This window comes from Heptranchias perlo, unplaced genomic scaffold (assembly GCF_035084215.1).
Source record: "Heptranchias perlo isolate sHepPer1 unplaced genomic scaffold, sHepPer1.hap1 HAP1_SCAFFOLD_199, whole genome shotgun sequence".
In the NCBI taxonomy this organism is placed as follows: Eukaryota; Metazoa; Chordata; class Chondrichthyes; order Hexanchiformes; family Hexanchidae; genus Heptranchias; species Heptranchias perlo.
Window position 1 is genome coordinate 565,515 of NW_027139215.1, and position 70,885 is coordinate 636,399.

Genomic DNA, 70,885 nt, shown 5'->3' on the forward strand with positions numbered 1-70,885 from the left:
CAGTATTTCTGAGTCAATCCATGTGTATGTGTGTCTGTGTCTGTGTGTCTGTCTGTGTATGTGCCTCATATTTTCTATATTTTCCTGAGAAGATCTGTCTCTTTCTGTCTCACTCTCTCCCGCGTTACCCACATCATGATCCAACATGTGATGGAAAAGTGGTCGGTAATTCTTCTTTCAACAGTGGTCCGTGGAAAGTTAAACAAACTGTCATCAAATGAACAGTTCAAACAGATTCACTGAAACGTGAAGCATCTGTGGTGAATATACGGCAAACGGCGACACGAATTCCTCGTTAGTATAGTGGTGAGTATCCCCGCCTGTCACGCGGGAGACCGGGGTTCAATTCCCCGACGAGGAGGTTATTGCTGCTTTCGAAGCTTCACTTTCATTTATCTGAAATATTGGATGTTGAAAATACAATGAAAAACTGACTCGGCCTTTCCCACTTCTGCAATTTGATTTCACAGCGATTTTAAATATCTGCTCTCTGCCTCACGCTTCAGCTCGATGTGAGAACCACAATGATGGGCAAGAAATAAAACGCAGAATCGCGCTGTCACCAGCCCGAAACAGAGAGAGACAGGTCTCGGAACAGGCGCAGACATGAAAGATCTTACATACAGCAATGAAAAGGATGCACGTTTCAGTGAATCTATTTTAACGACTTCTTTGATGACAATTTGTTTAACTTTCCACATGCCACTGTTGAAAGAAGACTTACTTTCTATCTCTTTGTTAGTCAAGGTCCAGATAAAAATTATTTGGGGAGCAGGTTAAAAGTGACAGATAGAAAGAAAGAGAGAGACACTCAGAAACGCATATAACAAGTGAGACAGACATAGTCATATTCACACATACACAAACACACACATTCCGAGCTACATAAACACTCGCACACAGACATATACACACACCAATAACCTGAAAGTAACACAGGACTACTTGACAAACAGTGGAAGCAGCATGCTGTGGACAGAGCTAAACGATCCCACAAACAACGGATCAGATCAAAGCTCTGCAGTCCTGCCACACCCATTTGTGAATGATGGTGGATAATGAAACAACTAATGGGAAGAGGCTCTATGAACATTCCCATCCTCAATGATGGTAAAGCCCAGCGTGTGAGTGCAAAGTTTTAGAAACCGTCTTCAGCCAGAAGTGCCGAGTGGATGATCCATCTCGGCCTCCTCCCGAAATCCCCACCATCACAGAAACCAGTCGAACATCGAGGTGAAGAGTGAAGCTGAGAGCAGATTTTAAAACCGCTGGAATATCAGTGAAATTAAATTGGGGAAAGTGGGAAACTCCGAGTCAGTTTTACACTGTATATTCCGCATCCAATATTGGAGATAAATAGCTTTTCAAGGCGGCGAAAGTTTAATCTCCCCGTCGGGGAATTGAACCCCGGTCTCTCGCGTAACAGGCGGGGATACTCACCACTATACTAACGAGGAACTGCTGCATTGACTGTGCACTCATCCCAGATGGTGTTAGACATGCTTCATGTATCAGTGCATTTCTTTCAACTATTTATTTTAAGACAGTTTGTTTCATTTTCTACGGGCCACTCTTGAAAGAACCTTTTACATTTCCATCTCTTTTTTAGACAACGAACAACTGACTCTGTCTTTCTTTCGTTCTTTCTTTCTCTCTTATCGTGGTGAGTTGCCCCGCCTTCGACCGGGGTTTAATTCCCCGACGGGGAGGAAGCATTTATCAGACGCCAACTTTTAATTTTATGTCTTCGCCGAGCTTCTTACTAAACAAAAACTACAGAGAAAAAAAACAGGTGATTGTCACTTTCAGAATATTATTGTACGGAGACTATTTGAGGACTGGATGCAGAGCAATTGTGATTTTTGCTAACTGGTGATTAAGGTGACAGATTCGAAATTCATTCATTTCCCCCGCGCAGGTTCAAATCTGACAGACTTCAGATCCCGTCATTCATCAACCCGTTTCATCTCTGCGTTTCAAAATTCAACAAGTTCCTTGTCGAATTAATAATTCTTAAGTGAATTGAAATTCCACGATGTTGAACACCGCGAGTTTTATGCTCATTTTAATTGATCTGCAAGATTTCACGAAATCTGCGACAGAAATCGAACAAAAATCAGCCAAATTATTCATGTTCTGTATCTCTGTATTTCTGAGTCACTCCATGTGTATGTGTGTCTGTTTCTGTGTGTCTGTGTCTGTTTGTCTGTGTATGTGCCTCATAGTTTCTATGTTTTCCTGCGTCGGTCTCTGTCTCTTTCTCTCTGAACAGAGTGAGACAGAAAACTGCTCACTATTCCAGGATCATCCTGGAATCCAAAGATATCCCCTGTATCTCTTCCCGACCACAAACCGTCTTCTTGCACCCCCTGCCTCTTCCACCCTCACCAAAAAAATTGCGAGGAGCTCCTGGACTATTCTGTCACAAAGATTGAGACCATCCGTTCAGCTGCCGCTCCGGTGGAAAGCTCTCCACTGGATCGGCATACCGAGCACAAAAGAAGATGGAGTGGTTGTTGGAGGCCAATCATCTCAGCCCCAGGACATTGCTGCTGGAGTTCCTCAGGGCAGTGTCTTTGGCCCAACCATCTTCAGCTGCTTCATCAATGAACTTTCCCCCATCATAAGGTCAGAAATGGGGATCTTTGCTGACGATTGCGCAGTGTTCAGTTCCATTCGCAACCCCACAGATAAGATGCAGTCATTGCCCACATGCAGCAAGACCTGGACAACATCCAGGCTTGGGCTGATAAGTGGCAAGTAACATTCACGCCAGACAATTGCCAGGCAATGACAATCTCCAACAAGAGAGAGTCTAACCACCTCCCCTTGACATCCGATGGCATTACCATCGCCGAATCCCCCACATTCAACATCCTGGGGGTCACCATTGACCAGAAACTTAACTGGACCAGCCATATAAATACTGTGGTTACAAGAGTGGGCCAGAAGCTGGGTATTCTGTGGTGAGTGACCCACCTCTGGACTCCCCAAAGCCTTTCCACCATCTGCGAGGCACAAGTAAGGAGTGTGATGGAATACTCTCCACTTGCCTGGATGAGTGCAGCTCCAACAACATTCAAGAATCTCGACACCATCCAGGACAAAGTAGCCCACTTGATTTGCATCCCATCCACCACCCAAAACATTCACTCCCTTCACCACCGGCGCATAGTGGCTGCAGTGTGTACCATCTGCAGGATACACTGCAGCAACTCGCCAAGGCTTCTTCGACAGCACCGACCAAACCCGCAACCTCTAACAGCTAGAAGGACAAGGGCAGCAGGCACATGGGAACCACACCACCTGCACGTTCCCCTCCAAGTCACACACCATCCCGACTTGGAAATATATCACCGTTCCTTCAGCGTTGCTCAGTCAAAATCCTGGAACTCCCTTCCTAACAGCACATTGGGAGAACCTTCACCACACGGACTGCAACGGTTCAAGAAGGCCGCTCACCACCACCTTCTCAAGGGCAATTAGGGATGGGCAATAAATGGTGGCCTTGCCAGCGACGCCCACATCCCATGAACGATTAAAAAAATACAATAATGGCGCGGGTGGGATACAAAACCTTGGGTGCAGAGCACAGTGGATTAGCAGTCCGTTCCCGTAACCACTCGGCCACCTTGTCGAATGAACAGTGCAAAGAAAGCCCTTTTATTTTATTCTTTCAAGGCAAAAGTCTTGGACTGAAAGGTCAGAGTAAGAAAGCCGCTTTTCAATCACCAGTTCCCAGATTCTAAAGGTGGTAGAGGTGACATGGTAGTGTGGCTGAGCGGTCGAAAGCGCTGGATTTAGATCCCAGTCTCTGTGTGCCGTGGGTTCAAATCCCAGCACTGCTCCAATTTGAGGTGCTGGTTGTTTTGGCCTCATCGCTCAGAATCCTTCTTTTCGAAGCAGCGCCATTGCTGTTGTTCGGACGCAACTGCCACACCTGATGTCCCTCGTCGTGATCGTTTTGTGGTTAATACTCTGCGTTGTGGTCGCAGTGACCCCAGTTCGAATCCGAGTCTCCACAGAGTGTCATTTACCGATTTTCTCCATTGCCACATATGCTCAGAGACTGCAGCAAGAAATCAATCTTGAGCACAAGAAATAATATTATTTTGGTGAAACCTTTTAATTCCGTCAAATCCCAGCACTCTCACATGCCTGCACTTGATGTTCCACAGTTCAAACCCGCCTCTTCTCCCAGCTTTTTCTTTCTTCCACAGTCAATATGCCGCCTTTACTTTCCTCCTTCTATTTCATGGACACTTTCCTGCTCCATTGCCGACTCTAACATTCACTTTCACGATCTCACGCCTTTTAGTTTGTTCTGCTCCGACCGCTGTTTCTATTGGGCACATGTCCCATTCACACCAATGTTCATTTGCGCCTTGAAACCATTCGATACATTTCGATCTGCGTGACCGCTCGACAGACAAACACGATGAAAGATGGGATTGCACCAGAGAGGGTACAGAGGAGATTTACAAGGATGTTCCAGGACTGGAGAATTTTAGCTATGAGGAAGGATTGGATCGGCTGGAGTTGTTTTCGTTGAAACAGAGGAGGCTGAGGGGGGATTTAATTGACCGAAAAAAATTATTGAGGGACAGACGAACTGCATCACTTCCAAGAAGGCAGCTCACCACCACCTTCTCAAGGGCAATTTCGGATGGGCAATAAATTCTGCCCTTGCCAGCGACGCCCACATCCCATGAACAAATAAAAAAAGGATATTAAGGTCCATTTCCCTCAGCAGAGAGGCCAATAACCAGGGGGCATATATTTCAAGTAATTGGTAGAAGGATTAGAGGGGATCTGTGGATAATTTTTTTCACCCAGAGGGTGGTGTGAGAATGGACCTTACTGGCTGAACGGGTGGTAGAGGCAGAAACCCACATCGCTTTTTAAAAAGTACTTGGATGTGCACTTGAAGGGCCGTCACCTACAAGGCTGCGGACCAAGACCAAGAGTGCGATCAGGCTGGATAGCTCTTTTTCAGCTGGCACAGACACAATGGGCCGAATAGCCTCCTTCTGTGCTGTAAATTTCTATGATTCTATAAGCCCGAGGGTCAAATGTGACATGGCAAAAGATACATGTTTATGGTTCAAAAAAATCTTTACAGAGAGGGAAGGGACAATGTCGAGTTCTGCCCGAAAGTGTTATTGACACAGACTCCATGAATTATTTTAAACGGGAGTATAGAAACATAGAAAAAAGGAGCAAGAGAAGGCCATTCAGCCCTTCGGGCCTGCTCCACCATTCAAAATGATCATGGCTGATCTTCTAACTCAGTATCCTGTTCCCACTTTTCCCCCTTTAGCATTAATAAATATATCTACCTCCTTCTTGAATACATCTAATGACTTGGCCTCCACTGCGTTCTGTGGTAGAGAATTCCACAGGTTCACCACCCTCTGAGTGAAGAAATTTCTCCTCATCTCTGTTCTAAATGGCATACCCCGTATCCTGAGACTGTGACCCCTGGTTCTGGACTCCCCAGCCATCGGGAACATCCTCCCTGCATCTCGTCCTGCTGGAATTTTATATGTTTTGATGAGATCACCTCTCATTCTTCTAAACTCGAGCGAATATAGACCGAGTCGACCCAATCTCTCCTCATAAATCAGTCCTGCCATCCCAGGAATCAGTCTGGTAAACCTTCGTTGCACTCCTTCCATGGCAAGGATATCCTTCCTCAGATAAGGAGACCAAAACTGCACACAATACTCCAGATGTTGTCTCACCAAGACCCGTACAACTACAGTAAGACATCCCTGTTCCTATACTCAAATCCTCTTGCCTTCCTAACTGTTTGCTGCACTTGAATGCTCGCTTTCAGCGACTAGCAGACAAGGACACCCAGGTCTCGTTGCACCTCCCCTTTTCCCAATCTCTCACCATTCAGATAATAATCTGCTTTTCTGTTTTTACAACCAAAGTGGATAACCTCACATTTATCCACGTTATATTGCATCTGCTATGTTCTTGCCCACTCACACAACTTATCTAAATCACATTGGAACCTCTTTCCATCCTCCTCACAGCTCACATTCCACCCCAGCTTTGTGTCGTGTATAGGGACCTTGGAACAGAGGAACATTAAATTGGATGAGGAGCAAGAGGAAAGTCACCTGTTTCTGTACTGTTAGATCCTAAGCTTCATTGAGAATGAATTCATGAAGCATTTCTACATAGTTTTTTTTGCAACTTGTAAACAAAATCCCAAAGTATATCTAGTTTGTAAAGTCTCCCTGAAATGTTACAATGTAAATCAGACAACAGTCAGAAGAGGGTCAGATGGCCCTACACTACACTTGAATGTATTTTCATCTATTGGGTTTAAAGTTTCCGAACACTATTTGTCAATGGTGTGAAGAAGCTCAGAGTGAAAGTGAGGAGGGGCCGTCTGACTGCAGTTTCCACTGGAAAAAAAAGTCACCTTCAGTGTGTACAGTGAGCAGAAGTGAATTGCTATTGTTAAAAGTTCCCACTAACTCATTGTTATTCTACTTGAACAGAACGAGCCTGGATCTCCTGCTATGTTTAAACACTAAACTTCAGTGATTATAGCTCAAGTAAAATATTACCATGATTTGATTTAAATGGAGGAGTGGTTTCCACTGCCAAAGAATGTTGTCTGAAGCGAGGGTGTTGACTGCTAACAGCTCCCATCCTGTTTACTCGACCCCCTGAATGTCTGATTTACCAAAAAGAAAAACCCAGCTCAGTAAAGTTAAACATTCTCTTATTAATCTGAAGAACATTTTATGAACAAATTTCAATATTTCAAAGTAAAGGGTGTCCCAGACATGGATTGGACCCAATTCACTGTAAAGTTATAAAAACAGTGAGTTCAGCGACCAGGGGACATAAACTAAAAATAAGAATCAGGGCTTTCAGGAGTGAAGTTAAGAGACACTTCTACACGCAAAGAGTGGGAGAAGTTAGGAACACTCTTCCACAAAGGGCAGTTGATGCTAGCTCAATTGTTAAATCTATTATCTCAGAATAAAATTTTGTTAACCAAAAGGTAAGGGGTGTGACTAAGGCAGGTATACGGAGTTACGTCACAGATCAACCATGATCTCATTGAATGGTGGACCAGGCTCGAGGGGCTAAATGGCCTACTCCTGTTCCTATGACCACCCTTCAAATATAGTGAACGATAAATAATGTAATCTGAAAATAGGACGAACTATATACAATAAAACCCTGAGGGCCTGTCGTGAGGGGAAGCTGAAGATAAAGAAACTTCAGTCTGTGCTCACAAGAAGACAGGTGAAATTCAAATCCAACAGAGTTAAATCACAACCGCTGGGCTCCCCGTCCCTCGCACTCTCACTGTGCCTGCACCAGATGGGCACAACATTGGCCCGTGTACATTAACCTTTACACTGAGCATTTGAAATCAACCTGGAGTCCCAGCCCCACGAAACAAGATTCTTTACACCAGGGGCAGAGATCTTCAATCTTGGAAGAGAGTTCCAAGGCCACCAACTTTCAATCCTATTGGTGTTTGGACAATTAGCTCCGAACGGGAAAGTTTAACTGGAGTTTGGAGCCCGTGTGGGGATTCGAGTGATCAATGACTGCAGAGCACCAAGGGAATGATTGGGCCATCAACCAGCCGGCACCAGTAACACAGGCCAGTCCCACTGTCCCTTCAGAGCTCATTGACCTGCACAATGATGGCCGAGCAAGCCTTCACCCATTGCTGCAGCCTTCCATGGACTGGGCCTGGATACACTATTACCAGACATTCTGCCACTACTTACATGGACTCATTAAAACCTATTTCACTAACAGGAGGAACTGTGGAGGAGTGCAGAGTGTTACGAATAGTATTGAGCACTCATTGCATGCTGATTGGAGCCAGATAATGAAAAATGAGCAACCAGCCATTAGAAGATACAAGTAGTCACTGATTTATTGGTCATTTGATAACTAGTTGAACTGGGTTTGCTTGTGTTTCCTGTACAGAAACAAGGCGATCAAAGAGGCAGAGATCAGAGAGACAGCGGTCACAGTCAGGGCCAAAATCAGGACCACCTCAGACGCCACACCTAAAAAGGAACAAGAAACCAATGGTCAGTGAGGGAAGGAAATACTGAGGGGAAAATGGAAACCAGCAGTCGGCCAACTCACCACCTGGTGACCTCTCCTGCATCCTTTGCTCAACCTCATTAAGGGGCTCAGTTGCCAGGTCTGTCACATAAGGATCCAGAATGACCAGGGGTCCAAGTGAGGCCTCACCCTCCCACTTCAATTCAGCATCATTCCCTGCAATATCAAACATTCCAGTTAGAGAGGGTAAAGGGTGACCTCCAACATAGAGAGGATCAATGTCCTACCAGGTCCAGATACAAGATCCCTCCTTCCTCTGGAATCAAGTCGGAATTCCCTCGTGGCACCGCAGTTATCCAGATGACAACAGGCACACACATCATTTGTCGATTCTTCTAATGGGGTCCAGCTAAACCAGAGAATCAGTTTATCAACCAGGTTGTCCATCACCCTTTAATACAACACATCCGAGAGAGAGAGGGAACTTACATATTCTGGAAAGTACAAGCTTTGTTCATGGAATCTCTCCGATCCACTGCAGCAACTTTCAGGTGACAGGTGATGAAAATCTGAGGGACACATTCAATACAAGTTGTTATTTAGTGACCTCCTCCCAACATGGGGAACCCAATGTTTGACTTCCTCTTACCAAGGAACGGTCATCTCCAAAGAAGCGGAACGCATCCAGGTCAAACTGGAGTTTGTCCAGCTCACGTTCACCTCTTGGCAACACAAAGGTTGAAAAGGAGTCCTCAGCTTTGCTGTCCAGGAGGCAACTGAAGAAAGATTAAAAAAGGGACAAAGTGAATTTAGTGAACCTATTGAGACATAACCAGCTGGAGAAAGCAGAGAGCTCCTTACCCATGGTAGTCAATGATGTTGTATCTTGGGGTGGAATCCTTGTCTGGGCTCAATGTAGCTGCACAGCTGTCAATGTAGAGCTTCAAGGGCATGTGGTTGGTCATTGAAACAGAGGCCTCAATGTGAATGAGGTCACCCAGGTAGTAGACAGTCGAGGTGCGCTCTGTCAGCCAGTCATCTGAAGGACAAGGGTTGGAGAAACAGTGGGTGTAACTCCCAGAAGGAGACGACAGAAAAGCACTCCCCATCCACCCATCACGTACCGTTCATAAGTCGCAGTGAGAATGACAGAAGCCGTTCTCCAGACTTGGTAGAGCTGAATGGGATCCAGGTGGGCTTGATAGGGTCACTGCTCACATTGCCCTTCCTGGAAAGACAGGAGTGTAATTTCAGGACAACTTCAGATAACTGCACCTGCTGTAGACCTTATTTGCCACAGAGTAAAGATTCTTACCTAAAATAGTGGCACTCAATGGGAATGATGGCTCCATTAGTTCTCACAATGACAGATCCACGAGCATTTGGGGTGTGGTTCAGGTGGGTTGCGTAGACCAGGAAATCTCCAGCCATCTGATCGACATCAGCTTAAGGAATGAAGAGCTGGTCTCATTGGACAAAAGCTATTTCTGGTAATTTTCCTGCCCTGTGAAGCAACAGTTTGAGGAGCAGCTGAAACCCCTCAATGACATGATTGAAGCAGCTCCACCATAGGTGGAAGTTGCCTGGAGCAGCCTCTGTTACTCTGCTCAGTCCACCTTCTATTACAGGAGACTTCAGGCCTGCAATCAGAAACCCTGAACTGATTGGCACAGCTGAATTTGATGAGCATCATTTCCCATATAGAATGGAGCTTTCACCTGAAGGGGCTTCAAGTTACCCCTGATAAGGAGCACAAAACACAACATCACTTTTAAACCTCATCTGTGGCTGTGGAATCAAGGGGATTGGCAGGTGTAATAACCAAAAGTGGAGTTCCCCTTTAATACATTGTATCCCAATTATTATTCCACTTGTTTCATCTTTCAAGAGAACTCTCAACAGGAACTTCCACACTGAACATTCATTGACCACAAGTTGAGGCAACAGGCCTGAATATCCACAGGAAGGCAAAGAAAAGATAAATCAATTAAAGCACGAAAGAACAGAGTGGTTTGGAGAAATGTAGGTGAAGGTTCAAGGTCAATAGAATTGAATCTCAGAGTTAGAGAGTAATAATGACCCATTTAACAAAGATGCAGTCCCTCAGTGACAAGTTGAAGTTCTTTTCAAATATAAAGCTAAGATTGACATGTCAACATAAAGAAGTAGTTTCACACAGGGTGATATTTAACAGTGGGCAAGAATTTATACACAGATTTCATTCAGGGATCTCCTCAGTGGCTGGAGTTTCACCCGATGTTAATGAGTTCAGAGTGGGCAATAATCTGCACAGTGAAATTGGAGCAAGAGTTGAGGAATCACATTACCTGCAATCTGCTGCCACATTCATGTAGCCCATAGTCAAAGAGGACAGTGTGGTTCTGAGAGTAGATCCTAGTTGGCCGACAACCTGCTGTCCCCAGGGTCAGGTCAGCAGCTTTAATCAGGTGCCTGGTTCTAAATAAATCCATGTCTACCCTCACCAGCAGGTTCTGCTCTCCACACTGCACCGTCACAGTCTGCAGTGGAGACAGACTTCTCCCCTCAGACACACTGAAATGGGAACCAAAGGGAGGGACAGGGGGAGGGACTCTCTGGGGCACAGGGGTGGGTTTTACTCTTCTCCATAGAAATCTCTGCCCTCGAAACTGTTGCCAAGTATCAGAGCAACAAACTACTCCAACGAACACCAGGAACAAACCTCTCACTACAAAACCCCCCCATGATACCAAACAACTCAACGATCATTTTACCCACCAACCAGCACCTTTTATACACTGCAGTCACCTGATTCCAATTCAATGAGTCGCTGTTGTGATGCGATTGGATGTCTTTCAGAAAAAAAACTCAATGTCTTTTTTTTTTTGGATCAAGGCAGTGACAAAAGCCTAGGACTCTCATAGTACTTCACCTGCAAGTAAAAATGCAAGAAAACTAGTGAGGACCTGTCAACATTTCACTGGCGACAGTCACCCCATTGAAACTGAACCTTTTCAGTCAAATGTTGACAAGCACTTGACCAGGTTTCTGCTCTTTTTTTTTTTTATTTCTCTCTTTTCTTTTTTTTTTCTTTTTTTTTTTTCTTTTTCTTTTTATCTAAAAAAAGACAAGAAAAAAAGATGGAGATCGTGAGCGGTGTAACTGAGTTTTTTTTTTCCTTTTCCTTTTTTGTGCATTAGGCCCCCCTTTTATAAGAAGGGGGGGGGTGTGGGGTGTGCTTAAATACTAAAAACCAAATAAACCAAAACCAAGTGTTCAAATTAAAATTTTATTATCCTCGTCCAGGATGCACTCCAGCCCCTGCGGTGCCCACCGGCCGCGGAAAGCCTCGAGCGTACCGGCAGACACCGCGTGCTCCATCTCCAGGGCCACCCGGGCGCGGAGCATTCCGCGGAAGAGAGGCAGACAGGCCGAGCGACCGCCCCCACGGACCACGATCATCCGAGACCTGTGGATGGCCACCTTGGACAGGCCCAGGAGCAGGCCCACGAGAACGTCCACCGACCTGCCCGCCCCCCTCCTCACCGGGCGGCCAAAGATCAGGAGCGTGGGACTGAAATGCAGCCAGAACTTGAGGAGCAGCCCCTTCAAATAATGGAACAGGGGCTGCAGTCTCGCACACCCAGTGTACAGATGGAACACGGACTCCTCCAGGCCGCAGAAATCACAAGCGGCCTGGGTGTCCGTGAAATGGCGTAACCGCCGGTTGCACGCGACTGCTCCGTGCGCCACCCTCCACCCCAGATCCCCAAAGTAACACGGGAGGACCCCTGTATAGAGAGCCTCCCAATGGGGACCCCCGTCTCCGCCGGACGGCAGGCTGGCACGCCAGGGCGTGTCCGGCCGAGAGACGAGGGCGAGGAAGTGGATGGTGTGCAGGAGCAGCCCGTACAGGAAATCCCTCCGCGCGGTGTGAAACGGCACGGAGGGAATTTCCGAGAGACGACTCAAGTTGTGAGGCGCGGCCCCCCGAGGGAGGTTCCGGGGTTTGGCGCCGAGGAGGAACTCCGTCCGAACGGGGGTCAGGTCGGACGGGATGGCTCCGCACGCCTGAGCCGCCTCCACATCCCGAGTGGAGTCAGGGCCGAGCGCCGATTTCAACGCCCGGATGGCGATGGCCGCGTCCCCGGCACGCCACGAGGACATCCGTGCGGCGAGCGCCCACGGCTCCAACCAACCCGACCCACCGCCATCCAGGACGTCCCTGACTCTGGTCACCCGACCGGCCACGGCCCTCCGCACCGACAGCCGCGAGTGGCCGAAGCCGATATCGCGGAGGAACGGATTCCCGAGCAGCGGCTCCTGCAGGACGGCCGCTACCCCTGACGGGCGAGAGCTCCGACCGGAGGCGACCATGTTCCAGACCCTGAGCAGATCCTGGTAAAAGACAGGCAGCTCCTGCAAAGACATGCGGCCGCCCACCAGCGAGATGAACAGGAGCTGCGTGTCGTAGTTCAGGCCGTGCAGCTGGCGGAAAAAATACGTCGCCACCGCACGCCATCTAAGAGGACGCTCAACGTACAGGTATCGCCGCAGCGTCCGAAGGCGGAAAGTTGCCACCTGGGTGCGGACGCACACCAGCCCCTGACCGCCCTCCCTAAGCGGGAGACTCAGGACCGCGGCAGCGACCCAGTGTATCCCTCTGGCCCAGAAGAAGTCGACAAACTTCTTCTGAATCTTGGCGACAAAGTCAGGGGGGGGGGTCAAAGTGACCAACCGGTACCACAACATGGCGGCCACCAGCTGGTTTATGACCAGCACACGACCCCTGTAGGATAACACTCGGAGCAGTCCTGTCCAGCGCGCCAGGCGAGCGGCGACTTTGGCCTCCAGCTCTTCCCAGTTCGCCGGCCAGGCTTCCTCGGCAGGGCCGAGGTAGACTCCCATGTACCGGAGGTGCGTGGTACTCCAGGCGAAAGGCCTGAGCTCCTCCGGCAGGGAGTCCACCCGCCACTGACCCACCAGGAGTCCGGAACATTTCTCCCAGTTGATCCTTGCGGAGGACGCCGCAGAGTAGACCTCTTGGCACTCGCGCATCCTCCGCAAGTCAAGGGGATCCGTGACCACGAGGACCACGTCGTCGGCGTAAGCCGAAAGGACGACCTCCACGTCCGGCTCGCGCAGAGCCAGTCCCGACAACCTCTTGCGCAAGAGGCGCAGGAAAGGCTCCACGCAGACGGTGTATAATTGGCCGGACATGGGGCACCCCTGACGCACTCCTCTCCCGAAGCGAAGGGGCGCCGTCAAGGATCCGTTAACCTTAATCAGACACTCCGCGGCGGCGTACACAAGTCGGATCCGAGCGACGAAATGCGACCCGAACCCGAAAGCGCGCAGAGTCCCGAATAGGTACTCGTGATCCACCCTGTCGAACGCCTTCTCCTGATCTAAGGAAAGGAAGGCGACCGACAGACCAGCCCTCTGGGAATGGTGGATCAGGTCCCGGACCAAATGGATGTTATCGTGGATCTTCCGGCCCGGGACCGTGTAGGACTGGTCGGGGTGGATCATGTGGGCCAGCACGGTGCCCAGGCGAGCAGACATCGCCTTGGCAAAGACCTTATAATCCGTGCTGAGGAGGGAGACCGGGCGCCAGTTTTTAAGGTTGCGGAGATCCCCCTTCTTGGGCAGCAGGACCACGACCGCCCTGCGCCACGAAAGGGGCATCTCCCCGGTCGCCAGACATTCCCCCAGGACCCGCGCGTAGTCGCCCCCCAGGACGTCCCAGAAGGCCCTGAGGAACTCCACGGTCAGCCCATCCAGCCCCGGGGATTTGCCCCTAGAGAGCTGGTGGAGGGCGCCGGTCAGCTCCGCCAAACTGAGCGGAGCGTCCAGACGCTCGGCGTCCTCCGGGCCGACCTTCGGCAAGTCCTCCCACAAAACTCTGCGCGCCTCCTCGCTGGACGGATCCGGAGAGAACAGAGCCTCGTAGAAAGATCGAGCACGGGCCCTGACTCCCTCCGGGTCCGAGACGAGGGACCCGTCGTCGGCCAGCAGCGTAAGGAGCTGCTTACGAGCCCCCCGCCGCTTTTCCAGCGAGTAGAAGAAGGGAGAGCCGCGGTCCAGGTCCCGCAGGAGCTGGAGCCGCGACCTCACGTACGCTCCTCGGGACCCGACCAGTTGCAGGTCCCTCAGAGCGTCCTTCCTCTCCTCGTACACCTGCCGCAGGGCCGGATCCTCGGCGGCCTGACCGAGACGGGACTCCAGGCCAAGCACCTCCTGCTCCAACCGCCTGACCTCGGACTCCCGCCTCTTAGTCGACCCCCTCGCGTACTCTTGACAGAAGAGGCGGACGTGAGCCTTGCCCACGTCCCACCATAGCCTCAAGGAGGAGAAGCCTCCCCGCTTCCCTCTCCAGTCGCTCCAGAACAGACGGAACGAGTCCCGGAACCGCGCGTCCTCCAGCAGCCGGTTGTTAAAGTGCCAGTACGCGGACCCCGACCGGGCGCGGAACAGAGCGAGCTCCATCCACACCAGGTGGTGGTCCGAGCACGACACCGGCCGGATGGAGGCCGACGGGACGCAGGAGACGTACGCCCGCGAAACGTACAGGCGGTCGATTCTGGTGCTCCCTCCTGCAGCCCTCACAAAGGTGAACTGGCCGGAGTCGGGATGGAGATTCCGCCAGACGTCCACCAAGTCGAAGGACCCGACCAGGTCCCTCAACTTCTCCGTCGCCGTTCGGGCACGCGCGGGACCGGAGCGGTCCCTCGCCTCGAGGGTACGGTTAAAATCCCCCCCGAGGATAATGCACTCGCCGGCGTCGACGGAGTTCAGGTCAGTGGACACTTCCTCAAAGAAGCTCACTTGCTCGGCTCCGGACCAGGGGGCGTACACGTTCACCAGGTGAAGCGGCACGTCCCCGTGGCGAAGGGCTACGTGGAGCAAGCGGCCCGGCACCGGCTCCTTGACCCCCAAGATCTCCGGCTGAAAAGTCGGGGCCAACAAGATGGCCACCCCGCTCGAAACGCTGGCGAGGTGACTCAAGTAGACCCCCCCTCCCCATTCCAGGATCCACGTGGCCTCGTCTCCCGGAACGGTGTGGGTTTCCTGCAGAAAGCACACCGCATACTTCCCGTCCCGAAGGACCGAGAACTTGTCAAATCTACGGCGTGCGTCTCTGCCGCCGTTGATGTTGAGGCTGGCTATGGTTATCTCCATGGCAAGAGCACAGCGCAACCTACTTAAACCTAATGCGCGGAGGGAGCGGGGCCGCGAGTCGACCGCCACTCCCTCAAGAGCCCGGTAAGGAGGGATCTGAGCCGACGCAGCCCGACCCCGCCGCCGCCCTCCTCCGCGGCCACGGACGCGACGGCGGCCAGGACCGAGTGGATTAACTGCGCCGGCTCCGACCAACGGTCGAGGGCCAGCCGGACGCCATCGCGACGATGGCTCCAAACGGACACAAAATCCCGGAGCTCCTCAACGGGGATGAGGGGAGACTCGGTGTCGGGCACGAGGGCGTCCACCACCTCACTGGTGGCGAACTCCAAATCCTCCCCAGTGCCCACCACCGAGTCCCCGTCCTCCTCCGGGCCATCGTCGCTCGCGGCCGACCCACTCCCCGCACACGGTGCGGAGAACGAGACGGCCGCGCCGGCCGGCCCCGCCACTGTCACGATCCCACCCCCCGGATCGTCGGCAGAGGAGTCCCCCCCGGGCTCTACCGGGGGCTCCGGGTCAGAGGGCGGCGCCGGGCGGGGACCCTCCCCATCCTCCGGGCGGTGAAAAACAGGCACCCGGATATAGGGGCAAACCGGGGAAACCGGGGAGAACGTATACTCCAGTTCTCCCACCTCCCCCGGCTCCGTGCCCAGATACTGGGAGGAGGGGGTCCCCCCACCCACGTCGCCACCGACCGACCCGGCCCGTGAGATATTTTTATTAAACCCCGCCACCAGGTCGAGCAGGTCCTGGGAGAGGTCGAGCCGAGGGCAGACGAATCCGGCCTCTTCGGCCTCGCCCGCCCCGGCACCCAGGACGCCCGACCCAGTGAACGGGGTACGTATGTCTATGGGCGGATCCGCGACCCCCCCTATCAGCAGGGTCTCTCCATCCCCCCGGGCGGCACGGGCACGATCTCCTCCCCCCGAGAGGCAGAAGACCCCCGCCGCTGTTTAGATGTAGCGGGTGGGGCCGCAGGATCCGCGAGTGGCGCCAACTCCCCATCCACGGGGGGCCGTCCCTTAGCAGGTTTCCCCCCCGCTTCCAGGGAGTGGCGCCTTTTCTTCTTGCCGGAGGGTCGCGGAGGGAGGGGGAACCCCATGTCTGCTGGGGCCCCCACCTCCGCTCCCTCCTGACTACCCGCCAGCCCGGGCTCTGTCGCGACCGCGAGATGTTGATCAGCCGCGGTCACGACCACGGCCTTGGGCTGGCTAGAACCGTTAACGTCCCGGGGACCAGCCTCCTGGTGCCTCGTCTTCTTCAGCGCTTTTCGCGGCCGAGGGTGCCCTCCTTCCCCCCCGGCGGAGGCCTCGTCGGCAACCTCCGCCCGCGCAGTTGACTCTCCCGACGCGGGGGCGGGGTTAGGGGGAGGAGCGGTGGCGGCGCCAGCCTTGGCCGCCGTAGCTTGTTTGGCGGCCTGGGAGGCGGGGCAGTTCTTCTTTAGGTGCCCCACCTCCTTACAGGCATGGCACCGCCCACCCTCCGCCGTCCAGAAGACACGGTAGGCTGTCCCGTCATGGAGGGCGTTAAAGCCCCCCTGCGTCACCTCCTCCCGTGCCAGTGTAATAAAGGCTTGGCGACGGAAGGAGTAAACATGCCGGAGGCTGTTATCCTTGAGGCCGAGCGTCAGCGGCGTTATCCCCGACCTCACCTCCCCCAGTTGACGCAGGTGGGGGAGGAGGAGCTCATCCGGAAGGAAGGGCGGGACGTTGGAGATGACAACCCGCTGCGCGGTGGCCTCCAGCGGGTCCACCGGCAGGAAAGTCCCGCCCACCGTGAGCCCCTTGCTCAGGGCCAGGGACACCGCCCGCTCGGACCTCAAAAAGGCAACAGCCTTCCCGTAGACCTTGGAGGCCGCAACGATGGCCGAGGGGCCGACAACCTCGGCCATGGCCTTTACGCAGGCCTCAATGGTCATGTTGGGGTGGGCGTAGGCCTTGACCCCATTCTTCCTCGTCAAGAGGCGAAACGGCGCCGGCCCAGCAGGAGCGGCAGAAACAGCAGGAGCGGCCGCCGCGGCAACTCCCGCATACGTCCTGCTGGGTCCCGGCACCGGCGAAGATGGTGACGCCATAGTCTCAGGTCGATGGATGGAGACGGCCTTAATGGATAACCGCCTCTCCCACGTCTGCCAATATTAATTTGGGAGAGGGGCTCCTTTGTCCGATGTTTATGCCTTAAGAGGTATCGCTCACAAGAGCAGGAGAGCAAGTGAGGGAGGGATGGCGCCCAAAGAAAGGAGAGAGTCCGCAGGGGTGGGCTGCCGCTGAAGTGGGTCGAAGAGGGGCGGGGCTGCACCTTCTTCCTTCTGGTGGGCAGTGGGGAGGAGATGTCTTCCCCTAGACAGCCGAAGCTGCCTCGGCTCAGTCCTCCAAGGATGGAAACAAAAGAAAAGTAACTTCACCCAGGCAGCTCCAGCTGTCCCGGGCCAGACACTTGGGGGGAAACCCCCTGTCCTTTTATGGTCTTCTTCCTCCCCCTACCTCCAGCCGTCCACACCTCACGGCGCCGACCTCCTCTTCCTCCCTCTGTGTTGACGGCCGAACCCGCAGCAGCACACCCCTCACGGCTGATGGTGATGGTGATGGTGTTCTCCTTCTCCCTCCTTCCCTGTTGATGGTTCCTCTCGTCTCCTTCTCCTCTGGCTGACTGTGCTGTGCTCTGCTCTGCTCTGCTCTCAGCAAGTTGTTCCTGTCACAGAGATAAACCTCTCACTACAAAACCCCCCCATGATACCAAACAACTCAACGATCATTTTACCCACCAACCAGCACCTTTTATACACTGCAGTCACCTGATTCCAATTCAATGAGTCGCTGTTGTGATGCGATTGGATGTCTTTCAGAAAAAAAACTCGATGTCTTTAGAATCTTTTTTTTTTCAATCACTTCCATTGTCCTATTTCATAAGTTTCTTTCGAAAAAAAATTTAAAAAAGAAAAGATAAAAAGATGGAGGTCGTGAGCGGTTCAACTGAATGCAGAGATACAGAGAGACACCAGCAGAGGGAGGTAGAGAGCGGTGTAACTGAGTACAGAGATACAGAGAGACACCAGCAGAGGGAGGTAGAGGGCGGTGTAACTGAGCACAGAGATACAGAGAGACACCAGCAGAGGGAGGTAGAGAGCGGTGTAACTGAGCACAGAGATACAGAGAGACACCAGCAGAGGGAGGTAGAGAGCGGTGTAACTGAGCACAGAGACACAGAGAGACACCAGCAGAGTGTCCAGGAAACCAACCTTTTATCTGAAATCTGAGGCGAGATCGAAACTGCACAGTGTGGAGGAAGCATTACTGTGTATCTAACCCGTGTTGTACCTGCCCTGGGAGTGTTTGATTTCACAGTTTAGGGGGAGCTTCATCTGCATATAACCCATGCTGTACCTTCCCTGGCCCGACTAGAGAGGGGGCAAAACTTGACCTCCTCTTGGGAAATAAGGAAGGGCAGGTGACAGAAGTGTTAGTGAGGGATCACTTTGGGACCAGTGATCATAATTCCATTAGTTTTAAGATAGCTATGGAGAAGGATAGGTCTGGCCCAAAAGTTAAAATTCTAAATTGGGGAAAGGCCAATTTTGATGGTATTAGACAGGAACTTTCAGAAGTTGATTGGGAGAGTCTGTTGGCAGGCAAAGGGACGTCTGGTAAGTGGGAGGCTTTCAAAAGTGTGTTAACCAGGGTTCAGGGTAAGCACATTCCTTATAAAGTGAAGGGCAAGGCTGGTAGAAGTAGGGAACCTTGGATGACTCGGGAGATTGAGGCACTAGTCAAAAATAAGAAGGAGGCATATGACATGCATAGGCAGCTGGGATCAAGTGGATCCCTTGAAGAGTATAGAGATTGCCGGAGTAGAGTTAAGAAAGAAATCAGGAGGGCAAAAAGGGGATATGAGATTGCTTTGGCAGATCAGGCAAAGGTGAATCCAAAGAGCTTCTACAAATACATAAAGGGCAAAAGGGTAACTAGGGAGAGAGTAGGGCCTCTTAAGGATCAACAAGGTCATCTATGTGCGGAACCACAAGAGATGGGTGAGATCCTGAATGAATATTTCACATCGGTATTTACGGTTGAGAAAGGCATGGATGTTAGGGAACTTGGGGAAATAAATAGTGATGTCTTGAGGAGTGTACATATTACAGAGAGGGAGGTGCTGGAAGTCTTAACGCGCATCAAGGTAGATAAATCTCCGGGACCTGATGAAATGTATCCCAGGACGTTATGGGAGGTTAGGGAGGAAATTGCGGGTCCCCTAGCAGAGATATTTGAATCATCCACCGCTACAGGTGAGGTGCCTGAAGATTGGAGGGTAGCAAATGTTGTGCCTTTGTTTAAGAAGGGCGGCAGGGAAAAGCCTGGGAACTACAGACCAGTGAGCCTGACATCTGTAGTGGGTAAGTTGTTAGAGGGTATTCTGAGGGACAGGATCTACAGGCATTTGGAGAGGCAGGGACTAATTAGGAACAGTCAGCATGGTTTTGTGAGAGGAAAATCATGTCTCACGAATTTGATTGAGTTTTTTGAAGGGGTAACCAAGAAGATAGATGAGGGCTGTGCAGTAGACGTGGTCTACATGGACTTCAGCAAAGCATTTGACAAGGTACCGCATGGTAGGTTGTTACATAAGGTTAAATCTCATGGGATCCAAGGTGAGGTAGCCAATTGGATACAAAATTGGCTTGACGACAGAAGACAGAGGGTGGTTGTCGAGGGTTGTTTTTCAAACTGGATGCCTGTGTCCAGCGGTGTGCCTCAGGGATCGGTGCTGGGTCCGCTGTTATTTGTTATTTATATTAATGATTTGGATGAGAATTTAGGAGGCATGGTTAGTAAGTTTGCAGATGACACCAAGATTGGTGGCATTGTGGACAGTGAAGAAGGTTATCTAGGATTGCAACGGGATCTTGATAAATTGGGCCAGTGGGCCGATGAATGGCAGATGGAGTTTAATTTAGATAAATGTGAGGTGATGCATTTCGGTAGATCGAATCGGGCCAGGACCTACTCCGTTAATGGTAGGGCGTTGGGGAGAGTTATCGAACAAAGAGATCTAGGAGTACAGATTCATAGCTCCTTGAAAGTGGAGTCACAGGTGGATAGGGTGGTGAAGAAGGCATTCAGCATGCTTGGTTTCATTGGTCAGAACATTGAATGCAGGAGTTGGGATGTCTTGTTGAAGTTGTACAGGGCATTGGTGAGGCCACACTTGGAGTACTGTGTACAGTTCTGGTCACCCTATTATAGAAAGGATATTATTAAACTAGAAAGAGTGCAGAAAAGATTTACTAGGATGCTACCGGGACTTGATGGTTTGACTTACAGGGAGAGGTTAGACAGACTGGGACTTTATTCCCTGGAGAGTAGGAGGTTAAGGGGTGATCTTATAGAAGTCTATAAAATAATGAGGGGCATAGATAAGGTCGATAGTCAAAATCTTTTCCCAAAGGTAGGGGAGTCTATAACGAGGGGGCACAGATTTAAGGTGAGAGGGGAGAGATACAAAAGGATCCAGAGGGGCAATTTTTTCACTCAAAGGGTGGTGAGTGTCTGGAACGAGCTGCCAGAGGCAGTAGTAGAGGCGGGTACAATTTTGTCTTTTAAAAAGCATTTGGACAGTTACATGGGGAAGATGGGTATCGAGGGATATGGGCCAAGTGCAGGCAATTGGGACTAGCTTAGTGGTATAAACTGGGCGACATGGACATGTTGGGCCGAAGGGCCTGTTTCCATGTTGTAACTTCTATGATTCTATGATTCTATGATTGATGTCTCAGTGTAGAGGGAGCTTTGCTCTCTGTCTAACCCGTGTTGTCACTGCCCTTCTGCAACTGGAAAGTTTCTCTTTCTTTGCTCTAATAAAAGCCATGATGTGGAGATGCCGGTGATGGACTGGGGTGGACAAATGTAAGGAATCTTACAACACCAGGTTATCGTCCAACAATTTTATTTCAAAATAAAATTGTTGGACTATAACCTGGTGTTGTAAGATTCCTAACAAAAGCCCTTCATGATTTTGAACCTCTATCAAATCTCCCCTTTATGTTTTCTGCTCTAAGGAGAACAGCCCCAGTTTCTCCAGTCTCTCCACATTACTGAAGTCTCTTATCCCTGGCACCATTTTAGTAATTCTCTTCTGCACCCTCTCTAAGGCCTTGGCATCCCTCCAAAAGTTTGGTGTCCAGAATTGAACACAATACTTCAGCTGAGGCCTAACCAGTGTTTTATCAAGGTTTAGTATCAATTCCTTGCTTTTGTATTCAATGCCTCAATGAATAAAGCCAAGGGCCCCATTTGCTTTCTTAACAGCCTTCTCAACTTGTCCTGCCACATTCAAAGATTTGTGTAAGTGCACCCCCAGGTCTCTCTATTCCCCCACTCCATTTAAAATTGTTCCAATTAGTTTAAATTGCCTCTTCTCAATCTTCCTACCAAAATGTTTCACTTCACAATTCTTTGCATTAAATTTCATCTGCCATCTTTCTGCCCATTTCACCAGTCTGTCTATGTCTTCCTGAAGTCTGTTACTATCCTCAACATTGTTTATTACATTTCTGAGTTTCGTGTCATCTCCAAACTTATACCCTGTACACCCAAGTCCCGGTCATTAATATATATCAAGAAGAGCAGTGGTCATAATACCGAGCCCTGGAGGACACCACTGTATACTTGCCTCCAGTCTGAAAAACAACCGTTCACCACTACTCTCTGTTTTCTGCCCCTTAGCCAATTTTCTATCCACGCTGCCATTGTCCATTTAATCCCATGGGCTTCAATTTTGCTAACAAGTCTATTATGTGATACTTTATCCTCCCTTAATCTCTCCCTGCATAGAAACTCCCCGACCCATATTCATGGCCACCCCCTCGACCTTGCCATCTCACGTGGCCTCTCTCCTCCCGATCGTGTCAATCATGGATAAGGCCATCTCTGATCACATCCTTGTATCCCTCTCCACCCACATGGAATCATAGAATCATAGAAAGGTTACAGCACGGAAGGAGGCCATTCGGCCCATGGAGTCCATCCCTGCTCTCTGGAAGATCAATCCATGTCTTCTCACTCCCGCAATGCACATCACAGAATGAACTCAGGAATCACACGCCACTTTCTATGAGCGGTAACAGGCTGCGGTTATGGTGCAGACCGGGACCCAGGGCTGAGGCTGGGAGTGGCACAGTCTGTTTCATGACCAGCCGGAGGTGAGAGTAATACCAGGGAGTCAGGTTGGTGTTTAGAAGGGTGTGGGTTCCAGCTCCCGTTCCAGGACTGGGACACATGATCCAGACTGACTGTGTCGTTCTGAGAGGGAGCTGCATCGTGAGAGGTGCTGTCCTTTGAATGAGGTGTTTAATGGGGGTCCCTTCTTTCTGCTCCGAAGTGTAAAAGATCCCATGGCAATTTGTGAAGAGCCGTGTCTTGTTCCTTGTCTCATTGAGACTCTCAGTTAATTGGCCTGTTCTCTCCACAGATTCGGCCTGACTCGCTGAGTGTTTCCAGAGTGTTCTGTGTGTGTTTCACTGAGACTCAGGTTTTACAGTAAATAATAAAAGGACTGTAGTCAAACACTTGGCCATGAGCTGCTGAGTGACCTGTCGGGACATTGTTGCTTGCTTCCCTTCAGCTTGTGGGACTGGGTTTTTCATGCACTGTCCCTTTAAGAGCTGTGGTCCGTCTCACTTCTCAGTGTGATTGTGGGACGAACACAGAAGCGAGAGAGGAAGCTGCACCCACAGCCTGGACTGCAGGCAAATTGTGAGGCTGGGACGAAAAACCTGTTATTCCCACAGAGAGAGTCGAACCCAGGTCGCTTGGGTGAAAACCAAGAATCCTAACCGCTAGACCACATGAGAACTAAACGGATGGTCAGCAGGAAGGGCACTGAGACTACACCCAGAAGGTTTAATGGAGGTTCACGATTATGACAGGTTTTGTTGCAGTAAATAAGGAGAAACTGTTTCCAGTGATGGGAGGGTTAATAACCAGAGGACACAGATTTAAAATAAATGGGCAAAAAAGCCACGGGCGGGGAAATGAGGAGAGATTTTTTTACGCAGCGAGCTGTTATGATCGGGAATGCACTGCCTGAAAGGGAGGTGGAAGCAGGTTCAATCGTAACTTTCAAAGGGGAATTGGATAAATACTTGACGTGTAAAAATTCACAGGGCTGTGGGGAAAGAGCAGGGGAGTGGGACGAACCCTCTTCCTTCTATGTTCATCCCTGGAAAAAACTCTCCCCCAAGTCACTTACAACGGCACTTTCAAATTCCCAACTGTCCAGCCTTTGGCCCTCCATTCACCACGACATTTCTGCAGCTACCGATTTGCTCAATCACACCCTCACCTCCACCTTTGATGCCCTTGTCCCCATTAAAACCATTACTCTCTCTCACCCTGGTCGATCTCCCTGGTACTGCACTCATTTCCACTCCTGTAAGCCCAAGGGACGCAGACTTGAACATTTATGGTGGACAACTGGTTAACCATTCATCACCAGATCTGGCTGGGCCACATAAAGCACTATTGGGTCCTGCTCTCCTCTGACAAAACTGCTCACTATTCCAGGATCATCCTGGAATGTAAAGATAACCTCTGGCTTCTCTTCTCCACTACAAACCATCTTCTTACACTCCCCTCCCCCCTATCTTCTTAAACATCTCAATTAGATCACCCCTTAACCTCCAATACTCAAGGGAATAAAAGTCTCGTCCACAAGACCTGTCCTCATAATTTAACCCTTTTAGCCCAGGTATCATTCTGGTGAATCTGTTCCACACCCAGTCAAGGCCAATATGTCCCTCCTGGGGTACGGTGCCCAGAACTGAACGCATTTCTCCAGATGTGGTCTAACCAGAGCTTTATGCATCTGTATCATAACTTCCACCCTTTGTATTCCAGCCCCTTCAGATGAAGGCTCACATTCCATTAATTATTTTTTGTACCTGTCCACTAGTTTTTAGTGATTTCTGGAGATGGACCCCTGAACCTCTCTGCTCCTCCATACTTCCTAGTTTCTCGTCATTTAGAAAATACTCTGATTTATCTTTTTAAGGTTCTAAGTGGATTATATCACACTTCCCCACATTGAACTCCATCTGCCACAGTTTTACCCTCTCATTTAATCATCAATGTCCCTTCACGACTTCCTGCTCCCATCTGCACTATTTACTGCGCCACCTAACTTGCTGGTTTAAGGGTGAAAACTGCCCTCCGCTTCACTGTAAGTGCAAGCGACAACTTTGTCGATGCCGTGTCGTGTTACAGACCGGCTCGTTGGACCTGCTCGTTTCATCTCATCTCATTTTCAGCAAACCGGAATATTCCTGAAATAGAGGATGGTGAATCACAGCTCGAGAAACCGATCCCCTCGACCAATGGGGACTGCGCCTTCCAACAAATAGGCATTGATGGGGCAAGGTGAGTCTGCTGCTCAGAAATAATACAGCACAGATCATCACTCGTGCAAGCTTCACACCCTTTAGTTTGGAAAAGTAAACTGATGGGAGACAGCTGCTGTCGTGAATGGGTTTCCAAAACTCAAATCAAATGGATTTGTCCTGTGTTGTGAATTACTATTTGTCTGATTCAGGTCATCAGAGCAGTGGGGACTGCATTTTGTACATTCCGAATACCAATGCCCTGTCACGTGAGCCTGTCGTTCTATTCCCGTTCCAAGTCCTCTTTTAAATTTCGATGACTTCCCCGAAATTTGCTTGGAGGACTGTTCGAATCGCAGTCCTGCCCTTCCCACTGTCGCATCCTCTAAATCTCCACCCAGGATTTTCACTGGTGCAACTTTCATCAACTTGAGCTACTTTTTAATTTCAAAAGCAAAGTGCTGCGGATTCTGGAAATCTGAAATATAAACAGAAAATGCTGGATACACTCAGCCGGTCAGGCAGCATCTGTGGAGCGAGTTCTGATGAAAGGTCACCGACCTGAAACATTCCCTCTGTTTCTCTCTCCACAGAGGCTGTCTGACCTGCTAAGAGTTCGCAACATTATCTGTTTCTACTTTTTAATTTTTTTTATTCACCAACTCTGCCGATCCATCACTCGACCCACTGCGCGGCATCTGGTGGTTTGGATTCGGGGCTCTCACCGCCGCGGTGTGGGTTCGATTCCCGGTGAGGGAAATAATTTGTCCAAAACAATTATGGACTTTATTAAATGAATACATGAAACTCTGTAAAAGACGAATAATTGTTGTAATCGTCATTAATGAAGCGATAACTTTCTGCAGACTGACTGACGGAAATACTAACCTAGTGACACGTGGGGAAGTTATTGTGTTTTGCATGTGATGAACTTTCATCCGTTCTCATTTGTATTTCCAGAGACTGGTGAAAATGTTCTTGACACCAGGAATGTGGTGCAGCCGTTGTCAAATTTAACAGGAAAAGCCAATTCTTTTCACAGGAGAAGAAACTCACCCTGGAGATTTCCAAATAAAGTTCCCGCCCGGGAATCTTTCGCGCATAAAGCGAACAGTGATAACCGTTACACTACGGAAACCGCTACCTAATTTATGGCGTGTTTTGGGTTCATCAAATAATTACATTTGATATCTTAACTTGCTCTTTATCGGTTACTTTCGATTTACATCCTCACCAGTTTTATACAGAAACAAGTAACAATGTTTCCGGGATGTGGTTTGTTCAATAACTCTGTCACTCAGTGTGAGAAATAAAACACAGACCGCCTAACGCAGGGCTCCAACCCATGAGCATAAATCTGCTACATGGCCGGTTAGCTCAGTTGGTTAGAGCATGGAGCTAATAAACACCAGACTTTACAAACAAACAAATCCACACAGAAAGTCAAGGGGAATATTTTTTTCAATAACAACCATTACAATGTTTGATAAACCTTCGCCCCAGAAAGCCAGAAAATTCTGGAAATACTCAGCAAGAACCATGAGAAATAGGAGCAGGAGTGGGCCATCTGGCCCCTCAAGCCTGCTCCGCCATTCAACAAGATCATGGCTGATCTTCTACCTCAACACCATTTTCCTGCACTATCCCCATATCCCTTGATGTCGTTAATAACGAGAAATCTATCGATCTCTGTTTTGAATGTACTCAATGACTGAGCCTCCACAGCCCTCTGGGGGAGAGAATTCCAAAGATTCACCACCCTCTGAGTGAAGAAATTTCTCCTCATCTCAGTCTAAATGGTCTACCCCTTATTCTGAGACTGTGACCTCTGGTTCTAGACTCCCCAGCCAGGGGAAACATCCTCCCTGCATCTACCCTGTCGAGCCCTGTAAGAATTTTGTATGTTTCAATGAGATCACCTCTCATTCTTCTAAACTCTAGAGAATACAGGTCCAGTCCACTCAATCTCTCCTCATAGGACAATCCCGCCATCCCAGGAATCAGTCTGGTGAACCTTCGTTACACTCCCTCTATGGCAAGTATATCCTTCAGCAAATCAGGCAGCATCTGTGGAGAAAGAAACAGAGTAAAGGACCGAAATTTTAACCCCACGAATGGGTGGGTTGGGAAGGTAAAAATAGTAAAAATAACTAAAACCCGACCCCAACCCGCCCACTCCTGGTTTTAACGGAGGCGGGTCGGTCAGTGAAAGCTTTGAAGGAGGCTGCGGGCCTCCATTTTCACAGCTTTTTTATTTTTAACTCCTGGGGGCCGGGATTCCTGGGCCTTTTCCTTCACACCACATGAGAGGAGGCGAGAAGGCCCGAAACAGCAGGTAAGAGCCTTTACAGCACAGCTTGTGGGCCCGGAGGAGCAGGAGTGCTTCCCCCAGGACCAACAAGCCAACCTGCCGTGATCCCACACAGGCGATCGGCCGACCCCCTCCAAATCTCCGACACCCCTGCACGAGCGACGAACCCCATGATCTCCGACCCCCGCGATGGCCCCCAACCCCGACCCCCGATGACTGAGTCCTCGCTCCGATGACTGACTCGCCGATGCCCCCGATGACTGACCCACCCATGGTCCCTGACGACCTCCCATGACCGCCCCCCCCGCCCACCCCCCCCCGATAAAATCTTGCCCAATGAGTTTGATTCCCGTTGTGTTTTCTCTCTGTCGGTTTGCTGATAAACGTTTAACTCGCGTCTGTTCCCGTCAATGGTCACAAGTAGTAACAGACAGAGCGGGTCTGACCGCCCCGAGATGTGGAAAAGACATCAGTTCAGGACAAATGCCTCAAATCAAATGGTCTCCCGGCACCGAGAGAAAAATTCCAGAGAAAAAGGCAGAAGAGAAAAGAGAAATAAAAGCTCAATAAAGACACTATCAATATTTCCCATTCTTGATGCCTGTCTATTTCTTCCCCAACCTTTCTGTGCCGGTTAAAATTTCAGTGAAATAAATGCGAGAATCGACTCAAAGAACGAGAACAGAGCAACAAAAATCACCGAACACAGAATCAAACCCAGAGACCTTTCGATCTTCAATCTCACGCTCTCCAAACTCAACTATTTCGACTCCACTGTAAATTGGACTTTGTGACATCACCTTGGACAAAAATATAAACCGGGTGGAATTTCCCCTCCCGCTCATTCCTCCCTCTGGGGGAATGGGACCCGGTCAGATCTCGGAGCTCAGGTTATGTTAATGTTCAGCTGATGACATCTGAACATTATCTTGTGTTTGGCCTCATTAAATCAGGTTCATGGGCACTTTCTTCCATCATCCCTTCTTCCCTGAAGCAATGTGGTGCAGCCGTGGCCAAATTTAACAGGAAAAGCCAATTATCGCCCGCTTCCCACAGGAGAAAAAGCTCACCCTGGAGATTCAAGCGGAGCAAATTCGCAAATAACGTTCTCATCTGGGATCGAACCGGGGACTTTTCGCGTGTGAGATAAATGTGATAACCGCTCCACTCCAGAAACCATTGCTCAATTTATAGCATCGTGTGGCTTCTCTGTTAAACAACATCTGTCCCACACAAAAGGCTCTCAATCCTTCTCTTTCACAAACATTTCACTGATCAAAACTTCACAAGTCACACAGGAAAAAGTCTTCATTTCAAAATCATTAAACTCCCGAAGGAGCTGCGGGAACAGATTGAACGGTGTAACTGAGTACAGAGATACAGAGAGACACCAGCAGAGGGAGGTAGAGTGCGGTGTAACTGAGTACAGTGATACAGAGAGACACCAGCAGAGGGAGGTAGAGAGCGGTGTAACTGAGTACAGAGATACAGAGAGACACCAGCAGAGGGAGGTAGAGAACGGTGTAACTGAGTACAGTGATACAGAGAGACACCAGCAGAGGGAGGTAGAGAGCGGTGCAACTGAGTACAGAGAGACACCAGCAGAGGGAGGTAGAGAGCGGTGTAACTGAGTACAGAGATACAGAGAGACACCAGCAGAGGGAGGTAGAGAGCGGTGTAACTGAGAACAGAGAAATGCAGAGAATCGAACAACACCAGGTTGTGGTCCAACAATTTTATTTGAAAATGACAGCTTTCGGAGGCTTTCTCCTTCGTCAGGTGAGACACCAGCAGAGGGAGGTAGAGAGCGGTGTAACTGAGTACAGAGAGAGAGACACCAGCAGACTGTGCAGCAAAGCAACCTTTTATCTGAAATCTGAGGCGAGATATAAACTGCACAGAGTAGAGGAAGCATTACTGTGTATCTAACCCGTGTTGTACCTGCCCTGGGAATGTTTGATTTGACAGTGTAGAGGGAGCTTCATTCTGCAGAGAACCCATGCTGTACCTGTCCTGCGAGTGTTTGATGGGGCAGTTCAGAGTGAACTTTAATCAGTCTCTCCACATAACTGAAGTCCCTCATCCCTGGCACCATTCTAGTAAATCTCCTTTGCACCCTCTCCAAGGCCTTGACATCCTTCCCAATGTTTGGTGTCCAGAATTGAACACAATACTCCAGCTGAGGCCCAACCAGTGTTTTATAAAGGTTTAGTATCAATTCCTTGCTATTGTATTCTGTGCCTCAATTAATAAAGCCAAGGGCCCCATTTGCTTTTTTAAACAGCCTTCTCAACTTATCCTGCCACCTTCAAAGATTTGTGTAACTACACCCCCAGCTCTCTCTATTCCTGCACTCCCTTTAAAATTGCACCATTTACTTTTTATTTTCTCTCCTCATTCTTCCTACCATAATGTATCACTTCACAATTCTCTGCATTAAATTTCATCTGCCATGTTTCTGCCCATTTCACCAGTCTGTCTGTGTCCTCCTGAAGTCTGTTACTATCCTCCACATTGTTTATTACATTTCTGAGTTTCGCGTCATCTGCAAACTTTGAAATTATACCCTGTTCTCCCAAGTCCCAGTCATTAATATATATCAAAAAGAGCAGTGGTCCTAATACCGAGCCCTGGGGGACACCACTGTATACTTGCCTCCAGTCTGAAAATCAACTGTTCACCACTACTTTCTGTGTTCTGCCCCTTAGCCAAATTTGTATCCACGCTGCCATTGTCCGTTTAATCCCATGGGCTTCAATTTTGCTAACAAGTCTATTATGTGATACTTTATCCTCCCTTAATCTCTCCCTGCATAGAAACTCCCCGTCCCACATTCATGGCCACCCCCTCGACCTTGCCATCTCAAGTGGCCTCTCCACTCCCCATCGTGTCAATCATGGATAAGGCCATCTCTGATCACTTCCTTGTATCCCTCTCCACCCACATAGAATCATAGAATCATAGAAACGTTACAGCACGGAAGGAGGCCATTTGGCCCATCGAGTCCATACCGGCTCTATGCAAGATCAATCCATGTAGTCCCACTCCCCCAATGCACATCACAGAATGAACTCAGGAATCCCACGCCACTTTCTATGAGCGGTGACAGGCTGCGGTTATGGTGAAGACCGGGACCCAGGGCTGAGGCTGTGGTCATCAGTTACTCTGGGAGTGGCACAGTCTGTTTCATGACTAGCCAAGGGTGAGAGTAACCCCAGGTAGTCAGGCTGGTGTTTAGAAGGGTGTGGGTTCCAGCTCCCGTTCCAGGACTGGGACACATGATCCAGACTGACTGTGTTGTTCTGAGAGGGAGCTGCATCGTGAGAGGTGCTGTCCTTTGAATGAGGTGTTAAGTGGTAATTTGTGAAGAGCAGGGAGTTCTCCCGGTGTCCTGGCCAATATTCTTTCCCCAACCATCAGCACCCAACAAACAGGAGGTCTGCTCAATATAGCATCACTGTTTGTGGGATCTTGCTGTACACAACTTGGCTGCTACGTTCTCTTATAAAACGATAGTGACTGAACTTCTAGTGAAGTGCGTTGGGATGTCCTAAGGATGTGAAAGGTGCTATACAAATGCAAGTTCCTTGTTTCTCACAGTGGGCCGTGTCTCTTTCCTTGTCTCATTGACACTCTCAGTTAATTGGTCCGTTCTCTCCGCAGATGGGGCCCGACCCGCTGAGTGTTTCCAGATTGTTCTGTGTGTGTTTCACTCAGACTCGGGTTTTACAGTAAATAATAAAAGGACTGCAGTCAGACACTTGGCCATGAGCTGCTGCGTGACCTGTCGGGACATTGTTGCTTGCTTCCCTTCAGCTTGTGGGACTGGGTTTTTGGTGCACTGTCCCTTTCAGTGCTGTGGTTTGCCTCATTTCTCAGTGTGATCGTGGTGCGAACTCAGAAGCAGCAGCCACAGTCCGGACTGCAGGCAAATTGGGAGGCTGGGACTAATAGTTCACAATTCCCACACCGGGAGTCGAACCCGGGCCGCCTGGGTGAAAACCAGGAATCCTCACCGCTGGACCATATGGGAACTGAAAAACCAATTAGCAAGAAGGGCACTGAGACTACAACCGGAAAGTTAACGGACGATTCAAAGGAGGTATTCACAATTATGAAAGGTATTGACAGAGTATTTAAGGAGAAATTGTTTCCAGTTATGGAAGGGTTAATAACCAGAAGAGAAAGATTTAAGGTAAATTGAAAGACAGTCATGGGGGGTGTGACTAAGATTGAGACCATTCATTCAGCTGCCTCTGCAGCTCCCCTCCCTTCCCCGAGCCCACCAAGTTAATCTCCGATCTCCCCTCATGCCCTCTCTGAGCTCTCTTGACCATGAGACCCACCTCCTGCTCCCTCGACCCTATTCCCACCAAACTGCTGACCACCCAACCTCCCTTCCTGGCCCCATGTTAGCTGACATTGTTAATGGTCTCCTCTCCTCAGGTACGGTCCCCCTCCCCATCAAATCTTCCATCATCACCCTCCTTCATAAAAGACCCACCCTTGACCCCTGTGTCCTTGCAAACTAGCACCCCATCTCCCACCTCCCTTTCCTCTCCAAAGTGTTGTCGCCTCCCAAATCCATGTCCATCTTTCCCACAACACCATGTTTGAATCCCTCCAATCAGGTTTCCACTCCTGCCACAGTACTGAAACGGCCCTTGTCAAAGTCACAAATGACATCCTCTGTGACTGTGTAGAGGGAGATTTAATCTTGATCTAACCCTTGATGCACCTGCCCCCACAGTGTTTGATGGCACAGTGTAGAGGGAGCTTTACTCTGCCATGTACTGTACAGTATCAGTCTGTGATGGAGCAGAGCCCTGCTCTTTAATAGAAATCATTCTTTCGATGAGCCACTGAGCCCCTGAAGCAGCCTCCGAGACCCAAAGTCTGATTTCCATCCCACAGTTCCAGCAGTTTGCGAGGGCTGGGCCACGTTAACAGCAGCTCTCTGTTCCTGGTCTGGAGCTGAGGTGTTGTGTATTGTCCCTGACACAGGGACCAGACGGTGAGCTGCTGGCTCCTATTGTTCTGGGATCATTCCCTGCTGCTCTGTTCTCACCTCTTCACTGGGTCTCAGATTATTACCAGCCATCTTCCTGATCAATAAACAATCGGCAATCTGACCGGGGAGATTTGAAATGTGTGAAACATTTCATGTGTCTCATCCCTCTCCCTGGACACAAATGAATCGGCCGTCATGAAATGGTCACAGTCCGTTTCTTGAGCCTTCTCCTTCTCAGAAGAATCTTCCAAACTCCTTGCTAAAGTGACCATTGATCTTAATGTCTTGTTTTGCAGTATGTTCAAGATTGTTCCAGGTCAGCATTGTAATAATTCGGTGGTAGTTGAAAAGTGGGATCATTATATTAAATCTCGATATTTATCACAGCCCCGCCCCCCAAACATTCAAACCACCGTTCAGGAGGAGAACCCCTCTGCTCACTGACCTACATTGGTTCCCAGTTCACCAACATCTCAAATTTTAAATTCTCATCTTCGTGTTCAAATCCCTCCATGACCTCGCCCCTCCCTATCTCTGTAACCTCCTCCACCCCTACAACCCTCCGAGATCTCTGAGCTCCTCCAATTCAGGCCTCTTGCGCATCCACGATTTTCATCGCTCCACCATTGGCGGCCGTGCCTTCAACCGACTGGGCCCAAAGCTCTGGATTTCCCTCCCTAAACCTCCCGCCTCTCTACCTCTCTCTCCTCCCTTAAGACACTTAAAACCTACCTCACCTGTCCCAATATCTCCTTATGTGGCTCCGTGTCACATTTAGTTTGATAATCGCTCCTGTGAAGCGCCTTGGGACGTTTTACTCCGTTAAAGGCGCGATATAAATGCAAGTTGTTGTTGTTGTTGGGTTGGAGAAAGGGTTTTCTTTCTTTTTATGACTCTTTTCTATCTGTCTATTTCTTTCCTTTCTCGGACTCTGTTTTCCGGGTCTGTTTACTGACACACATTACAATCTGTGTCACTCGGTGTCTAACAATGTGAGGCAATGTGTTTTATTCCCGCTGTGTTATCTCTCTGGCGGTTTGCTGATAAATGTTTAACTCGCAGCCTGTTCCCGTTAATGGTCACAAGCAGTAACAGACAGACAGAGCGTGTCTGACCGCCCTGAGATGTGGAAAAGGCATCAGTTTAGGACAAATGCATCAAATCAAATGTTCATCGAACACCGAGACAAAAACCAGAGAGAAAGGCAGAAGGAAATAGAGAAATAAAAGCTAAATACAGACATCCTTGATGTCTCTCTATTCCATCCCCAACCGTTCAGTGTCGGGGAAAAATGTCAGTGCAAATAAATGTTCAAGAATCGGCCCAAAGAAGAAGAAACAAAATAACCCGAAAACTGCCGAAACCCGGGATCGAACCAGCGACCTTTAGATCTTCAGTCTAACGCTCTCCCAACTGAGCTATTTCGGCCCCACTGCAAACTGATCTTTTGGGTCATCCTCTTGTAATAAAATCTAACCCCGGGTGGAATTGCCCCTCCCGCTCATTCCTCACTTCGGGAGAATGAGACCGACCATCAAGGAGAGATTTTCTGATCCTGTCGGTGAATCTCATTTATATTAAACATTCCTTGAACTCTCTGCCGGGGGGATTCAGAGCTGGGGTTCGCCATGAACCAGCTTCCCCTCAATTCCCAGCTTTATCAGTGAATCGACAAACAAACGCTCGACAGAGCTCAGGTTATATTAATAATAAAAACAGAAAATGCGGGAAACACTCAGCAGGTCAGGCAGCATCTGTGGAGAGAGAAACATCCTTTCAGGCCGATGACCTTTCATCAGAACTCTCTCCACAGATGCTGCCTGACCTGCTGAGTATTTCCAGCATTTTCTGTTTTTACTTCAGATTTCCAGCATCTGCAGTATTTTGCTTTAGTTTTACAGCTTGTATTAATGTTCTGCTGATGATATCTTAATATTATCTTGTTTTTGGGCCACTTTAATCAGGTTCATGTACAAATTCTTCCATCATCCCTTCTCCCACATCGCTTCTCTCTCTCATTCATTCTTTTCTCCTTTCAATCCAGAAGAGGGCGGGAATCAGAGCTCACCCCCCGAACCCTCCGCACACAGACCCCCGTCTACCACCCCGTGTGATCCAAGAGACAATTCAATACATTACACTCTGTATAAACACAGAAAGCTGACACACCAGGGGAGATCGCACGGTGTTGGACACGGAGTGAAATAAACTGAAGTGTTTATAAAAAGTTACAGATCACAACTCGTGTCTCTGTCTCTCTGCGCCCTCCCGGCCTGTGCTGATTGAGCTGATCTCAACTGATGTGGTACTGAATCCCACACAGAGCAGGATGGGCAAATGTTCAATCTCCAGCCTGCACTGAGTGAGCTGATCTCACGAGGTGTGCTACTGTGCCCCGGAGCAAGAGAAGCCGAGGCTCATCCCCGGGCCTGTGCCGAGTGAGCTGACTCAATGTGTTCCTGGTAATTTTCATCAACATCTTTGAATGTGGCAGCACGATTTGTTCAAGCCGTTAAAACAGCATCCAGTTCCTTGGCTTAATAATAGAGAAATAGAGTACAAAAGGAAGGAAGTTATATTAAACGTTTATAAATCATTGTTCAGGCCTCATCTGAAGTATCGTGTCCAATTCTGGGCACTATAATTTATTCAGGATGTCAAGGTCTTGGAGAGGATGGAGAGGAGATTTCCCAGAATTATACCAGGGATGGGGTTTAGTTGTGTGGAGAGACTCGAGAACCTGGGATTGTTCTGCTTCGAGCAATGAAGGTTAAGGGTAGAAGTAATCCACGTGTTCAAAATTAAGAGGGGTTTTGATCGAGTAAATAAGGAGAAACTTCACCCACTGGCGGGAGGGTCGGCAACCAACGGACGCAGATTTAAGATAATTGGCGAAAGAACTAGAAGGGAAATAAGGAGATTTTTTTTACACAGCGAATTGTTATGATCTGGAACGCACTGCCTTAAAGGATGGTGGAGCTCGATTCAATCGTAACTTTAAAAGGAGAATTGGATAAATACTTGAGTATCTCTCCACAGATACTACCTGACCTGCTGAGTGTTGCCAGCAGTTTCTGGGTTTATTTTTGAGCTTTCACTATCGCAGTTTTCCTGACAACCTGCAACTTGCCTCAAGGGCGCAGCTTCAAGCACAACTTTCTTGTGCTCTTCTCACACACAAGATCGCACTTTACTTTCCTACACACGCGTTTTAAAATCTGCCGTTTCCGCACACAGCGTCCTGCGCCACGAGAATTTGAAAGACCTTCCGCTCATGGCCTGTAATCGCTCCTTTTTCCCCACAGGCGCTCTTTACATTTATCCTCTACTCGATTCAATCACAAATTTCAACAGAACTATTAAGATCAAGGCGGAACACTTCCGCTCTTACTGCACCGCCCCAACTTGTCAAATGTGCACCTTTCAACCGCCATTCGCAGCTCTGTTGCGCTGCCCGTCGCTCACGCAACTCAACTGCTGAGAGAAAAGAGCCAACAAGCATCAAAACAAAAACCAGTTCTTCAGTTACCATCCCCTGGATCACAAGATTCCCCAAGTAAATTTCGTGAACATTCGGGCGGCTGTCTTTCCAGAGACCAGCCCTGCTTTCGTCGTGTTTGTCTGTCGAGCGGTCACGCAGATCGAAATGTATCGACTGATTTCAAGGCACAAATGAACATTGGTGCGAATGGGACATGTGCCCAATGGAAACAGCGGTCGGAGCAGAGCAAAATTAAAGGAGTGAGATCGTGAAAGTGAATGTTAGAGTCGGCAATGGAGCAGGAAAGTGTCCATGAAATGGAAGGAGGGAAGTGAAGGCGGCCTATTGACGATGGAAGAAAGAAAAAGCTGGGAGAAGAGGCGGGTTTGAACTGTGGAACATCAAGTACAGGCATGTGAGAGTGCTGGGATTTGAAGGAATGGATAGGTTTTCGCCACCAACAAAAAATATTTCTTATATATATTAAAGATTGATATATTGCTGCATTCTATCAGTATGTGTGGCAGAGGATAAAAGAGGTGAGAAAGTTATGCCGTGACTCGGATTCGAACCGAGGTTGCTGCGACCACAACGCAGAGTACTAACCACTATACGATCACGGCGCCACACCTCAGCTGTTGTTACAAGACCCGAACCACAGCAATAAGCAGCGCCTCAAATTGTTGCAGAATAGCGGTCCAGCCCCTCCCATGGCCCATCCTTTTAATATCCACCCAGCAATTTCACCAGTGCTGGTTTCATCAACTTGTGCTTCTTTTTGAATTGTTCTCGGTGTTATCTGTCCTGATCCTTTACTTGGCCCACTAGAATCCTAGAATCATAAAAAGGCAACAGCACGGAAGGAGGCCATTCGGCCCATCGAGTCCCCGCCGGCTCCATGCAACAGCAATCCAGCTGGTCCCACTCACCCGCCCTATTCCGGTAGCCCTGCAATTCTTTTCCTGTCAAGTACTTATCCATTTCCTTTTGAAGGCCATGATTGAATCTGCCTCCACCAACCCCTCGGGCAGTGCATTCCAGATCCTAACCACTCGCTGTGTAAAAAAGTTTTTCCTCATTTCACCTTTGGTTCTTTTGCCAATCACGTCAAATCTGTGTCCGCTGGTGCTTGACATTTCCACCAATGGGAACAGTTTCTCTCTATCGACTCTGTCTGTACCCTTCATGATTTTGAATACCTCGATCAAATCTCCTCACAACCGTCTCTGTTCCAAGGAGAACAACCCCAGCTTCTCCAGTCTGTCCACGTAACGAAAGTCCCTCATCCCTGGAATCATTCTTGTAAATCTCCTCTGCACCCTCTCTAAGGCCATCAGATCTTTCCTAAAGTGCGGTGCCCAGAACTGGACACAATACTCCAGTTGTGGCCAAACCAGTGTTTTACAAAGTTTCATCATGACTTCCATAATTTTTTACTCGATGCCTCTATTTATAAATTCCAGGATCCTGTATGCTTTTTAATCGGCTTTCTTAACCTGCCTTGTCACCTTTAACGATTTGTGCACATATACCCCCAGATCTCTCTGTTCCTGTACCTCTTTTAGAGTTGTGCCCTCTAATTTATTTTGCCTATCCTCGTTCTTCCTACCGAAATGTATCACTTCACATTTTTCTGCATTAAATTTCATCTGCCACGTGTCCGCCCATGCCACCAGCCTGTCTATATCCTCTTGAAGTCTATCACTATCCTCCTCACTGGTTACTACCCTTCCAGGTTTGTGTCATCTGCAAATTTTGAAATTGTGCCCTGAACACCCAAGTCCAAGTCATTAATATATATCAAGAAAAGCAGTGGTCCCAGCACCGACTGCACGGCATCTACAAATTTGTCCAATGCCCCTCGAGTGAAGCGGGATCACTTTTCACTCGTAAACCAGCAACCCTGATGTTAAAATCATCTGCCGGAGAAAGACGCGATTTCAGCGCCGTGACACTGGGCCAGAGTAAAGTTCAGTTAATGTGATTGCAGAGTGGCGAGGGAGTCAAAGGATATGGGGAAAAGGCGGAAAAGTGGAGTTGAGGTAAAAATCAGATCAGCCATGATCTCATTAAATGGCGGAGCAGGCTCGAAGGGCCAAATGGCCGACTCCTGCTCCTATCTCTTATGGTCTTATGATCTTATGGTGGTGAGAGGGTGGATTTGGAACTCCTGTGCGGCTGCTTTGCGCAGGTAACACGACTTGTTACAAACTAAACCATTAATTCACCGAGCTAAAGTTTGAGGTTGCAGCGACAAGAACCTGATTACATTAATTACAGGAAATTAATGAAACTCTGTGAAAGATGAATAATTGTTGTAATCGCCATTGATCAACTGATAACTTTCTGCTGCAGACTGACAGAAACACTGACATGGACACTGGGTGACAGAGAAACTTTAATCAGTTTCAACAACAACAACTACAAATACAACGTCCATTTATATCGCACATTTAACGTAGTGAAACGTCCCAAGGGGCTTCACAGGAGCTTTTTTAAACAAAATTTGACACCGAGCCACAGAAGGAGATATTAGAAGCAGATGCTTCACGTTTCAGTGAATCTGTTTGAATTATTCATTTGATGACATTTTGTTCACCTTTCCACGGATCACTGTCGAAAGAAGAATTACCGACCACTTTTCCATCTCATGTTGATCATGTCCACAGTAAAATTACGTGGGTAGCGCGGGAGAGAGTGAGAGAGAGAAAGAGACAGAGACCCATTCGGGAAAAGATAGAAAATGTGAGGCACATACACAGACAGACAGACACAGACACAAAGAAACAGACACACACAGAAACAGACACACATACATAGACACATAGAGTGACTCAGAAATACAGAGACAGACGATCGATAATTTGGCTGATTTTTGTTCTTTTTCTGTCGTAGATTTCGTGAAATCTTGCAGGTCAATTAAAATGAGCATAAAACTCGAGGTGTTCAATGCCGTGGAATTTTAATTCACTTCAGAATTATTAATTCTACAAGAAACTTGTTGAATTTTGAAACGCAGAGATGAAAGGGGAAGAAAAAAGACAGGATCTGAAATCTACCAGATTCGAACCTACGCGGGGTAAACGAATGGATTTCCAAACTATCACCTTCATCACGAGTTAGTTAAAATCACAATTGCTCTGCATCCAGTCCCCAAACAGTCTCCGTTCAATAATATTCTGAAAGCAACAATCAGCTGTTTATTTTTCTCTGTAGTTTTTTTTAGGAAGAAGCTTGGCGAAGACATAAAATTAAAGTTGGCGTCTAATAAATGCTTCCTCCCCGTCGGGGAATTAAACCACGGACTCAGGCGGGGCAACTCACCACGATAAAAGAGAAAGAAAGAACGAAAGAAAGACAGTCAGTTGTTCGTTGTCTAACAAAGAGATGGAAATGTTAAAGGTTCTTTCAACGGTGGCCCGTGGAAAATTAAACAAACTGTGATCAAATAAATAGTTAAAAGAAATTCACTGACACATGAAGCATTTTTAACGCCATCTGAGGTGAGTGTAGAATCAATACAGTAGTTCCTCGTTAGTATAGTGGTGAGTATCCCCGCCTGTCACGTAGGAGACCGGGGTTCAATTCCCCGACGAGGAGGTTAAACTTTCACTGCCTTCAAAAGCTTTTATCTCCAATATTGGATGTGGAAAGTGCAGTGTAAAACTGACTCGGAGATTCCCACTTTCCTCAATTGAAATGAACTGATATTCCAGCGGTTTTAAAATCTGCTCTGTGCGTCATTCTTCACCTCGATGTCAGACTTGCTTCTGTGATGGTGGGGATATCGGGAGGAGGCCGAGATGGATCATCCACCCGACACTTCTGGCTGAAGATGGTTGCTCACAGCTCAGCCTTGTCTTAAGCACTCACGTGCTGGGCTTTACCATCATTGAGGATGGGGATGTTCACAGAGCCTCCTCCCGTTAGTTGTTTAATTGACCACCACCATTCACAACTGTGTGTGGCAGGACTGCAGAAGATCCGTTGGTTGTGGGATTGCTTTGCTCTGTCCATAGCATGCTGCTTCTGCTGTTTGGCAAGTAGTCCTGTGTTACTTTCAGGTTTTTGGAGGGTGTATGTTTGTGTGTACATGCGGTGTGTCTTTGTGTGAGTGTGTATGTAGCTATGAATGTGTGTGTATGTGTGAATATGTCTGCGTGTGTCTCACTTTTTCTACCCGTTTCTGAGTGTCTCTTTCTTTCTGTCACTTTTTCCCTGTTCCCCACATAATTTTTCTCTGGACCTTGACTAACAAAGAGATAGAAAGTAAGTCTTCTTTCAGCAGTGGCGCGTGGAAAGTTAAACAAACTGTCATCAAAGAAGTAGTTAAAATCGATTCACTGAAACATGCATCCTTTTCATTGCTGTATGTGAGATCTTCCGAGTCGGTTTTCTCATCTGCGCCTGTTCCGAGACCTGTCTCTCTCTGTATCTCCATCTTTTTTCTTTCTGTCTGTCTCTCTCTCGATCGGTCTCTCCCTGTTTCGGGCTGGTGACTCAGACCCGGTCTGTCCACAGCACAATTCTGCATTTTATTTCTTGCCCATCATTGTGGTTCTCACATCGAGCTGAAGAGTGAGGCGGAGGAGCAGATTTTAAAATCGCTGTGAAATCAAATTGTGGAAGTGGGAAAGGCCGAGTCAGTTTTTCATTGTATTTTCAACATCCAATATTGCAGATAAATGAAAGTGAAACTTCTAAAGCAGCAATAACCTCCTCGTCAGGAAATTGAACCCCGGTCTCCCACATGACAGGCGGGGATACTCACCACTATACTAACGAGGAATCGATGCTGGGTGTTACCGTACATTCACCACAGATGCTTCATGTTTTACTGATTCTTTTTGAACGATTGTTTGATGACAGTTTGTTTAATTTTCCACAGGCCACTGTTGAAAAAAGACTTCCCGACCACTTTTTCATCTCTTTGTTCAATTATGTCCAGAGTAAAATTATGTGGGGAGCGCGGGAGAGAGTGAGAGAGGGAAAGAAGGAGAAACAGACGCATTCAGGAAAACATAGAAAATGTGAGACACACGCATGCATCGACAGACACAAAAATACACAGAAAGACACACCTACACAAAGAAACAGACACACACGCATACATATAAACATAGAGTGACTCAAACATAGGGAGAGACAGACCAGAGGTTATTTGGATGATTTTTTTTATTCTTTCATGGGATGTGGGCATTGCTGGCAAGGCCAGCAGGTATTGCTCATCCCTAATTGCCCTTGAGAAGGTGGTGGTGAGCTTCCGTTCTTGAACCGCTGCAGTCTGTCTGGTGATGGTACTCCCACAGTGCTGGTAGATGGGGAGTTCCAGGATTTTGACCCAGCGATGATGAAGGAACAGCGATGTACTTCCAAGTCAGGATGGTGTGTGAATTGAAAGGGACTGTGCAGGTGGTGTTGTTCCCGTGTACCTGCTGCCCTTTTCCTTCTAGGTGGTAGAGTCGAGGTTTTGGGAGGTCCTTACGAAGAAGTTTTGGCGAGTTGCTGCATTGCTTCCTGTGGATGGTACACACTGCAGCCACGGTGCGCCGGTGGTGGAGGGAGTGAATGTTTAAGGTGGATGAGGTGCCAATCAAGCAGGCTGTTTTGTCCTGGATGGTGTCGAGTTTCTTGAGTGTTGTTGGAGCTGCACTCATCCAGGCAAGTGGCGAGTATTTCTTCACACTCCTGACTAGTGCCTTGTTGATGGTGGAAAGGCTTTGGGGAGTCAGGAGGTGAGTCAGTCGCCGCAGAATACCCAGCCTCTGATCTGCTCCTGTAGCCACAGTATTTATGTGGCTTCACCAGTTAAGTTTCCGGTGAATGGTGACACCCAGGATGTTGATGGTGGGCGATTCGGCAACAGTAATGAAATTAAATGTCAAGGGGAAGTGGTTGGACTCTCTCTTGGAGATGATCATTGCCTGTCACTTGTCTGGCGTGAATGTTAATTGCCACTTATCCGCCCAAGCCTGGATGTTGTCCAGGTTTTGCTGCATGTGAGAACGGACTGTTTCATTATCTGAGGGGTTGTGAATGAAACTGAACACAGTGCAATCAGTAGCGAACACCCCACTTCTGACCATATGATGGAGTGAATGTCATTGATGAAGCAGCTGAAGATGGTTGGGCCGAGGACACTGCCCTGAGGAACTCCTGCAGCGATGTCCTGGGTCTGAGATGATTGGCCTCCAACAATCACTATCATCTTCCTCTGTGCTAGCTATGACGCCAGCCACTGGAGAGTTTTGTCTCTGATTCACATTTACTTCAATTTTATTAGGGCTCCTTGATGCCACACTCGGTCAAAAGCTGCCTTGGTGTCAAGGGCAATCACTCTCACCTCAAGTTTGGCATTCAGCTCTTTTGTCCATGTTTGGACCAAGGCCGTAATGAAGTCTGGAGCCGAGTGATCCTGGTGGAACCAAAACTGAGCATCGGTGAGAAGGTGATTCGTGAGTAAATGCTGCTTGATAACACTGTCGACGACACCTTCCATCACTCTGCTGATCTTTGAGAGTAGACTGATGGGGCGGTTATTGGATGAATTGGATTTCTCCTGTTTTTTGTGGACAGGACATACCTGGGCAATTAACCACTTTGTTGGGTAGATGCCAGTGTTGTAGCTGTACTGGAACTGCTTGGCTAGAGGCGTATCTAGTTCTGGAACACAAGTCTCCAGCACTACAGCTGGGATTTTGTCAGGGCCCTTTGCCTTTGCTGAATCCAATGCGCTCAGCCGTTCCTTGATATCACGTGGGGTGAATCGAATTGGCTGAAGACTGGCTTCTGTGATGGTGGGAATCTCAGGAGGAGACCGAGAAGGATCATCCATTTGGCACTTCCGGCTGAAGATGGTTGCAAACACTTCAGCCTTGTCTTTTGCACTCACGTGCTGGGCTCTGCCATCATTGAGGATGATTGTCCATCACCATTCAGGACTGGATGTGGCAGGACTGCAGAGCTTTGATCTGCTCCGTTGGTTGTGGGATTGCTTAGCTGTGCTCTCCAGCATGCTACTTCTGTTGTTTGGCTTGCATGTAGTCCTGTGTTGTAGGACAATTGTCGCTTCACCAGGTTGACACCTCATTTTAGGTACTCCTGGTGCTGCTCCTGACACGCTCTTCCACACCCCTCATTGAACCAGGGTTGATCCATTGGCTTGTTGGTAATGGTAGGGTGAGGTATATGCCGGGCCATGAGGTTACAGATTGTGGTGGAATACAATTCAGCTGCTGCTGTTGGCCCACAGCACCATATGGATGCCCAGTTTGGAGTTGCATAGATCTGTTCTGAATCTATCTCATTGAGCACGGCCACCACACAATATGCTGGACAGTGTGAAGTCGGAATTTCGTCTCCATAAGGACTATGCAGTGGTCGGTCCAACCAATGCTGTCATGGGCAGATGCATCTGCGACAGGTAGATTGATGTGGACGAAGTCCAAAAGGTTTTTCCCTCATGTTTGTTCTCTCACCACCTGCCACAATCCCAGTATGGCAGTTATGTCCTTCAGGACTCGGCCAGCAGTGGTGCTACCGAACCACTCTTGGTGATGGACAGTGAGGTTTCCCCAATCAGAGTACATCCGGTACACTTGCTACCCTCACTGCTTCCTCCAAGTGGTGCTCAACAGGGAGGAGTAACGATTCATCAGCTGAGGGAGGTCGGTAAGTGGGAATCAGCAGGAGGTTTCCTTCCCCTTGTTTGACCTGAAACCATGACATTTCATGGTGTCCAGAGTCAACTGTTGCGGACTGTCACGGCCACTCCCTCCTGACTGTATACCACTGTGCTGCCACCTCTGGTGGGTCAGGACATACCCAGGGATAATGATGGAGGAGTCTCGGGCTTTGGCTGAAAGGCATGATTCTGTGAGTGTCGCTATTTCAGGCTGTTGCTTGACCAATCTCTGGGACAGCTGTCCCAATTTTGGCACAAGTCCCCTAATGTTCGTGAGGTGAACTTCGTAGGGTCGACTGTGCTTGGATTGCCTGAGCCTTGTTCGGTGCGTGTGGCCCGTATTGTTTTATTCTTATTACGTAGCGGGATTGTGCAACTGAGTCGCTTGTTCGGCCATTTCAGAGAACTGTTAAGAATCAACCTCATTGCTATTGGTCTGAGGACGGCATGTTTCCTTCCCTCAGGGGGGCATTAGTGAACCAGAGGGGTTTTTATGACAATCCGGTATGTTCATGGTTACCATTTCTGACAGTAGCTTTTCAGTCCAGATTTTATTTAAATAACTGATTTTAAATTCCCCAGCTCCTGTGGTGGCGATTTGAACTCATGACTCCCGATTATTAGTCCGGGCCTACTGGATTACTCGTCCAGTAACATAATCACTATGCGACCGTACCCTTTCCCTTGGGCTTAAGGGAGAGGAGACGAGAGCTGTACCAGGGTGGCCGAACAGTGTGAGAGAGAGTAATGGTTTTAACGAGGACAACCGCATCAAAAGTGGAGGTGAGAGTGTGATTGAGCAGATCGGTAGCTGCAGAAATGTCGTGGTGAATGGAGGGCCAAAGGCTGGACAGTTGGGACTTTGAAATTGTGATTGTAAGTGACTTGGGGGGAGGGTTTTTTGATGGGCGAACACAGAAGGAAGTGGGTTTTGGAGGGGGAAGGGGGATGTGGGTACAGAGGGATACAAGGAAGTGATCAGGGATGGCCTTTTCCATGAGTATGGTGATGAGTATCTTCGCCTGTCACGTGGAAAGACAGGGGTTCAATTCCTCCGACGGGGCGATTAAACTTTCTGCCTTCAAAAGCTTCACTTTCATTTATCTGCAATATTGGATGCAGGAAATACAGAGCAAAACTGACTTGGAGTTTCTCACTTGCCACAATTTAATTTCACTGATATTCCAACGGTTTTAAAATCTGCTCTCTGTCACTCTTCACCTCAATGTCAGAACCACAATAATGAGGAAGAAATGAAACGCACAATCTCACCGTGAATAACATCAACAACAACTTGCATTTATATCGAGCCTTTAAGGTAGTGAAACGTCCCAAGGCGCTTCAAAGGAGCGATTTTCAAACAAAATTTGACACCGAGCCACGTAAGGAGATATTAGGACAGGTGACCAAAAGCTCGGTCAAACAGGCAGGTTTTAAGGAGTGTCTTAAAGGAGGATGTGAAAGGTGCTATATGAATGCAAGTTCTTTGTTTCTCACAGGGGGCCGTGTCTTGTTCCTCGTCTCATTGAGATCTCAGTTAATTGCTCTGTTCTCTCCACAGATGGGGCCCGACTCGCTGAGTGTTTCTAGAATGTTGTGAGTGACTCGGGTTTTAGAGTAAATGATAAAAGGACTGTCGTCAAACACTAGGCCATGAGCTGCTGCCCAGCTGCTGAGTGACCTGTCGGGACATTGTTGCTTGCTTCCCTTCAGCTTGTGGTTCTGGATTTTTGGTGCACTGTCCCTTTAAGAGCTGTGGTCTGCCTGCAGCGGTCAGACAAGTCGCAAAGGCTCCCAGAACTATGCTTGGCTCTGTCTTTCACTGAGGTGCAGAGATCAGCCAGACTTTAACGTAAATTCCACCAGCTGGCAGAAAAGAGTGAGTAACAACTCGTTTGAGCCCAGAGTGTGAGTTGCGGCCAATAATAAAGATGTGAAAAATTATCTTATAAGAACAGAAGTGGGTCATTCAGCCCCTCAATCCTGTGCCGCCATTCAGTCAGATCATGGCTGATCTGTACCTCAACTCCAATTCCCCGCCTTTGATCCATATCCCTTGATATCTTCATTGAACAAAAATCTATCAATCTCAGTCTCAAAAATCATTTTGAGTTAACTACCGTTAGCCAGAAAGAGAGGAAATCAGGAAGAAAATGGAGTTCCAGAGAAAGAGGGAATAAAAGAGGTAGATTAACAGAGAGAGAAATTTGGGAGTCAAGTAAAAGGAGTGTGTGTGAGGGAGAGAGGCCTGGACATTGAGAGAGACAGAAAGAGGGGGAATGAGTGAAACAAGGTGACAAGGACTGTGCTAAATTACATCGTAGGGTGACAGGGAATAGCAGGACCGGCCTGGGAATGGGAGTACAGAAGATTCAAGTAAAAATGTTACATTGGTGAACTGGGTTTCGATATTACATACACTGTGTGCTGTTGGTTTCAATCTTCATGTAATTTATTAAACTTAGAAATTGTGACTCTGTCATTGTACAATTCATTGTTCCAAAAGGTTACTCAGCTGGTCGATGTGTAATGTTCTGTCACCTTAATGAGTGTGATAGTCAAAGGTCAGATGGGACCAAAACTTATTTGTTCAGGAGTCTGTAAGTAATATGTGATGTCAGTCGGGATGCGATCTAATTGTCCCATTCGGGGTTTATTTACACTATAAGTATCTCGCTGTTTTAACTTCGTTACCTGACTATCGCAGTTCACATACCTCTTTATAGCACCGAAAGACATCGTCTCCACAGAGAAATGCGTTTGTCGCGATTTACGGAGATAGAATTCATTTATTATCCTGTTCTGGCAGCAATTGGAGTACCTGGTAAGTCATTATCAGCACGTCCGGTGTAAATAACAGAATGTTTAACTATATTGCTGTTTGTGCTCTGAGCCTGGAAATGTGGAATGTTATTCTTCACCGTTTTGTGATACAGTTAAAACTTCCATCCTTGTCCCATTGGTCAATGCACCGAGTAACTCACCCTCGCTCTGTGCTGAACTGTCGAGTCTGGGGTCGAAATGTGTCCTTGGTGCTCCCTGGCCAGGCAGGGGTAAAACAGGCAGGGCGCACAGTCCTGAGTGTAATCCACTGCCTCCTGGTGGAAAGCGCGCCTGTTGTGGAGATCGGGTGAGGAAGGACCGGGTGAGATTGTCGTGTTTCCCGAGGACCGATCGCCTGGGGTTCCGGAGAGCAAATTGCGGCTGTGTATCCCGGCATGAGTCAGTGTCTTCAGGATAGAAGGACAGGGAACAAACGGAATACGCATCAGATAAATAAAACATGTGACAGAAACCGTCCTCCTCACTCGAAGGTACAATCTTGTGTTCCCGTCAAATGTTCCTCTCAGATCATAATTATATTTCAGCAAAATGGCTTCACAGGACTTTTGATGTATTTGATGTTTAAAGTATTGTTTGGACTAGTTGAATGACGATGACTGTATACTTCAGTCCATGTGTGTTATTGTGGAGAGTGGGGAAACCAGTCTTGACACTGGTTCGGGAGGGGGATTAACTGGAGACCATGAGTGAGAGTTGGCGGTGATTTGTTCTTATACCGCGCGGCTCCTGGGATCGATCTCTTATTCCGAGGATCCGACTGTCCTTTGTTTTTCTCACGCCTTGTGCTGAGATATAAAGACTGGACCTGGTTATAACTGGAGCACGTTACAGAATTAAATTCCTTGACATATTGTGTCATGATGCATTCACAATACTCCACTGGAAACCTCATCTAATTAATTACTGAAAGATGACGGGCAGCAACTCAATACCAGGCTCGTGTTTTCAATGTATTTTCTAAAATCAAAGTCTCTGGTATTGTGTGGGTCAAATCATTAGGTTTTCCCCCCGTATTACGATTTAAGCCAAATCCAGAGTCACCTTGTCTGTATTTCCTGATTTAACTCGTCTTGTCGCCTTTCACTTTCATAGTTGGTGACGTTCTGCCCCGCGGACCTCCCAGTGTCGGAATCGACAAAATAAACTTAATCTCAAGGATCACAAGTGAGGACTCAGCTGTTGGGTGAGGGATCCCGGGGCCACCGTCACCCGAAAGGAACCTCCCAGAATGAGCTGCCCCTTCGGAACAGGAGGCAGAAGCCAAGGGGAAAAACCAATAAATAAACACAATCATAGCCCATGTACATCGGTTAAACTGAGAGCTCATTGATCAGCCCGGTTAGTGATTTCACTGTTTCTGTCTCTCTCTTTCTCTCAGTGAACTTGCTGGCGATTGTGATCCTGTCCCGTGGAAAGTGCGGTCTCTCCAAATGTATCACTTGCTACCTGGTGGCCATGGCGACGGCGGATCTCCTGGTGATTGCCTGTAATGTGATCTTATATCGGATTGCTCATCTTTATTGGTGGGACACTTTCCTGCTCTACACTCGTGTTTGCAGATTCATTCTCTTCCTGGCTCCTACTGCCACAGACAGTTCTGTTTGGTTAACGGTCGCTTTTACCTTTGATCGTTTTGTAGCCATTAGTTGTCAGAAGCTGAAAACAAAATATTGCACCGAGAAAACTTCACTTGTGATTATCGTGACTTTGAGCGCGCTGTTCGGTTTAAAGAACATTCCCCGGCCCTTCGTGTATGTTCATTACCGTACTGTTAACAATATACCGTGGGGTTGCCTTGTATCATCACAGTTTTATGTTCTACCCGCATGGATCGCATTTTCTTGGATTGAACAGCTGTTAACCCCGTTGCTTCCATTCTGTTTGATTTTATTGTTTAATGCTCTCACCGTCAGACGCATTTTAGTGGCCAGTCGGGCCCGAAGGAGCCTCCGGGACCTCAGCAATGGTGAGAATGACAAGGACCCTGAGATGAAGAACCGCAGAAGGTCCATCGTTTTACTTTTTGCCATATCCGGCAGTTTTATCCTGCTCTGGATGACAACGGTCGTATATTTTTTATATTATCGAATTTCAGGTGTCTTTAACCGCCGATCTTTGTTTAACCCTTTTGCAACCTTCGAACAAGCGGGAATTCTGCTTCAGCTTCTGAGTTCCTGCACGAACACGGCCATTTACACAGTGACCCAGAGTAAGTTCAGAGAGGAGCTGCTCAATGTGATTAAATATCCGTTTACTCTAATTGGTAAATTGGTCAAATGAGGAAAACGGCTGAAGTGAAGCTGGAACTGACTTCCCAACATCACAACTCAATTCCAGATCAAAATTATCACCTCAATTTACCAAAGGGACTCAGCATCAGGGCCAACGATATCTCCTTTAAACACATTTCTTCTCAAAAGTTAGATCAAAATTTAATTTTACAGCAGCCGACAAAAAATGAGCAAAAGCAACAGACAGTAACATTATCAAAACATGTTCCTGTATTCAGATCATTTTTTAAACACATCCTCAGGGAATCTGACCCGAAATGTAATTGTCCGGAGGAAGGGCTGTGAATTAGCGACTGGATATTAGTTTCCACCGGACCGGACTAATAATCGAGCCCCGCCTACAGCATCTGTGGGGTTAATTCTCTCTTTTAACTATTTCTGGGCCCCCTTAAAACATTCCTGTAACTCCGTGTCTGTGATATTTTAACAGCCGTTGGTCCTCAATAGTCTGGGAATCACTGATGGGTTTTTTTTCTGCCTTCTCCCGGATTCAGGAGGCAGGCAAGGGCTGTCGTTTTGCTCTGCTCAGACCTCCACTCAGCTCGGTTCTGAAGTGTTTACTGGAAGTGCAGTCAGAATGACGCTTGATTTTTTTTGAGATTTTTTGTGTTTTTAGGCCCCCCTTTTATAAGAAGCGGGGTTTAGGGTGTGTTCATGTGCAGAAAAACCGAAAAACCCAAAATAAGTGTCAAATTTAAATTTTATTATATCGGTCCAGGATGCACTCCAGTCCCTGCGGTGCCCCCCGGTCGCGGAAAGCCCCAAGCGAACCGGCAGACACCGCGTGCTCCATCTCCAGGGCCACCCAGGCACGGAGAATTCCGCAGAAGAGAGGCAGACAGTTGGAGCGACCGCCCCCACGGGCCCCGTCTAACCTGGACCTGTGGATGGCCACCTTGGACAGGCCCACGAGCAGATCCTCCGACTGACCCGCCCTCCTCCTCACCCGGTGGCCAAAGATGAGGAGCGTGGGACTGAAACGCAGCCAGAAGTTGTGGAGCAGCCCCTTTAAATAGTGGAACAGGGGCTGCAACCTCTCACACTCCTTGTAGACATGAAACACGGAATCATTCAGGCGCAGAAGGTCTGTTGATGTTTCAAAACAGGCGTGAAGTCTTTTTTTTAAAAATCAGGCCAATGACTCAGTTAGAATAGTTGATGGAGGAATTTCACAGGAGTAGATGAAGTTTCCGTCACTCAGAAGGGATTAACAGAGAGTAAAGCCGGGTTAGCTGGAGACACTGCCGCAGAAGGGGAACCGAGGAATGAGTGAATGCACAGAAGGCCAGTGTTGGAGGATCAAAGAGTGTGGGACATGGAGATGGAGGCGTTTGCAGAGGTCGGACAGGCAAACCTTGGAGGGACTTATAGGGAATGTGTTGAGGGTCAGGAAACCAATGGAAGTCAATGAGATCTGATCAGTGGAGCAATGGGAGGGCGGGGTATGGGGATCAGCAGGGAGGTGATCGAAGAGGAGGAGTCCAGAGATAATGCTCAAAGGAAGAGACGTTGACAAAGCAGGAAGGGGTGAGGCCAATGTGTGTTTGGAAGAAATCCACGGCAACACCACAGAGGTTAGGGGGAGAAGGTGAATTGTACAGACAGGCAGTGAGGATTCAGAAAGTACCTTGTATGACAGTGTTACCACTCATCAGACAAGTTTCAGTCAGAAAGAGTGAAAGGGGAAAACGCCAAATACAGGGTCAGGGACGCACGGGGAGACGGGGTCAGGGACGCACGGGGAGACGGGGTCAGGGACATAGATTTTTTTTAAAAATAAACATGGCTCAAGTTAGCTCAGTTCCTGTAGACAGCAAGTTGTACAAAGGGCGTTATCACTGATATATGAATAACCCTCTTTGTAACTAAGTGACAAATTTGAGGAGTTTGTTGGATCCCTTTTGTACAATGTGTGACTTTGCCAGTGAGGGGTTGGACTGTGTAAGAAATCTCCATGTGCTGTGTTAATAAAACTCTGGTCCTGGTGTCACTGGGGATCTGCTCTCTCTTTACTGTAAGAAATTTCCATTAAATGAATAATCTGTGAATCTAAATAGCTGAGATCATCTTAAAGAATGGCTGACCTGCAGCATGAACACAGCTGTCCGTGAGCCTGTCTCTCTGTCTCCCACCTTCCCGTTCGAGTCTCTATCTCTCTCTCTGACACGGTCTGTATCTGTCTTCATCCCTCTCTATCTCCCATTGCCTATCTCACTATTCCTGCTGCCCTGCTTATTTGCCTCCAACTCCTTGCACACTAGTGTATCTCTCTTCCTCCCTGTCCCTTTCACTCGATCCGCACCCCTCCCGACCTTGCTCCCCATCTCCCATTCTCTCCCAACCGAGTTCTCACCTCTGAGTCCACCTCACTGTTTCCCTACCCCTCACTCTCTCCCTTCCTTTTCGTCCCTCTCTATCATCCCCATCAATCACTCTTTACCCTCTCTCTTCCCTCCCACTCTGTCCCTATCCACTTTCTCTCTGTGCCTGGCTCTGTTCTCTGCAATTTTGCTGACACGTTTTCTACACAATCCCCTCATTTTGCCCCGTTCCTGGATCTCTCTGTCTGCCGTCCACCCCTCTCTGTTTAAGTTGCTCCCTTTCTTTATCCACCCTCCCTCTCTCTGTATATTCCATTGCTCTGTCTCTCCACATCCCTCCCTCTCCCTACCCATCTCTCTCTATGTATTCCATTTCTCTGCCTTTAACTGCAGCTGCCACCTATTTGTTCACTCCACTCCATGGTTGATGTTCAGAGATTATGAGGGTGATTTTAAAACGGAGCCGGGAAAGGGGCGGGGGTCAATTTGAGGTCAGGAAACCCATTAGTACGGGTTTCCGTAACATCCTTAAGATTTTGACGGAAGGACATCTTTTATTTTTTTTGTTTCCCGTCTGACTGACCGGTTGATTGACAGGCTGGTCTCAATGGGACGGGAAACCAGCCAGGGAGAGGACGTCTTCAGGTAAGTCTTTGTTTGCATGGATTGGGGGCACGGGTGAGCACGGGGCATGGATGGGCATAGGTGGGCACGGGGGTCGCAAGTCATGTGGGATGGGATCGGGGGTCGTTGCAGGGGTCAGCGATCATTGAGGGGAATGTCGGGGGTCGGAGGGGGAGGATCGGGGTCAAGGGTCCGGGATCGGGGGAGGGGTGTCGGTGCAGGGAGGTTTGTTGGGCCTGGGGGAAGCACTCCTGCTCCTCAGGGCCCACAAGCTGTGCCTTTCTAGGCACCTGCCTGTTACTCTCGGGCCTTCTCACCTCCTTTCACGAGGAGTAAAACAGAAGGCCCAGGAATCCTGGCCACCCAGGGTGGAAATCGGGAATTAGTAAAAAATGGATGCCTGAAGCCTCCTTGAAAGGTTATGAGGCCCGACCCGCCCCCTGGGAGTGGGTTGGTTGACCGCCCCTGTGAAAACGGGAAATGGGCGGGTTGGAGGCGGGTCTGAAATGGTGACAATTTTCAATGCACCCCCACCCCCAACCCACCTGTTCTTTACTTTTAAAATTGAGCCCTATATTTTCAGGCTGGTGATACATCAACACAAGTTGCTCAGTTTCCATTAAACTTTGTGGACAGTCAGTTGCAATTGTACTCACAGGGCCTCGGTTCATTATTCACGAACTAAGCAAAGATATGCTCTGCATATTAGAAGATTAAATGAGTGAAGTTTTGTTCCTATTATTATTAATTCTAAGGAAGGTGATGCGGCCCCAACACCCCAATAGCACCGACATTTTCACCAGTTTGACACTGATTCACTTTTAACACCAGCCATGCTGCAGCCTATCTGACATTGAATGTCCGGCACAGAAATAGGCCATTCCCCACAACAGGTCCATGCCGGTGTTTATGCTCCACACAAGCCCCCTCCCTCCCTCCCTGCTTCATCGAACCCTATCAGCATATTCTTCTATTCTTCTCTCCCTCATCTGCTGATCCAGCTTCTCCTTAAATGCATCTCTGCTATTCGCCTCAACTACTCCTTGTGGCAGCGAGTTCCACATTCGAATCACTCTCTGGGTAAATAGGTTTCTCCTGAATTCCCTATTGGATTTATTAGTGACTATCTTATATTTATGGCCCCTAGTTCTGGTCTCCCCCGCAAGTGGAAATATCTTCTCTATGACTCCTCTATCAAACCCTCTCATAATCTTAAAGATCTCCATCAGGTCACCTCTCAGTCTTCTCTTTTCTGGAGAAAACAGCCCCAGCCTGTTCAATCTTTCCTGTTAAGTATAACCTCTCGGTTTTGGTATCATCCTCGTAAATCTTTTTTTCACCTACTCGATAGAGTGCCTCTATATTCTTTTTATAATATGGAGACCAGAACTGTTCACAGTACTCCAAGTGTGGTCTAACCAAGGTTCTGTATAAGTTTAACATAACTTCTCTGCTTTTCAATTCTATTCCTCTGGAAATGAACCCCAGTGTTGGTTTGCTTTTTTAATGGCCTTATTAACCTGTGTCATTACTTTTAGTGATTTGTGTATCTGTACCCCGAGACGCCTCTGCTCCTTTACCCCATTATTGAAGCAGTGGCCCACTTATTCTTCCCATCATAATTTAAAACCTCACACTTATCTATATTGAGATTCATTTGCCAGTTACACGCCCATTGTGCAAATTTATTTATATCTTCCTGTATTGTGTCGCACTCCTCCTCAGTATTAACTATACCCCCCAGTTTGGTGTTGTCTGCAAATTTTGAAATTATACTTCCAATTCCCAAGTCCAAATCGTTTATATAAATGGTGAAGAACAGTGGTCCCAGCACCAATCCCTGTGATTCACCACTCAGACCTTTTGCCAGTCTGAGTAACTACCTTTAACACTTACTCTGTTTTCTGTTTTGTACCCAGCTTGCTATTAATTCTGCTCTTTGTCCTGACTCCACATGCTCTGATCTTATCTGAGTGAAATCATTCATTAAATACAATTTTTGCAGTGGGCCCATTCCCAGTAAGTAATGGATTGATGCTGTCCAGACTCTTTAATTGGGATCCTTACAAGCAGCAGGTGAAACAGATTTACCTCCTGTCAGTGTTGGCTGTATTCAAACACAGGCATTGGAGGCTGAAATTACCAACATCAAGCCCACAGGAACCCACAGACACCTCCATAAGAACAGAAACGTGCACGGTAATAGTATAAAATACAACAAGAGAAATGGATTGTGTGTCACAACAAACTATTGGGGCACAGAAGTACGTGATGTGGATACAACATTAACAATCCTTCGTGTTCGATTGGAAGGAGTCCCCCATTGTGTAGCGATGAGGCTTTCTGCCAAAGTCATTTGACAGAACACCTCATCGCCAGAGCTTTCAAACAAGCACCAAGACGTAGCTTAGCTGGTGGTGAGAAGGGCCCTTCCCGCCAGATCCTTCATGCACTCCCGACCTCTCAGTGCCACCGTGCGCTGTCCCCAAGGAAGTTGCGATGGGGACGAGACCGTCACCCATCTCCTCCTGGAATGTCCCTTTGCAAAGAAGATCTGGAGAGAGATGCAGTGGTATCTGTCCAGGTTCATACATATAAATTAAGAGCAGGAGTAGGCCATTCAGCCCCTCGAGCCTGCTCTGCCATTTGATAAGATCATGGTTGATCTGATTGTGACCACAACCCTACTTTCCCGTGTACCTACAATAACCTTTGACTCCCTTGTTAATCAGGAATCTATATAACTTAGCCATAAAAATATTCAATGACCCTGCCTCCGCTGCTCTCTGGAGAAGGGAGTTCCACAGACTCACGACCCTCTGAGAGAAAAATTTCTCCTCATCTCCGTCTTAAATGGGAGACCCCTTATTTTTAAACTGGTTCTCGTTTCTCCCACAAGGGAGCAGTTCAGTAACACATGATTCTGTGCTTTATGGGCTGTTACCAGGGCAGCACTCCGAGACAGATATCAACTGCTGCTGAAAGACCATCAACTCGGTGAAATACGCCTTTTGGTCTGCCCGAAATTTGCTGGTCTTCCAGCGCAAGGAGCTGTCCTCGACCGAGTGTTGCAGACTGGCACATTCCAAGGTCCAGGTCCACGTGCTCAGGGATGCACTGAAGCTGGGTGCGGCCGCCGCAAAGGCTCTGTGGGGAAAGGCTATCGTTTAGAGCTCTCCCGCAATTGTGAACCGACGGGCTGCAATCAGGGAAAACCCACCTCGGGCAGAATGTAAAATACAAATTTATGTAATGAAATGTAATGTACCTGTAATGAATCTGTAATCAATAAGCTTATTGATTGTAATGCAATAAGGCACCCTAGAGTGTCATGAACTGTAATTATGAACAATGTGTAACTGTATTGTTGGAATCATAATGGAACTGTACTTTAAGTATCTTGCAAAAAGTATATTCTGTATTGTGTATGTTTGAAATGTGATATGACAACTGTATTGTATGTATTGTTACAAATTTTATGAATAAAGTATATTTTTTGAGAAAAAAATCTGTTCTTATCAGTTTAATATCTGATACGTCCCCTATCTGGGGACCGTATATTAATTTGATTTTTGGAACAGGGAGATGGAATAGGGGCTTGCTCCGTCCACTCCACGCATCGACCCAGTATTGCAGTGTCTCTGGGAACGGTGCACCTCCCTGTGGGGAGATATTCAAAATGAAAAACAGGTTTTTCCAGTGTCTCTGTATGTATTATTACTGAGAATAAAGTTGATATTTTGTACTGAAAAAAAATGTGGAATAAATCCTCAATTAAAGCTGTGAAGATTAATTAGATAAATATTGAGGTGGAAATGATATTGAAGATTTCCAAACTGGACCTGAAACCTAAACTGACCAGAATTACAAAGTGACCCAGAACCCCAATCTCCTGTAGACACTTGCACGACAAGGCAAACATACAATGATACAATCCAAAACTGACACTGAAACATAACTTGACCTAAATCCCCAAACTAACTCTTAATCAGACGCTGAACCATTTCCCCAAACTGAAGCAGAACCAGAGCGAGTCACAAACCTAAACTTAACCAGAACCCAACAATGACTCTGAACAAAACAAGCAACAACTCTCAATCTGATCCTCAAACCTAAACAACACGGTGCCCAACACTGGAAGACCCTAAACTCACATACAAACCTCAAATAAACCAGGAACTGTAAAATGACCCAGAGACACAACCCTACCTGAACCCAAACTAAACTGAACAGAACATGAACGCCCAAACTTCTGAACAACCTCAACTTGATCTGGAACTTAAAAGTGCCCTGGAATCCTGAACAGACACAGAACTCTCTATGAACAAGAGTCCTTTGCCCTTCTTGAGACCCTCTGATCCAAAGTACTTTAGAGACCAAAAACACTAAGCTGCACAAAACCCTAAATCAGCTCACGAACCCCTGGTGACCCAGAAACTTAAACTGACCTGGAACCCCAAACTGATCCAGAATCCCAAAAGTGACAGGTACCCTAAACTGACCATCAACGGAATACTGAGTCAGAACCTTAAAATGACCCAGAATCTTACATTCAACATAACTACAAAGTAACCCACAATTCCAAACTCACATTAAGTCCCAAATTAATATGTAAATTGAAATGACTGGATACCCTAAACATCCCAAAACCCAGTGACCCAGAGCCCTAAATCGACATAAAACCCTAAACCTGTACAGAAACATAAACTGACCCAGACCCTCATACTGACACTTTCCGTGGCCTAAATTGTTACAGCTCCAAAGGAACTCGAGTCAATCCAAGAGCTCCGGTCCTCTGGATTTCCCTCTCAGAGTGGAAGAACGTTAAACTGTTCCAGAATCCTAAACCGACCTGGAACCCTGAACCAAAGCAAAACTGCAACCAACTCAGAATCACAGGCTGATCTAAACCCGAAACTGATCCATTATCCTAAACGGACTCAGAATATTAAAATACGGCAAACCCGAAACAGACCTGAAACACCAAGCAGACCTGGAAACCCGACCTGGCCCAGAACGCTAGCTGACTCCACTGGTTCACTTGTTAGTTCTGTAGTTTGTTTCAGGCTCTTCTGCTGTTTTTAAGATATGATGTAATGTTAGGGATCATTGAGATCAGTCTGTGAGGATCAGTCTTTGCCGGGGTCCTGTGGAATATTTTGCAGTGCTGGGTGTTTTTGGATGTGTGGAGAATGTTAGTCTTGAGGGTCCTGAGTAAATTGGAGCTCTTGTGGTCAGTTTGTGTGCAGTATGTTACAACCAGATACTGAGCCAGAAACTCAAAACAACACAGAATCTCAAATTGACCAAACTAACCCAGAATATAAAACTGAACTGGGACCCTGAACCAATCCCAATTCTAAAGTGACCAACTCATGTAAAATGAATTATAAACATAAGGAAAAGCCAAGAACCCAAATTTGTGTTGAAACTGAAAACAAGCCCAGAATCCAAGATTGAACCAAAGTCTTACACTGATTCATCAGCCTAAAAATATTCAATGCACGAAACATATCTCGAACCCAGAATGAACCCACATGACGAGGCTGACACCGAAGGCGGAGCGTCAGGGGTTTCTACAATCCCTCAGTGTTGGCATCAGTCTGGGCGTGTTGAATCATCAGAGATCGTTGTCTATGTTTGTTGTTCTGTGTCAGTTTGTGGGCGTTGTGGTTTGGGGTTTCTCTGCTCAGTATTGGGGTAATGTGCACTGTTTAAGGTCCATTTACAGATGCTGTGGTTTGCTGTGACAGTGCAGTTATCATTTTACAGGATGCAGAAGCCCAATGTGTGGTGCCATCGTTAGCTTTGGGTGTTTGATCAATGTGTGGATGGTGAGGTAAGTGTGTGGGGGCTGGGTCAGTTTATGGGTATTGTGTTTTTTTTGCAGATGATGTGATCGGTTTGGGGCGTATTGTGGACAGCTTTAGGATGCTGACTCATTTGGGGAGATGGGATAGTCAGTCATTGAACATTGCCTCAGTTATGGTCCCTGAACCCAGTTTGCAGTGCTATAGTCAGTTTCAGGGTGCTGTGGTCAGTTTCAGAGATACATGGTATTAGCTTGAGGTGCTGTATCAGTCTGAAGTGCTGGGCCAGTTAGAGGTACTGTACTACTTCAAGAGCTAGGTTAGGTTAAGGTGCTGGACTAACTTGAGGTGCTAGGTTAGCTTGAAGTGTTGGATTAGTTTGGAGGCTGTATTATTTTGAAGTATTAGGTTATTTAGAGGTTCAGGGCTGGTCTGAGGTACTGCCTTTTTTGAGGTGCTGTTTTTGCTTGAGGTATTAGATTATGTTGAGGTGCTGGATTACTTAGGGCAGCAGCTTTAGTTTGAGGTAATCTATTTGCTGCAAGTGCAGTTTTAGCTTAAGTTACTGGGTTAGTTGGAGGTGCTGTATTAGATTGAGCTGCTGGGATAGTTTAAGCTTTTGTAAATGTCTGAGGTTCTTGATCAGTATGTTTCCAGCCCAATGAGGAAGGAAGCAGTGCTGGATCTAGTTCTGGGGAATGAAGTGGGGCAAGTTTCAATGGGAGAGTGTTTTGGAAACAGTGATCACAACATGATTAGGTTTAGAGTAATTATGGAAAAGTACAAGGACAATGAAAGTTGAAGATACTTAACCGGAAGAGGGTTAATTTCAGTGAGTTGAAAAGGGATCTGGCCCTTATGGAATGGGAACAAAGATTATCAGGTAAAACAGTTAAAGAGCAAAGGGAGGCCTTCAAGGATGAGATAGTTCAGGTACTTCATCTAACCCTATCAGCATATCCTTCTATTCTTTTCTATGTTTGACTCATTTATCAATTATCTCCCCTTTTCTATCATAAATGTCTTTACAACTTTTTTGATTTCTGCTTCTAATGTCTTATCCATCTTGTTAGTGTCAATATTGAGGCAAAGTAATGATTCCACATTTCTGCCGTTACCTGTGAGTTTACCTTGTGCATCCCTTAGTGGCCCTACCCCTATCATGATTTTCCTTTTGTTATTTATGTGTCTGTAGAATACTTTACTTTATAAAAAGTATTTTTTGATAATTTAATTTTGTAATTCCTCTTTGCCTTCCGAATAGGTTTTTTTTTACTTATTTCCTAACCTCTTCGTATTCCCTTTTGTCATCCTTTTCTTTATTGTCCAGGTGCTGAGTGTATGCCTTTTTCTTTAGTTTCAATTCTGATCTTATCTCTTTATTCATCCATGGTATTTCATTATTAGTGTCAGCGTCCGTGGAACAGTATCCCAGTGAGAGACCGTGTCCTTGGAACAGTATCCCAGTGAGAGACCGTGTCCGTGGAACTGTATCGATCGAGAGTCAGTGTCCGTGGAACTGTATCGATCGAGAGTCAGTGTCCGTGGAACTGTATCGATCGAGAGTCAGTGTCCGTGGAACTGTATCGATCGAGAGTCAGTGTCCGTGGAACTGTATCGATCGAGAGTCAGTGTCCGTGGAACTGTATCGATCGAGAGTCAGTGTCCGTGGAACTGTATCGATCGAGAGTCAGTGTCCGTGGAACTGTATCGATCGAGAGTCAGTGTCCGTGGAACTGTATCGATCGAGAGTCAGTGTCCGTGGAACTGTATCGATCGAGAGTCAGTGTCCGTGGAACTGTATCGATCGAGAGTCAGTGTCCGTGGAACTGTTCGCAGAGTGTGTCAGGATCCACAGAATAGTTGTCGAGTGACAGACAATGTCCTTGGAACTGTGAGAGTAGGTCCTCGCGGAACTGAACCCCAGCGGCTGCCGGGCTCGGCGGAACTGAACCGCAGCGGCTGCCGGGCTCGGCGGAACTGAACCCCAGCGGATGCCGGGCTCGGCGGAACTGAACCCCAGCGGCTGGCGGGCTCGGCGGAACTGAACCCCAGCGGCTGGCGGGCTCGGCGGAACTGAACCCCAGCGGCTGGCGGGCTCGGCGGAACTGAACCCCAGCGGCTGGCGGGCTCGGCGGAACTGAACCCCAGCGGCTGGCGGGCTCGGCGGAACTGAACCCCAGCGGCTGGCGGGCTCGGCGGAACTGAACCCCAGCGGCTGGCGGGCTCGGCGGAACTGAACCCCAGCGGCTGGCGGGCTCGGCGGAACTGAACCCCAGCGGCTGGCGGGCTCGGCGGAACTGAACCCCAGCGGCTGGCGGGCTCGGCGGAACTGAACCCCAGCGGCTGGCGGGCTCGGCGGAACTGAACCCCAGCGGCTGGCGGGCTCGGCGGAACTGAACCCCAGCGGCTGGCGGGCTCGGCGGAACTGAACCCCAGCGGCTGGCGGGCTCGGCGGAACTGAACCCCAGCGGCTGGCGGGCTCGGCGGAACTGAACCCCAGCGGCTGGCGGGCTCGGCGGAACTGAACCCCAGCGGCTGGCGGGCTCGGCGGAACTGAACCCCAGCGGCTGGCGGGCTCGGCGGAACTGAACCCCAGCGGCTGGCGGGCTCGGCGGAACTGAACCCCAGCGGCTGGCGGGCTCGGCGGAACTGAACCCCAGCGGCTGGCGGGCTCGGCGGAACTGAACCCCAGCGGCTGGCGGGCTCGGCGGAACTGAACCCCAGCGGCTGGCGGGCTCGGCGGAACTGAACCCCAGCGGCTGGCGGGCTCGGCGGAACTGAACCCCAGCGGCTGGCGGGCTCGGCGGAACTGAACCCCAGCGGCTGGCGGGCTCGGCGGAACTGAACCCCAGCGGCTGGCGGGCTCGGCGGAACTGAACCCCAGCGGCTGGCGGGCTCGGCGGAACTGAACCCCAGCGGCTGGCGGGCTCGGCGGAACTGAACCCCAGCGGCTGGCGGGCTCGGCGGAACTGAACCCCAGCGGCTGGCGGGCTCGGCGGAACTGAACCCCAGCGGCTGGCGGGCTCGGCGGAACTGAACCCCAGCGGCTGGCGGGCTCGGCGGAACTGAACCCCAGCGGCTGGCGGGCTCGGCGGAACTGAACCCCAGCGGCTGGCGGGCTCGGCGGAACTGAACCCCAGCGGCTGGCGGGCTCGGCGGAACTGAACCCCAGCGGCTGGCGGGCTCGGCGGAACTGAACCCCAGCGGCTGGCGGGCTCGGCGGAACTGAACCCCAGCGGCTGGCGGGCTCGGCGGAACTGAACCCCAGCGGCTGGCGGGCTCGGCGGAACTGAACCCCAGCGGCTGGCGGGCTCGGCGGAACTGAACCCCAGCGGCTGGCGGGCTCGGCGGAACTGAACCCCAGCGGCTGGCGGGCTCGGCGGAACTGAACCCCAGCGGCTGGCGGGCTCGGCGGAACTGAACCCCAGCGGCTGGCGGGGCTCGGCGGAACTGAACCCCAGCGGCTGGCGGGCTCGGCGGAACTGAACCCCAGCGGCTGGCGGGCTCGGCGGAACTGAACCCCAGCGGCTGGCGGGCTCGGCGGAACTGAACCCCAGCGGCTGGCGGGCTCGGCGGAACGGAACCCCAGCGGCTGGCGGGCTCGGCGGAACGGAACCCCAGCGGCTGGCGGGCTCGGCGGAACTGAACCCCAGCGGCTGGCGGGCTCGGCGGAACTGAACCCCAGCGGCTGGCGGGCTCGGCGGAACTGAACCCCAGCGGCTGGCGGGCTCGGCGGAACTGAACCCCAGCGGCTGGCGGGCTCGCGGAACTGAACCCCAGCGGCTGGCGGGCTCGGCGGAACTGAACCCCAGCGGCTGGCGGGCTCGGCGGAACTGAACCCCAGCGGCTGGCGGGCTCGGCGGAACTGAACCCCCAGCGGCTGGCGGGCTCGGCGGAACTGAACCCCAGCGGCTGGCGGGCTCGGCGGAACTGAACCCCAGCGGCTGGCGGGCTCGGCGGAACTGAACCCCCAGCGGCTGGCGGGCTCGGCGGAACTGAACCCCAGCGGCTGGCGGGCTCGGCGGAACTGAACCCCAGCGGCTGGCGGGCTCGGCGGAACTGAACCCCAGCGGCTGGCGGGCTCGGCGGAACTGAACCCCAGCGGCTGGCGGGCTCGGCGGAACTGAACCCCAGCGGCTGGCGGGCTCGGCGGAACTGAACCCCAGCGGCTGGCGGGCTCGGCGGAACTGAACCCCAGCGGCTGGCGGGCTCGGCGGAACTGAACCCCAGCGGCTGGCGGGCTCGGCGGAACTGAACCCCAGCGGCTGGCGGGCTCGGCGGAACTGAACCCCAGCGGCTGGCGGGCTCGGCGGAACTGAACCCCAGCGGCTGGCGGGCTCGGCGGAACTGAACCCCAGCGGCTGGCGGGCTCGGCGGAACTGAACCCCAGCGGCTGGCTGGGCTCGGCGGGAACTGAACCCCAGCGGCTGGCGGGCTCGGCGGAACTGAACCCCAGCGGCTGGCGGGCTCGGCGGAACTGAACCCCAGCGGCTGGCGGGCTCGGCGGAACTGAACCCCAGCGGCTGGCGGGCTCGGCGGAACTGAACCCCAGCGGCTGGCGGGCTCGGCGGAACTGAACCCAGCGGCTGGCGGGCTCGGCGGAACTGAACCCCAGCGGCTGGCGGGCTCGGCGGAACTGAACCCCAGCGGCTGGCGGGCTCGGCGGAACTGAACCCCAGCGGCTGGCGGGCTCGGCGGAACTGAACCCCAGCGGCTGGCGGGCTCGGCGGAACTGAACCCCAGCGGCTGGCGGGGCTCGGCGGAACTGAACCCCAGCGGCTGGCGGGCTCGGCGGAACTGAACCCCAGCGGCTGGCGGGCTCGGCGGAACTGAACCCCAGCGGCTGGCGGGCTCGGCGGAACTGAACCCCAGCGGCTGGCGGGCTCGGCGGAACTGAACCCCAGCGGCTGGCGGGCTCGGCGGAACTGAACCCCAGCGGCTGGCGGGCTCGGCGGAACTGAACCCCAGCGGCTGGCCGGGCTCGGCGGAACTGAACCCCAGCGGCTGCCGGGCTCGGCGGAACTGAACCCCAGCGGCTGCCGGGCTCGGCGGAACTGAACCCCAGCGGCTGCCGGGCTCGGCGGAACTGAACCCCAGCGGCTGCCGGGCTCGGCGGAACTGAACCCCAGCGGCTGCCGGGCTCGGCGGAACTGAACCCCAGCGGCTGCCGGGCTCGGCGGAACTGAACCCCAGCGGCTGCCGGGCTCGGCGGAACTGAACCCCAGCGGCTGCCGGGCTCGGCGGAACTGAACCCCAGCGGCTGCCGGGCTCGGCGGAACTGAACCCCAGCGGCTGCCGGGCTCGGCGGAACTGAACCCCAGCGGCTGCCGGGCTCGGCGGAACTGAACCCCAGCGGCTGCCGGGCTCGGCGGAACTGAACCCCAGCGGCTGCCGGGCTCGGCGGAACTGAACCCCAGCGGCTGCCGGGCTCGGCGGAACTGAACCCCAGCGGCTGCCGGGCTCGGCGGAACTGAACCCCAGCGGCTGCCGGGCTCGGCGGAACTGAACCCCAGCGGCTGCCGGGCTCGGCGGAACTGAACCCCAGCGGCTGCCGGGCTCGGCGGAACTGAACCCCAGCGGCTGCCGGGCTCGGCGGAACTGAACCCCAGCGGCTGCCGGGCTCGGCGGAACTGAACCCCAGCGGCTGCCGGGCTCGGCGGAACTGAACCCCCAGCGGCTGCCGGGCTCGGCGGAACTGAACCCCAGCGGCTGCCGGGCTCGGCGGAACTGAACCCCAGCGGCTGCCGGGCTCGGCGGAACTGAACCCCAGCGGCTGCCGGGCTCGGCGGAACTGAACCCCAGCGGCTGCCGGGCTCGGCGGAACTGAACCCCAGCGGCTGCCGGGCTCGGCGGAACTGAACCCCAGCGGCTGCCGGGCTCGGCGGAACTGAACCCCAGCGGCTGCCGGGCTCGGCGGAACTGAACCCCAGCGGCTGCCGGGCTCGGCGGAACTGAACCCCAGCGGCTGCCGGGCTCGGCGGAACTGAACCCCAGCGGCTGCCGGGCTCGGCGGAACTGAACCCCAGCGGCTGCCGGGCTCGGCGGAACTGAACCCCAGCGGCTGCCGGGCTCGGCGGAACTGAACCCCAGCGGCTGCCGGGCTCGGCGGAACTGAACCCCAGCGGCTGCCGGGCTCGGCGGAACTGAACCCCAGCGGCTGCCGGGCTCGGCGGAACTGAACCCCAGCGGCTGCCGGGCTCGGCGGAACTGAACCCCAGCGGCTGCCGGGCTCGGCGGAACTGAACCCCAGCGGCTGCCGGGCTCGGCGGAACTGAACCCCAGCGGCTGCCGGGCTCGGCGGAACTGAACCCCAGCGGCTGCCGGCTCGGCGGAACTGAACCCCAGCGGCTGCCGGGCTCGGCGGAAACTGAACCCCAGCGGCTGCCGGGCTCGGCGGAACTGAACCCCAGCGGCTGCCGGGGTCGGCGGAACTGAACCCCAGCGGCTGCCGGGGTCGGCGGAACTGAACCCCAGCGGCTGCCGGGGTCGGCGGAACTGAACCCCAGCGGCTGCCGGGGTCGGCGGAACTGAACCCCAGCGGCTGCCGGGGTCGGCGGAACTGAACCCCAGCGGCTGCCGGGGTCGGCGGAACTGAACCCCAGCGGCTGCCGGGGTCGGCGGAACTGAACCCCAGCGGCTGCCGGGGTCGGCGGAACTGAACCCCAGCGGCTGCCGGGGTCGGCGGAACTGAACCCCAGCGGCTGCCGGGGTCGGCGGAACTGAACCCCAGCGGCTGCCGGGGTCGGCGGAACTGAACCCCAGCGGCTGCCGGGGTCGGCGGAACTGAACCCCAGCGGCTGCCGGGGTCGGCGGAACTGAACCCCAGCGGCTGCCGGGGTCGGCGGAACTGAACCCCAGCGGCTGCCGGGGGTCGGCGGAACTGAACCCCAGCGGCTGCCGGGGTCGGCGGAACTGAACCCCAGCGGCTGCCGGGGTCGGCGGAACTGAACCCCAGCGGCTGCCGGGGTCGGCGGAACTGAACCCCAGCGGCTGCCGGGGTCGGCGGAACTGAACCCCAGCGGCTGCCGGGGTCGGCGGAACTGAACCCCAGCGGCTGCCGGGGTCGGCGGAACTGAACCCCAGCGGCTGCCGGGGTCGGCGGAACTGAACCCCAGCGGCTGCCGGGGTCGGCGGAACTGAACCCCAGCGGCTGCCGGGGTCGGCGGAACTGAACCCCAGCGGCTGCCGGGGTCGGCGGAACTGAACCCCAGCGGCTGCCGGGGTCGGCGGAACTGAACCCCAGCGGCTGCCGGGGTCGGCGGAACTGAACCCCAGCGGCTTGCCGGGGTCGGCGGAACTGAACCCCAGCGGCTGCCGGGGTCGGCGGAACTGAACCCCAGCGGCTGCCGGGGTCGGCGGAACTGAACCCCAGCGGCTGCCGGGGGTCGGCGGAACTGAACCCCAGCGGCTGCCGGGTCGGCGGAACTGAACCCCAGCGGCTGCCGGGGTCGGCGGAACTGAACCCCAGCGGCTGCCGGGGTCGGCGGAACTGAACCCCAGCGGCTGCCGGGGGTCGGCGGAACTGAACCCCAGCGGCTGCCGGGGTCGGCGGAACTGAACCCCAGCGGCTGCCGGGGGTCGGCGGAACTGAACCCCAGCGGCTGCCGGGGTCGGCGGAACTGAACCCCAGCGGCTGCCGGGGTCGGCGGAACTGAACCCCAGCGGCTGCCGGGCGTCGGCGGAACTGAACCCCAGCGGCTGCCGGGGTCGGCGGAACTGAACCCCAGCGGCTGCCGGGGTCGGCGGAACTGAACCCCAGCGGCTGCCGGGGTCGGCGGAACTGAACCCCAGCGGCTGCCGGGGTCGGCGGAACTGAACCCCAGCGGCTGCCGGGGTCGGCGGAACTGAACCCCAGCGGCTGCCGGGGTCGGCGGAACTGAACCCCAGCGGCTGCCGGGGTCGGCGGAACTGAACCCCAGCGGCTGCCGGGGTCGGCGGAACTGAACCCCAGCGGCTGCCGGGGTCGGCGGAACTGAACCCCAGCGGCTGCCGGGGTCGGCGGAACTGAACCCCAGCGGCTGCCGGGGTCGGCGGAACTGAACCCCAGCGGCTGCCTGGGGTCGGCGGAACTGAACCCCAGCGGCTGCCGGGGTCGGCGGAACTGAACCCCAGCGGCTGCCGGGGTCGGCGGAACTGAACCCCAGCGGCTGCCGGGGTCGGCGGTACTGAACCCCAGCGGCTGCCGGGGTCGGCGGTACTGAACCCCAGCGGCTGCCGGGGTCGGCGGTACTGAACCCCAGCGGCTGCCGGGGGTCGGCGGTACTGAACCCCAGCGGCTGCCGGGGTCGGCGGTACTGAACCCCAGCGGCTGCCGGGGTCGGCGGAACTGAACCCCAGCGGCTGCCGGGGTCGGCGGAACTGAACCCCAGCGGCTGCCGGGGTCGGCGGAACTGAACCCCAGCGGCTGCCGGGGTCGGCGGAACTGAACCCCAGCGGCTGCCGGGGTCGGCGGAACTGAACCCCAGCGGCTGCCGGGGTCGGCGGAACTGAACCCCAGCGGCTGCCGGGGTCGGCGGAACTGAACCCCAGCGGCTGCCGGGGTCGGCGGAACTGAACCCCAGCGGCTGCCGGGGTCGGCGGAACTGAACCCCAGCGGCTGCCGGGTCGGCGGAATGAACCCAGCGCTGCCGGGGTCGGCGGAACTGAACCCCAGCGGCTGCCGGGGTCGGCGGAACTGAACCCCAGCGGCTGCCGGGGTCGGCGGAACTGAACCCCCAGCGGCTGCCGGGGTCGGCGGAACTGAACCCCAGCGGCTGCCGGGGTCGGCGGAACTGAACCCCAGCGGCTGCCGGGGTCGGCGGAACTGAACCCCAGCGGCTGCCGGGGGTCGGCGGAACTGAACCCCAGCGGCTGCCGGGGTCGGCGGAACTGAACCCCAGCGGCTGCCGGGGTCGGCGGAACTGAACCCCAGCGGCTGCCGGGGTCGGCGGAACTGAACCCCAGCGGCTGCCGGGGTCGGCGGAACTGAACCCCAGCGGCTGCCGGGGTCGGCGGAACTGAACCCCAGCGGCTGCCGGGGTCGGCGGAACTGAACCCCAGCGGCTGCCGGGGTCGGCGGAACTGAACCCCAGCGGCTGCCGGGGGTCGGCGGAACTGAACCCCAGCGGCTGCCGGGGGTCGGCGGAACTGAACCCCAGCGGCTGCCGGGGTCGGCGGAACTGAACCCCAGCGGCTGCCGGGGTCGGCGGAACTGAACCCCAGCGGCTGCCGGGGTCGGCGGTACTGAACCCCAGCGGCTGCCGGGGTCGGCGGTACTGAACCCCAGCGGCTGCCGGGGTCGGCGGTACTGAACCCCAGCGGCTGCCGGGGTCGGCGGTACTGAACCCCAGCGGCTGCCGGGGTCGGCGGTACTGAACCCCAGCGGCTGCCGGGGTCGGCGGTACTGAACCCCAGCGGCTGCCGGGGTCGGCGGAACTGAACCCCAGCGGCTGCCGGGGTCGGCGGAACTGAACCCCAGCGGCTGCCGGGGTCGGCGGAACTGAACCCCAGCGGCTGCCGGGGTCGGCGGAACTGAACCCAGCGGCTGCCGGGGTCGGCGGAACTGAACCCCAGCGGCTGCCGGGGTCGGCGGAACTGAACCCCAGCGGCTGCCGGGGTCGGCGGAACTGAACCCCAGCGGCTGCCGGGGTCGGCGGGAACTGAACCCCAGCGGCTGCCGGGGTCGGCGGAACTGAACCCCAGCGGCTGCCGGGGTCGGCGGAACTGAACCCCAGCGGCTGCCGGGGTCGGCGGAACTGAACCCCAGCGGCTGCCGGGGTCGGCGGAACTGAACCCCAGCGGCTGCCGGGGTCGGCGGAACTGAACCCCAGCGGCTGCCGGGGTCGGCGGAACTGAACCCCAGCGGCTGCCGGGGTCGGCGGAACTGAACCCCAGCGGCTGCCGGGGTCGGCGGAACTGAACCCCAGCGGCTGCCGGGGTCGGCGGAACTGAACCCCAGCGGCTGCCGGGGTCGGCGGAACTGAACCCCAGCGGCTGCCGGGGTCGGCGGAACTGAACCCCAGCGGCTGCCGGGGTCGGCGGAACTGAACCCCAGCGGCTGCCGGGGTCGGCGGAACTGAACCCCAGCGGCTGCCGGGGTCCGGCGGAACTGAACCCCAGCGGCTGCCGGGGTCGGCGGAACTGAACCCCAGCGGCTGCCGGGGTCGGCGGAACTGAACCCCAGCGGGCTGCCGGGGTCGGCGGAACTGAACCCCAGCGGCTGCCGGGGTCGGCGGAACTGAACCCCAGCGGCTGCCGGGGTCGGCGGAACTGAACCCCAGCGGCTGCCGGGGTCGGCGGAACTGAACCCCAGCGGCTGCCGGGGTCGGCGGAACTGAACCCCAGCGGCTGCCGGGGTCGGCGGAACTGAACCCCAGCGGCTGCCGGGGTCGGCGGAACTGAACCCCAGCGGCTGCCGGGGTCGGCGGAACTGAACCCCAGCGGCTGCCGGGGTCGGCGGAACTGAACCCCAGCGGCTGCCGGGGTCGGCGGAACTGAACCCCAGCGGCTGCCGGGGTCGGCGGAACTGAACCCCAGCGGCTGCCGGGGTCGGCGGAACTGAACCCCAGCGGCTGCCGGGGTCGGCGGAACTGAACCCCAGCGGCTGCCGGGGTCGGCGGAACTGAACCCCAGCGGCTGCCGGGGTCGGCGGAACTGAACCCCAGCGGCTGCCGGGGTCGGCGGAACTGAACCCCAGCGGCTGCCGGGGTCGGCGGAACTGAACCCCAGCGGCTGCCGGGGTCGGCGGAACTGAACCCCAGCGGCTGCCGGGGTCGGCGGAACTGAACCCCAGCGGCTGCCGGGGTCGGCGGAACTGAACCCCAGCGGCTGCCGGGGTCGGCGGAACTGAACCCCAGCGGCTGCCGGGGTCGGCGGAACTGAACCCCAGCGGCTGCCGGGGTCGGCGGAACTGAACCCCAGCGGCTGCCGGGGTCGGCGGAACTGAACCCCAGCGGCTGCCGGGGTCGGCGGAACTGAACCCCAGCGGCTGCCGGGGTCGGCGGAACTGAACCCCAGCGGCTGCCGGGGTCGGCGGAACTGAACCCCAGCGGCTGCCGGGGTCGGCGGAACTGAACCCCAGCGGCTGCCGGGGTCGGCGGAACTGAACCCCAGCGGCTGCCGGGGTCGGCGGAACTGAACCCCAGCGGCTGCCGGGGTCGGCGGAACTGAACCCCAGCGGCTGCCGGGGTCGGCGGAACTGAACCCCAGCGGCTGCCGGGGTCGGCGGAACTGAACCCCAGCGGCTGCCGGGGTCGGCGGAACTGAACCCCAGCGGCTGCCGGGGTCGGCGGAACTGAACCCCAGCGGCTGCCGGGGTCGGCGGAACTGAACCCCAGCGGCTGCCGGGGTCGGCGGAACTGAACCCCAGCGGCTGCCGGGGTCGGCGGAACTGAACCCCAGCGGCTGCCGGGGTCGGCGGAACTGAACCCCAGCGGCTGCCGGGGTCGGCGGAACTGAACCCCAGCGGCTGCCGGGGTCGGCGGAACTGAACCCCAGCGGCTGCCGGGGTCGGCGGAACTGAACCCCAGCGGCTGCCGGGGTCGGCGGAACTGAACCCCAGCGGCTGCCGGGGTCGGCGGAACTGAACCCCAGCGGCTGCCGGGGTCGGCGGAACTGAACCCCAGCGGCTGCCGGGGTCGGCGGAACTGAACCCCAGCGGCTGCCGGGGTCGGCGGAACTGAACCCCAGCGGCTGCCGGGGTCGGCGGAACTGAACCCCAGCGGCTGCCGGGGTCGGCGGAACTGAACCCCAGCGGCTGCCGGGGTCGGCGGAACTGAACCCCAGCGGCTGCCGGGGTCGGCGGAACTGAACCCCAGCGGCTGCCGGGGTCGGCGGAACTGAACCCCAGCGGCTGCCGGGGTCGGCGGAACTGAACCCCAGCGGCTGCCGGGGTCGGCGGAACTGAACCCCAGCGGCTGCCGGGGTCGGCGGAACTGAACCCCAGCGGCTGCCGGGGTCGGCGGAACTGAACCCCAGCGGCTGCCGGGGTCGGCGGAACTGAACCCCAGCGGCTGCCGGGGTCGGCGGAACTGAACCCCAGCGGCTGCCGGGGTCGCGGAACTGAACCCCAGCGGCTGCCGGGGTCGGCGGAACTGAACCCCAGCGGCTGCCGGGGTCGGCGGAACTGAACCCCAGCGGCTGCCGGGGTCGGCGGAACTGAACCCCAGCGGCTGCCGGGGTCGGCGGAACTGAACCCCAGCGGCTGCCGGGGTCGGCGGAACTGAACCCCAGCGGCTGCCGGGGTCGGCGGAACTGAACCCCAGCGGCTGCCGGGGTCGGCGGAACTGAACCCCAGCGGCTGCCGGGGTCGGCGGAACTGAACCCCAGCGGCTGCCGGGGTCGGCGGAACTGAACCCCAGCGGCTGCCGGGGTCGGCGGAACTGAACCCCAGCGGCTGCCGGGGTCGGCGGAACTGAACCCCAGCGGCTGCCGGGGTCGGCGGAACTGAACCCCAGCGGCTGCCGGGGTCGGCGGAACTGAACCCCAGCGGCTGCCGGGGTCGGCGGAACTGAACCCCAGCGGCTGCCGGGGTCGGCGGAACTGAACCCCAGCGGCTGCCGGGGTCGGCGGAACTGAACCCCAGCGGCTGCCGGGGTCGGCGGAACTGAACCCCAGCGGCTGCCGGGGTCGGCGGAACTGAACCCCAGCGGCTGCCGGGGTCGGCGGAACTGAACCCCAGCGGCTGCCGGGGTCGGCGGAACTGAACCCCAGCGGCTGCCGGGGTCGGCGGAACTGAACCCCAGCGGCTGCCGGGGTCGGCGGAACTGAACCCCAGCGGCTGCCGGGGTCGGCGGAACTGAACCCCAGCGGCTGCCGGGGTCGGCGGAACTGAACCCCAGCGGCTGCCGGGGTCGGCGGAACTGAACCCCAGCGGCTGCCGGGGTCGGCGGAACTGAACCCCAGCGGCTGCCGGGGTCGGCGGAACTGAACCCCAGCGGCTGCCGGGGTCGGCGGAACTGAACCCCAGCGGCTGCCGGGGTCGGCGGAACTGAACCCCAGCGGCTGCCGGGGTCGGCGGAACTGAACCCCAGCGGCTGCCGGGGTCGGCGGAACTGAACCCCAGCGGCTGCCGGGGTCGGCGGAACTGAACCCCAGCGGCTGCCGGGGTCGGCGGAACTGAACCCCAGCGGCTGCCGGGGTCGGCGGAACTGAACCCCAGCGGCTGCCGGGGTCGGCGGAACTGAACCCCAGCGGCTGCCGGGGTCGGCGGAACTGAACCCCAGCGGCTGCCGGGGTCGGCGGAACTGAACCCCAGCGGCTGCCGGGGCCGGCGGAACTGAACCCCAGCGGCTGCCGGGGCCGGCGGAACTGAACCCCAGCGGCTGCCGGGGCCGGCGGAACTGAACCCCAGCGGCTGCCGGGGCCGGCGGAACTGAACCCCAGCGGCTGCCGGGGCCGGCGGAACTGAACCCCAGCGGCTGCCGGGGCCGGCGGAACTGAACCCCAGCGGCTGCCGGGGCCGGCGGAACTGAACCCCAGCGGCTGCCGGGGCCGGCGGAACTGAACCCCAGCGGCTGCCGGGGCCGGCGGAACTGAACCCCAGCGGCTGCCGGGGTCGGCGGAACTGAACCCCAGCGGCTGCCGGGGTCGGCGGAACTGAACCCCAGCGGCTGCCGGGGTCGGCGGAACTGAACCCCAGCGGCTGCCGGGGTCGGCGGAACTGAACCCCAGCGGCTGCCGGGGTCGGCGGAACTGAACCCCAGCGGCTGCCGGGGTCGGCGGAACTGAACCCCAGCGGCTGCCGGGGTCGGCGGAACTGAACCCCAGCGGCTGCCGGGGTCGGCGGAACTGAACCCCAGCGGCTGCCGGGGTCGGCGGAACTGAACCCCAGCGGCTGCCGGGGTCGGCGGAACTGAACCCCAGCGGCTGCCGGGGTCGGCGGAACTGAACCCCAGCGGCTGCCGGGGTCGGCGGAACTGAACCCCAGC

The 70,885-nt window shown here is 52.5% G+C and overlaps 1 protein-coding gene, 5 non-coding genes and 1 pseudogene across 6 annotated transcripts; 3 read left to right on the top strand and 4 right to left on the bottom strand.

Moving 5' to 3' along the window:
• The first annotated feature begins 289 nt into the window (after positions 1-289).
• On the top strand, positions 290-361 carry trnad-guc (transfer RNA aspartic acid (anticodon GUC)). Its single transcript has one exon. It is a non-coding gene; the product is annotated as a tRNA-Asp (tRNA).
• Positions 362-1,385: 1,024 nt separating this feature from the next.
• Positions 1,386-1,457, bottom strand: trnan-guu (transfer RNA asparagine (anticodon GUU)). Its single transcript has one exon. It is a non-coding gene; the product is annotated as a tRNA-Asn (tRNA).
• A 29,413-nt stretch (positions 1,458-30,870) lies between these two features.
• trnae-uuc (transfer RNA glutamic acid (anticodon UUC)) lies at positions 30,871-30,942 on the bottom strand. The gene has a single exon. It is a non-coding gene; the product is annotated as a tRNA-Glu (tRNA).
• A 2,333-nt stretch (positions 30,943-33,275) lies between these two features.
• Positions 33,276-33,348, bottom strand: trnaf-gaa (transfer RNA phenylalanine (anticodon GAA)). Its single transcript has one exon. It is a non-coding gene; the product is annotated as a tRNA-Phe (tRNA).
• A 2,604-nt stretch (positions 33,349-35,952) lies between these two features.
• trnah-gug (transfer RNA histidin (anticodon GUG)) lies at positions 35,953-36,024 on the bottom strand. The gene has a single exon. It is a non-coding gene; the product is annotated as a tRNA-His (tRNA).
• A 9,815-nt stretch (positions 36,025-45,839) lies between these two features.
• On the top strand, positions 45,840-48,435 carry LOC137309986 (probable G-protein coupled receptor 139). Its single transcript, XM_067977986.1, has 2 exons — positions 45,840-45,909; positions 47,308-48,435. The coding sequence occupies exons 1-2, from the start codon at positions 45,840-45,842 to the stop codon at positions 48,207-48,209; spliced, it is 972 nt and encodes a 323-aa protein (XP_067834087.1). The 3' UTR covers positions 48,210-48,435.
• A 6,219-nt stretch (positions 48,436-54,654) lies between these two features.
• Positions 54,655-54,826, top strand: LOC137310002 (U2 spliceosomal RNA; annotated as a pseudogene).
• The last annotated feature ends 16,059 nt before the right edge of the window (positions 54,827-70,885 follow it).

Bases quoted from the DNA above. Each gene is read 5' to 3' on its own strand.
- LOC137309986 (XM_067977986.1), top strand. From the start codon at position 45,840: ATGCGTTTGTCGCGATTTACGGAGATAGAATTCATTTATTATCCTGTT. The intron at 45,910-47,307 runs GTAAGTCATTAT...TCTTTCTCTCAG, and splicing joins GGCAGCAATTGGAGTACCTG to TGAACTTGCTGGCGATTGTG.